The sequence below is a fragment of the Drosophila yakuba genome, chromosome 2L, assembly GCF_016746365.2.
Source record: "Drosophila yakuba strain Tai18E2 chromosome 2L, Prin_Dyak_Tai18E2_2.1, whole genome shotgun sequence".
Lineage (NCBI taxonomy): Eukaryota > Metazoa > Arthropoda > Insecta > Diptera > Drosophilidae > Drosophila > Drosophila yakuba.
In genome coordinates, this window is record NC_052527.2 from 22359660 (window position 1) to 22431748 (window position 72089).

Consider the following 72089-nt stretch of genomic DNA (forward strand, 5'->3'; position numbering starts at 1 on the left):
ACACTACAGCTTTTTCCAAATTATATGCATTACATGATAATAAGTTTGACTCTGTATTTAGCATATACCTAAGAAAATTATTGTCAAATATGGTAAACAAAAAGAAGAACATCCGCACCTTGAAACTAATGTCAAGGAAAATATTCAACCAGAAAACAATGTTATGGTATATCAAAATTTAACGACCTGAGGACAGGCCAAATTCAATGATTGGGGGAGTGACGTAGGAGTGCCTACACACTAATACACATACAACATGTACACACAAAGAAACCCTACACTGCTCTCGATGCACCCAACAGATACCAGATACCTGATAAGTCACCCACTGGTAGACTAAACATCCGTAGCTTAATTTAAAGAATTCTTTCTTAAGCCCTCGCATAATCGTCACGTTCCCACGTTCAAAGCTCGGATTCGCAATCCCGAACAACAGAATTATTAGGTTTCAATAAACAAAATTATAAGAATCGAAGAGCACTTGTATCCAAGAGCGAATACACTTGAATCCAAGAGAAATGCAAAGACAATTAAAGTCAGCAACTCCAAAGCTTTCTCTCTTCATTTGATCAGAACCCTAAAGTCTAAAGTGCATATTAGAAGAGCTCGAAACCAAGGCTTGAACGTCAATCAAATCAGAATAATAGTTAGGTCTCTAATTTCCCAAAATCAAAGCGTATCATCATCAGAATGATCAAAATGTGCTTTATGATGTCGGCTAAGACCGATTTTTGAATTGGCATACTCGACATCCCTCCAAATACTATTCAACCAAGTTTGGTGTTTTAAAAACTTGGCAACGTCCTGTCCAAATGAATTTGTCCCAGATAAATTATTACGCAAGAATATCGACTGTCTTATCAGAGATCATGGAAGATCCTCCGATCCCAGAAATCGAGGTTGGATTTGAGTTGATTTGCTAAGCGAGAAGTTATTAAGTTAAGCAGAGAGACGAATGGGTGATGCTACATATGCTATAATGAGTGGTGCTTCAAGCGACAATATATGCAGTGAGTTGACTTGCATTGCTGCAAACTATTGATTTGCGCAAACAGTTAAAGGTGCAACATCTTTGCTTCTCAATATTGAAGATTCGGACGCCAATCTAAAAAGCGAGAAAAATGATCCCTCGCATCGCAAAATAAACATATTTCTTAATTTAAATTAGTAACAGAAGCAAAAAGTGTATTTTGAGTACAATTGTGCAATTTTCCTGCTTCACCTGCTAAACTGGTGTTTTAGTTACCAAGGCTTGATCCAAGTTCTCCATCATCCGGCACCTTTTCTCTAAAAACTCTCTTCCCATTCCCGCGCTGTTAGTTTTGTTAAGACCAAGAATACAACCAAGAACATATATTTATCCTGCTCAAAAGATTCATTGATTGGTTAAATTTCAAAAATTAACAAAATTCTTATTTGACAAGTTTGTGCATTCTGGGGCAAATACAATTTTATGATCCAGCATTTGCTGCAAAGGATTAGGGAAACCCAGTAAAACCTAATCAGATCTATTAATATTAGTAAAAGATTTACAAAAATTAAAGATACATAAAAATTAAAGATAATGCTTTAATTATAGTATTACAAATTATAAAGGAACTTCAAAGTGTACTTTTAATATTTCATTAACATATTATTATTAGAATGATCCATTATTCAAATAGACCCAATTGTTGTCTCAAATGTAGAAACCTTGCTGCCGGTAACGGGTTTGTCAGTATATCAGCCTGCTGCATATCTGTTGAAATATACTTAAGAAAAATTTGTTTCTTTTCTCTGGTAAAGTGATATTTAATATCTATATGCTTGTTTCGTTTGTGACAGACTGGATTATTCGCTATGCTAATACAACCTTGGTTGTCTTCATAAATGTCTATAGGCTTATTTAACTCAATCTTAATTCCATTCATTAATGATTTCAACCATATTGCTTCACGTAAACTTTTAAACAATGCCATATATTCTGCTTCTGTTGATGAAGCTGCAACTGATTTCTGTTTCATGGTACTCCAACATATCAAGCAAGATTCGCATACTTTAAAAAGAAAACCGGTAGTACTTCTTCTGTCTGTCTCACATCCAGCCCAATCAGAATCTACAAAACCAATAACAATATTTTTATAATTCATATTTTTGACATAAGTCAACTGTTTAGCTATTGAGCTTTTTCAATAGCTGTTGCGAATAATAAATAGACGAAGAATGGTTTGTCTATTTTCCGATACTGTTTATTTTGTTTATTATACTGGCAGCTAGGACCGACCAAGAGCTATATCGAATTCACAAGTTGAGTCTTTGCCAAAAAACGGAGAAGTGACAATTGGCGGGACAGACTGCCGAAATGCAGCGCCAAAGCTAAATGTTGGTAGATAACAAAGAGAAGGAGGAATGAGCGCCGAACAGATAAATTCGTGCGAGAACAGCGGTTTGCACTATGGGCATCGCAACTGCTATTACTGACTACTTCGGCTTAAAATATTAAGAGTATATGATTAGTCTACTTCACAGTTTTGGCGGCTGCATGACCCAACATCCTCCCCCCGTTGGAAGCTTGGTTTCCAACAGAGTCCTCAAGGGGAAGCAGACACAGCTTTTTCACTGCCCGCCTTATTACTCCAGACGCGGTCCTCAATTCTGCAACTCGAGCGACGCCGTCTCTGCCAGGAATCAACTGCATGACTCTTGCCAAAGGCCATCTTATTGGGGGTAGATTCTCGTCCTTAACAAGAACGACGTTGTCCACGGCTACGCAGGGCTTTGGGGTGCGCCACTTGGAGCGCTGCTGGAGCAACGTCAACTGTTCTTCCTTCCATCGCGACCAAAAGATTTGCTGAAGAATGGAGATGCGCTGCCAAGAGTCAAGCCGATTATAGTTTAGGCCCGTTATATCTGGCTCGTCAAACGACGATGGCGGACCACCATTGAGAAAATGCGCCGGAGTGAGAACGTCCAGATCGGCAGGGCTCTCTGAAATGGGAACTAAAGGTCTGGAGTTTATAACTGCCGAGATGTGGCACACCAGCGTCCTCAGCTCGTCGAAGGTCAGAACCGCCGTACCCACAGCGCGGTAGAAATGATGCTTGGCCGTTTTCACCGCCGCTTCCCAAAGTCCACCTCCCAAGTGCGCTGCAGAAGTGAATCAAGTTCAACATCAATGCTGTTTTCCTCGCTGGCTGCAGAAGGAACGCGTAAAGCTATTAAGGCACTACCGAAAGGGCGCGCGCAGCCTCCAGACACAACCCAGCCCAGAGGAGTTTTCTGAAGCAGCGGGGCAGAAGGCTCAGTGTGGGAACTTGAAGACAACGAAACATGCGGCTGCGAGGAAGGCGGACCATTAAGATGGAGCAGCGTATGATGCCTGATTCCACAGGTGCGGCAGCGGCTCGAGCTGCATTGCCTTTAGGCACTTTAGACTCTTTGCCTTGATCTACTGGCTCTAAGTCTCTAAATTGCGGGCAATAATATATGGCATGCTCTGCACTATGGCAAAGCATGCAACCAAGAGAATTTAGGGTGGTAGCAACTAGCGTCGAACGATTTCTGCCCACCTGAAGGCCTGGCGCATAGGTTGCTATGGGGCAATCCACGGCCTCCAAAGTCCTTCATCGCTGCTCCAGGAATGCAGCCATCGATTCCCACGACGGAATAAGGTTGACAAGGACCGGATCCTCCAAGCGCTCCTCCCACTTAGCTTGACTCGCCGCATCCAGCTTTTGCAGCAGCACTTGCACTATATTTGCTGAGTGGTGCCCCAACCCTTCAACGCACGAATGTGAGCGTTAAACTTGTCCGACAATTCCCGAAGCGATGTCACTGAACCATTCCGTACTACCTTTAGACTCCGAATCTCGGTGATGTGCGCCTGAAACACGAGACGCCGATTATCAAACCTTTTTTGAAGCAACTCCAAAGCCGCTTCGTAATTACCGTTTGAGATCTCCAATGATCGGATAGTTTTCAGCGCTGAATCCCTCAAACATGACCGCAGATGCTGAAAGTTCTCAATGTTGGAGAGGTCCGGATGGCTGTCGATTATGCTCGTGAACACGGAGTAAAAATCTGCCCAGTTTGCGTAGCCTCCGCCATACGTTGGCAGCTGCACAGGCGTCAACGGCAACGGCCGCGGATGCGTCTGATGACCACTACACTGGTTGGGCACAACACCATCCGCAAGCGTCGAGTGCGGCGCAAAATGCACATTGCGTTTGGCTATTTCCCCGCGCACACTAGCCTTGAATTCTCAATGAATTCATCGAAACTCTCGCTCATTTCACTGCCAATTTCGTCGAAATCGAATTCCTCCAGTTCTGTATGCAGAACATTGAAGGCACACAATATTTGCAGCTCATCAATCTGCTTTAGCCTCACTGTAAGAGTGGGTTCGTCGTAACCGCTTAGCGTCTCATTAGACAGCGACGTTTGTAGCCTTTGCAACCTGCTGAACAACGTATTGGCTTTGCGCTTTAAAAAGGTTACCCTGTTTTTGTTACTTTCAGCGGCCATACCAACAAATCGCTTTAAATTCGGTTCAGCGGAAAGATGAGCACAAAATAAATGCCGAAAATGCAAGCGGAGTCAATGCACGTAACGGGGCGGCTGCACTTGATATATGTAGCAATGTATGTATGTATAATGCTAGCTCGCTTAAACACAGCCACTATCACATAAATCACCACTCACTTGTCCAACCGATTGCGTGTTAATATATTGATATATTTATTTATAAACGGGATAAGTGCATTAATTAATGCATGCAAATTAACACGATCACGTCAGGGTCACCAATGTTTAGCTATTGAGCTTTTTCAATAGCTGTTGGGAATACTAAATAGCCGAAGAAAGGTTTGTCTATTTTCCGATACTGTTTATTTTGTTTATTATACTGGCAGCTAGGGCCGAACAAGAGCTATATCGAATTCACCAGTTGAGTCTTTGCCAAAAAACGAAGAAGTGACAATTGGCGGGACAGACTGCCGAAATGCAGCGCCAAAGCTAAATGTTGGTAGATAACAAAGAGAAGAAGGAATAAGCGCCGTACAGATAAATTCGTGCGTGAACAGCGTTTTGCACTATGGGCATCGCAACTGCTATTACTGACTACTTCAGCTTACAATATTAAGAGTATAAGATTAGTCTACTGCACAGTTTTGGCGGCTGCATGACCCCACATCAACTTTAAATTAACAGTACCTTTTAGATACCTCAGAACTCTTTTAAGGCATTGTCATAGTTCTTTATTATTATTATTGGTGTACCTACTTAATATGCTTATTAATGTACTTAAGTCTGGCCGTGTACACAACATTATATACATCAGACAGCCGATCAAACTTCGACATGGACAAATTGGACATTGTATTTATATTTTCTGTCGCTATAACTACATCATCAACATATAAAAGTACATATAGTGACATATGTATGCACTCTTCATATAAAAAAGTTAAAGCCGATCTTTTGGAAAGACCCATAAATAACATTCTCCCTAGATACGAACCGCTTAACGATAACGAGCTTAACGATTCGATAATCTTGACATATAAAGCTAGGTAGAATTTAAAAGGCTTATATTAATCCTCTGTAAAAGGTTTGCTGGGCCGAAAGAATACATTTGTAAATTAGTTCTTAACTGACCTCTGCACATAGGGACAGCGAGCCGATTTTTCGACAAAAATTCAAATTTTTCATAGAAAGTAAACCTGTGTTAATAATAAAATTTGAATAGTATATACTTTATCTAAAATTAATCAAAAGATTTTAGTTTTTTTGATGCATCTCTGAAATTTTGGAAGCCCTTCTAAGTCAGCTGTTTAATTGCATGCGTGCGAAATTAAAAAGCGCAGGAGGTTGACTTGCGAGCGTGCCAAAATTTTTGTGGTTAAACCAATTTTCACAAAAATTATGGAAAAGAAGAACCAAGGTATGTAGAATATTTGTTTTAAAAAAATTTCGTTCATGTTTGTTAATATGTTTTTTGTGTGCTTTTATTTGTGTTGTCCAAAAGTAGAAAAAAGCTAACCTGCTAACCCGTCATTTGTGGAGTATAACTAATTTTGTGCCAATTTGCGCCAAAAAGTAATTGTCATTATAGTGCAAAGTGTATATAAACTAATTTTAAAAATCTTTTTTGCGCAACTGCTTGATATCTACATACAAAACAATCGTAGCGCATCTTCCGTTTCGAGTTGGATTTATGATGAACTGAAAGAATTCGACTTAAGCACAGAGAAAAAGGTTGAAGTCAACACCAAAGTGAGAAGCTTTCACCTTTTCATTCAAAAGAATTTGGCAAAATATGGCCAGATTTAAGATAAAGTATACCAAATGGCTTTCGTTCAACATGGTTCTAACAGTAAGTTCATTGTTGTCTTCAAATCCAAAGCCGTCTACATCAAGACGATTTGGACGCCCACCTAAGCTACTCGCTGAAATTTTAGGTCTTGATGAATTCCTCATTGCATATTTTAGCAATATTTTAATTGCTATTTCATGTGACCTACCAATTGATCCAACACAATTTAAAAATTATTACCAGAAAACCATAACTCAATAGAAGTCCTTGTATCCATGGTTTCCAATATCGGCAACGGTCCATAAAGTGTTAATGCACGGCTACCAAATAATAGAAGCATCAATCTTTCCTCAGAGGCTCGCCACAAATACTATAAGAGTGACAGGAGGTTACATGCTCGAAAGAGTACACGGCAGAACAACATGGCAGACGTTTTCCACAGAGCAATGGATTCCTCAGATCCTCTTGTGTCGAGCATCTATCTAACAAAAAGATTGGGCCAGGAAAATAAACTACCCCTACCAGCAGACGTAATCGAACTTTTGAAATTACCAAACTGGCTAAATTTTGTTGACATGAACAATAATAACAATGTTCCCGATTTTGATGCTAACAATAGTATTAGTGATTCAGATTCTGACTCTGAAAATCCGTTTTCAATAGTTCTTGATGTAGAACACGACTTTTATGAACATTTTTAAATGTAAAATACTCATTTATAGTCATTTTGAATGCATTGTTATTTTTTAGTTATTAATATTAAGGTTGTGTTAAAAAAAAATTAATTAAAAACATTTGCTGAATTTAACGAGTGAATTTAAGATTAAGAGGAAACCTATCTCATATGGGCGGCTTGAGAAGGCGTGGCCAGATCGGTCTGAAATTTGGATATGTTTTTATATGCATCGACATTTTCATATGTACGAAAGTTCAAGAACCTAGCTTTAAAACTTTAATTTTCGTCGAAAAATCGGCTCGCTGACCCAATGTGCTCTGGTGAAAACTTATCAAATAAAGATTATAAAAGGAAAATATATTTTTTTTCATTAAATCAATCACCAAAAAAGTTTATTGGCGCAGCCGGTAGGATACTGAAAGAAGTCCTAGTAAACTCGTTATCCTTTGACAATCTAGTGAAAAGAGGAAACTTGTACGACCAAGTAACCTTTTCTGATTGTACCCGCGAATTGGCCGCAACATAGTGATTTCGGTTCGCTTAAAGTGGCTAATTTCAAAAAAAAGGAGCTAAAATAGACACAAGAAACGAAGAATATAATATCATTTAAAAACACTCATAATGAACGACCCAATTTTGATTTGTCCTGATTTCACAAAAACATTTCAAGTCACTACTGACGCTAGCAATTTCGCCAGAAGATAATAATCGCAAGATAATAAACCAGTGCGCTTTGCAAGCAGAACATTAAATGATCATTAACAAAATTATAGCACTATTGAAAAAGAACTACTAGCAATCGTTTGGGCAACCAAATATCTCGCGTTAAAATTGAAGAAAACATGGTAGGCGAAGAAGAAAATATTTCAACAGCAGCAACAATACATCAGAAAGCAATGAAACCTACATTGAAATTACAGAAAAACCCATAAACTATTTTGCAAGACAAATTGAATTTATAAAAGAAACCGTAGACCAAGTAGAGACAACGAAATACTTTTCCAAAATAAAACTAACCATCAAATACACTGACATGACCCTGACAAAGGCAAAAGATATCCTTATTAAATACTTCTTAAAAAATAACAGTGTTATTTACATGGAAAACGATAAAGACTTTTTAGTTTTTCAAAAAGCATATCGAGAAACCATTAACCCACATAGTAACGTGAAAATTTTAAAAAGCATCATAATGTTAAAAGACATCAAATCTTATCTTGAAGACACACCTACTTATGATACCCAATGATTAAAGAAATTAAAATTAAAATTCTTAATAAAAAATGACAGGATTTTGAAATCGACACAAAATTTAGACAAGCACCCTTAACGCGCGCAAAATCAAAGAATCCCTTTAGAAAAACAGGCAGAATAGAACAATTAGACGAAAAACATTATAACGAAAACAATAGAGGTCAAAACGTTATTCATTATAAAAGCAAATTTAAAATAAAAAAGAAAGTTAATGACAGCAAATACTTGCAGCAAACCGACACCTCCCAATCATCGGACTCATAATCACAATCAGGAACAATCGAAATCAACCCAATAGAAAACAATCAAGGATTTATCTTGTTTGAATCTGGAACAATGCAAATCCCCATCACCTTTATGCATCACTGTCTCACAATAAATATTACAGAAGTTGAAGAAATATTTAATAGTATATTTAAACAATGTCAAGAATTTAAAAATGTCACACAAATTAAATATTTAACCGAGAAAATGGAAAGAGAAAACGAAACAAACGAGGACTGGGAAAATTTGTAGGTTCCACATTAAAATATCTTTTTGACACACTAGACGAAGACGACAGACAACATATTGAACAACAAATTTCGACTCTATCACAAGACACAGTACAGATCAGCACTCTTAACCACGTTATTGACAGTCTCAATAATGGCATAGAAATAATTAACAACCAGTCGAATTCGTTGAAAAAATAACAAAAAATTAATTTATTAATATTTTACATTGAACATTTTACCGAATATATCGAGGACATTGAAATCGGTGCACAACTAACACGACTAGGAATATTTAATCCAAATCTACTAAAACATAACAATATTGGCAACGTTAATCACAAAAATTTGATAAACATAAAAACTTCCGCTTGTTATAACGTAGCTACTAATAAAATATTCCTAATGTCCCACATTCCTATGAATTCAATTGAACGACCAACTTTCATAATTGCACCTTACCCCGACAATAATGGCCAAATTATTAAGGAAAATATTGAAGGCAAACTCTGCACACACAACAACACTAACAAAGAATATTGTCAAAGACCATTGCATAGCTAACATAATAAAACACGAAACACCAACTTGTACTTTTCAGAAATATCGTAAACAATGCTATATTCAATGCATTAAACCAAATATTCTTATAACCTGGAATATGACAAGAGAAAAACTTTATCACAATTGTAACGGTCAAGAAATTTATATTGAAAATTATAAAAATATCCAACTGCACAGCAGAATTAAAACAAATTACAATATCTAATAGTATTCAACAATACACAAATGTAATATTTACCGAACACAATGTAACAAAAATCGAACCAATGTCACACATAGAAATTTAGGAAATGATTTTGTTAAACAATAAGAGTAACACAATTTACAGAAACATACTAATAATCTTCATATCTGTTTTAGTTTTAATTTACATATTTTACTTTTATATGAAATGTAAAACAGCGCCACACAAAACTATTATCTCTTACCTAAAACCAAGTAAAACCACTAACAAAAGTATCGAAAAGAAACAGAATCAAAAACAGAAATAGCTGAAATTGAAAATCCAGTACCACATTTATATCCAGAAATAATATCTTGAGGACAAGCTTATATCTAAAAGGTGGGGGAGTGACATATTCACTCTTCATATAAAAAAGCTAAAGCCGATCTTTTGGAAAGCTTCACTCTTCAAAAGACTCATAAATAACATTCTCCCAAGATACGAACCGCTTAACGATAACGAACTTGACATATAAAGCTATGTAAGTAGAACTTAAAAGGCTAATGTTAATCCTCTGTAAAAGGTTTGCTGGGACGAAAGAATACATTTGTAAATTAGTTCTTAATTGATCTCTGGTGAAAAATTATCAAATAAAGATTATAAAAGGAAAATATATTTTTTTTCAGTAAATCAATCACCAAAAAAGTTTATTATATATACTTATAGACATATTTCCTTAGTCTATAATATAAATACAGCGATCTACTCCGCTGGTAACAAAACCAATTTCTTTTAATACATCTTCTAACATTTCGAACCAGCATCTAGCTGCTTGCTTAAGGCCATATATGGCTTTATTTAGTTTGCAAACTGTATTCTGATTATGTACTAAGCCTTGAGGAACCTGCATATAAATATCCTCCTTTAGAACTCCGTTTAGGAATGCTGTCTTTACATCCATTTGATGAATTTTTAAACCATATTGATTTGAAAGTGCCAATATGAAACGGAAACTAGAGATTCGCGCAACCGGCGCAAAAGTTTCGTCATAGTCTGTCAAATATTCTTGAGTGAAGCCACGCGCCACTAACCTGGCTTCATACTTCAATAAATTACCAAATTTATTAAAGGACCTCGTGTTGTTTTCTAAATAAGAATCTAATTCATCACGAATTTTCCTTTCCCAAACGACTCTGTCATTTCGATGCTTAATTTCTTCAAAGTTGCTGGGTGCATCATTGAAACATGTGTACGCGCTCATTAAACATTTTTCTATTAATCTATAAGATAATTTTGGTCTACCTTTTATTCTTTCACTTCTTCTTATTTCTTTATTCTCTTTTTGTGAATTCTGTAGTTTGTCACCAGAATTATCAACTGGATCGGCATTCTTAAGATTTGTGGAATTTTCACTAGACTGTATATCTGATTCAAAATTCTCAGATTTCTCATTTATAGACTCATCAATATTTTCGTCATCAATTTTATTTTGCAAACAAGAGTCTTCAACCTGTTCTGTACTTTCAGGTTCAGATAGATTGTCTTGCGATTGCTTGACACTATCATCTACAGATCTAGTATTTAACATATTAGTCTCATCCACCACAACATCTCTAGCTGTCATAAATTTCCTCATTTCCACATTCCACAATTTGGGACCATTCGGTTCGTATCCAACAAGAATACACTTGATCGATTTCTCATCGAATTAGCGTTTTCTCACTTTATTAAATACATAGACTGTTGATCCGAATATCTTCAGATATTTCAAAACTGGCTTCTTGTCATGCCACATTTTATACGGCGTTTTCTTTATATTTTTCAAGGCTCTACTTGCGCATCTGTTTATCAAATAAGTTACTGTTAAAACAGCCTCACCCCAAAAGCTTTTATTCAACTTTGCTCCCGTAAGCATTGCATGAGCTTTCTCAGTTGTTGTTCTAATCATACGCTCAGAAACACCATTCAATTGTGGAGTGTGAGGAACAGCTTATATGTGATAGCTTATGCCTTTTTCTACACAAAATTCTCGTATTTCATTTGATAAATATTCCCTACCATTATCTATGTAAAGATTTACCACTTTAACATTGTAGTGAGCTTCGCCTTTGGCAACAAAATATTTAAAAACTGAGAAAAGATCTGACATGTAGGATACTAAATACGTAGTAATACACAGTAATGTGTATACTGACCACATAGTAGTTTTTATTGTCAATTGTTGATGGTGTAATTGGACAACAGACATCCGAATGTACTACAAATATTGGTCCTTTAATATAGTCTTTAATTTTAGATTTTTTAAATTTAAGTTTGGATTGCTTGCCATTTACACAAGCTACACATAATTCATTGTTCTGCTCTATATTACTTAACAGCTTAATATCATAAAACATTTGGTTTCGCTTTATTTCTAGAAACTTCCCAATACTTATATGTCCTAATCTTTCATGCCACAAACGAAAATCAGCATTATTAGATATTTTTGATATAAGTTATAATTTTAAGTATTTGAATATATTTATTTGAGTAGTTATACAAATATGACAGGGCTTGTGCGGTCTGCACTTAATGAGGCGAATTGTAGGTACGTGGCGATGACCGACGCTTCCAAACTCCCAAAATCGACTGACTTAAGTATAACAAGAGTTCTTATCTCTAAAGCTTAATCTACAATAACAAGGTGCAGTTTCTTATAGGTAAAGCTCGATCTATATATAGAAAAAAGACTTGAGGCTTACGACTATATTTCGTCAGTTTGGTTATTGTGTTAACTCCTCCCCTTCTAAGACGAAGGCTGTCCACAGACTTTTTACAATTGGCAAATCTATTTGAAAGCGGATCTTACGGGTAACATTGGTTGTGCTTACAGCTTACTCATTGCCACTAAGTTCCCATACTGCCAACTTGGTACTGCGGTAAACCATCGAAGGGAAGGCAGCTCTGCATTTTTGGATGATCCAAGAAGTTCGTAAATGCTGTTGATTCTCCATGTCATGGGTTCGCAACAAGGTTCTGGAGATGATCGTAGCGAACTTGGAAAACATCTTTATTGTAGCCGTCGACTTGTTGACGACGATGATGCTGATGTTGGTTGAACTGGTTGACCATCAAAACGTATTTGTTGAACGCACTCTGGATGGCGTCTGATGGCAGATATTATTCAGTTCGTCGTTTCAGTACCCAGGCGCAGAAATAGTTGCCGCATCTTTATATCTTTAGCAGATACTACGTTGATAGATCTTAATTCCTTCTCATCTACTTAAGAGGTAGTTACAGTTTTAATACTAAAGTTTTGACAATAATTAAGTATAACAATTATAATTTTATAATAAAGTTCATTCAGATATTTATACCCGTTACTCGTAGAGTAAAAGGGTATACTAGATTCGTTGAAAAGTATGTAACAGGCAGAAGGAAGCGTTTCCGACCATATAAAGTATATATATTCTTGATGAGGATCAATAGCCGAGTCGATTTGGCCATGTCCGTCTGTCCGTCCGTCTGTCCGTCTGTCCGTCTGTCCGTCCGTCTGTCCGTCTGTCCGTCTGTCCGTCCGTCTGTCTGTCCGTATGAACGTCGAGATCTCAGGAACTACAAAAGCTAGAAAGTTGAGACTAAGCATACAGACTCCAGGGACATAGACGCAGCGCAAGTTTGTCGAATCATGCTGCCACGCCCACTCTAACGCCCACAAACCGCCCAAAACTGCCACGCCCACACTTTTGAAAAATGTTTTAATATTTTTTCATTTTTGTATTGGTGTTGTAAATTTGTATCGATTTGTCAAAAAACTTTTTGCCACGCCCACTCTAACGCCCACAAACCGCCGAAAGCTGCCACGCCCACACTTTTGAAAAATGTTTTGATATTTTTTCATTTTTGTATTAGTCTTGTAAATTTCTATCGATTTGCCAAAACACTTTTTGCCACGCCCACTCGAACGCCCACAAACCGCCAAAAACTGTCAGTGTTGAAGACCTCCTTCGCACTTCCACTAGCTGAGTAACGGGTATCAGATAGTCGGGGAACTCGACTATAGCGTTCTCTCTTGTTTTGATATTAAAGTATGTAGTAAAACGCTTATTGATTGCAAGTATTGATTTTCCTATTTAGTTGAACAAAATCAGAAAAGGGTATTGATAACATTAGTGTTTTTTTTTTTTTATCAGGAAATTGAAATCTAATTAGAGTGAGTGCGCTATACTATTATTATGTCGTTTTGTTAATGCATTTATTTTCTATTGTAGTTTTAGGAAATATTTGTGGTTGCGTGGATTTTAAGTTTTCAAATAATACGGGTTAGCATTTCATCACATACCTTTAAACTTTTCTAAAGAGGATGAAGCGGATATAATAAAGATTAAATAAGTAAGATTTGACAAATGTTTAATTGAAAAACTTTTGCAAACTCTTTTACTAGTGTCCAGACTTCACGTTTGTATTTTGCTAACTTGGCGATGGTCACAAAAGGAAAAGAAATAATAAACCTAGCGTAGATTATCTTTATGAACGACCCTCCCTTTTATGAGGACCGTTGTCCCGAGGTCTGCTTCGATTAGTTCTTCCCTATACCGTGGGGTTAGTTTATTTCCCAAGCGATTGTTTTGTTTTACCATGACGGTTTCTCCCACCTCAAAGGTTCTGTCTCGTCTGGTTACATTTTCTCTTCTTAGCTGTTTTTCCTGAGCTTCGTTAACCATTTCTACTATCTCGTTAGCCAATTCGGGAGGAGTTGAATGAATAATGTCGATCGGTCTTCTATTGGTGACTGAGTGCACCGTCTTATTGTATTCTATTGTTGCCTGAAGAACAAGGTTGACAGTATCATTCATTCCACCGTCAAGTTTCAGGCATCGAGCTATTTCTAAAAGCGTGCTGTGAAGCCTTTCAACCTGTCCGTTTGAGGTACTATGAAGTGGAGGTGCGTTCGCTATGTCAACATTAAAACGATTTTTCAAAAGTGACTTGATTGACTCGGAATTTATGGACGGTTCATTGTCACAAAATATTGTCTTTGAATGGGGATAAAAGTTCATTAATTGCATAATTGCAGGTTCTAAATCAGTTATCGTTCGAGAGCCGATTGGTTGCACAATAGCGAATTTGGAAAGTTTATTAATACATGTCAAAAAGTACTTCCTATCCGTAGAAAATATATCAATATGCAATGTCTCGCCTACATGTGACGGAATAGGTGTTTTCCCGAGGATTTGCTTTTGCGGATGGCGGTCGTATTTGGCTTTTTGACAAACCAAGCAGTTAGCAACAAAGGTAGCGGCTATTTGGGACATTTTAGGGAAAAAGTAGTATTGAAGAATTTGTTTTACATTCTCCTGTGCAGCCCTATGCGCTCTGTTGTGCTCCAAAGACACTATTTCCCGTTGCTCAGTTTGATTAAAAATGTCGCTAACCATTTTCATAGTGTGTCGGAAGGTCGTTGCTGGAAACTCATTTACAAGACTGTTTTGAATGAAAGCTAGTACAGGTAATTCGCAGTGTATCGCATTCACTACATCCGGCTTAACCACATCACGAATTCTTCCGAGTAAAGTCTCTTTGTCTAGAAATTGTATTAGATGCCTTGTCTTGCTTCCGAAAATAACAAAAGTTCGAGTTGAGTCTGCGGTGCCCTCATCTATTACTATCTGGTTTCTAAAACAGTTAACCGGCTTGTCGATAGTTTCGATTGTAAAAGTCAATGAAATTTCGCTATGTATTGTTGCAATGTCTGACCGGGGTTCGTCCTCTAGGACATGAATAGCCTGCCTGAATAGTGCATCGTCAACATAGTTCTCCTTGCCAGGTTTATAGAAAATTTTAGCATTATGTTCGTCTATAAACGCCTTCCATCTCTTGATTTTTGCATTTGGATTCCTATCTGACACGGCGTATGTTAACGGTTGGTGATCTGTAAAAATGTTTAAGTTTTTGACACCATATAGATAGTTCCTAAGAGACTTTAAAGCCCAAACGATGGCCAAAAGTTCTCGTTCATTTGTTGCGAAATTAAGTTCTCTATCCTGTAAAGTTCTCGAAATCATTGTAACAGGCTTGCCATCCTGTGATAAGACTGCACCCAGGCCAAAAGCCGAAGCGTCTGTTGTTAAGTCAAAGGCTTTCCTATAATCGGGATACAATAACATTACATTTTCGGAGACAAGAACATTTTTAAGTTTCTCAAAAGCAGAACATTGTCTTTCATCGAAAGAAATTGGTATCTTTTTAGACTGGCTTGCGGAAACTTTTCCGTTTTCACCCTTCAGAATGTCAGTCAGTGGTCTAGCAATAGAGGCGAAGTCCTTAATAAAGCAGCGGTAATAACTTGCTAACCCTAAAAACGATCGAACACTAAACAGATTAGTAGGTTGATTATATTTCTGAATAGCCTCTACTTTGCTAGGACTGGTTGTGATACCTCCACTTGACACCATAAATCCGAGATACTCGACGCTTTCCTTGAAGAAAAACGATTTCTCTTTAGAAACCCTCATGTTTGCCTCAGACAGTCTGTCTAGTACCCAAGCAACGTCGTTTACGTGGTCCTCGATTCCGTTTGAAAATATTATTACGTCATCAACGTAAACATAACATGACTTTCCTATACGGTCCCTAAGAACATCATCAATAGCACGTTGAAAAATATTTGGGGCATTTTTCAAGCCAAACGGCAAACGGCAAAACTCGTATTTTCCATTTCCTACTGAAAAGGCAGTTTTCTCCCTATCCTTTTCTGCGAGCAGAATTTGGTGAAACCCCGATTTAAGGTCAAGAGTTGTAAAGAACCTGGCCTTTCCCAAATTTGACAAGATGGATACTACGTTTGGTATAGGGTACTTGTCGTCGATTGTTTTTAAATTTAGTTTTCTAAAATCTATAACCAACCTTTTCTTATTGTTTCCCTTTTCATCTGTACCTCTTTTTTCGACTACCCAAACCGGATTGTTGTAAGGTGACGACGAGGGCCTGATAATTCCGTCCTTCAACAAAGCATTTGTTTCCTTATTCACAAAATCTGATACGCCCATGGGGTACGGATAGAGTTTTGAGTAAATGGGTTGGTCGTCCTCAGTACGTATTGTGGCAACAATGTTGGTATTATACGGCAGTGCTTCTTCCGGTTCCGCAAAGACGGCCAATCGGTTTCGAAGCATTGTATGGAATTTATTAGATATCTGATTTGGAACCACAATATTCTCTATGTTGGTGAAATTTACGCTGTCACATCTCAAAAACTGAATAGATTCCACTTCATTGTTGATAATCAACGTTTTATTCTTAAAATTTAACGTTGCATTTCCCTGTTTCAAAAGGTCAAGTCCTATTATTGCGTCAAAACTATAGAGACTTGGAAGAATAAAGAATTGAACAGATGTGTTAAATAGCTTAATAAAACATTTCTGTTTGACGGTGTTGCAACCATGAAGCGATTTTACCGTGAATTTATTTTGTACCGGCATTAAGTTTTTTAATTCAGGGAGGGGCTGTATATAATTTTTCGAAGCCCCGGTGTCAATCAAAAGTTTTATGGTTCTCCCTGCTATCTCTCTTTCTATGTATGGTAGCAGGGATTTGTGGCTAAAAAAATGAACATGATCGTAATTCACCAGTTCGTCCTCATAATCATCAACCTCCGCTTCTGCCTCCTTTTGATAATCGTCTGTGTCTTCCTCACATTGACCTTTCTCATGAGGTAAGTGGTTGATCCTCTGTTGTTTTGGCCCTGTAAACCTTGCACTGCCACTTGTTGGTCTTTTTGATGCTTGCGCATACCCAACATGTCCCTGAGCCTGACTTGTGTTTTGCTGTTGGGGTTGCGATGCGAATTGATTTTGTGTTTGAAATGACTTTTGTTGTTGGGATGGCCAAGAATATTGTTGTTGAGATGGCCAAGAATATTGTTGTTGAGATGGCCAAGAATATTGTTGTTGAGATGGCCAAGAATTTTGTTGTTGAGATGGCCAAATATTTCCCTGAGTCGGAAATGGAGCTTGTCCAAAATTTCCAGTTCTTCTAGATCGCATGGATACATCAGGGTTTGTTAACTGGACTGGATCTTGTCTTTCCTGGTTATCAAAAGTAGGCACCTGGCGCTTTCTAAAATATGGGTTTTTAGTTTGCATGGGCATGATTGAATTTCTATCCCTATCGCTATGCTTTTGTTCGGTTTTCTGACCCCTGTCTCCAATATTTTTAGAATAAATAAGGGCGAATTGGTAACGCTCATGGTTCGACTCGACCTCTTGCGCTAAAGCGAGAGCAGTTGGTAAATCTTTTGGACCTTTTGCAAAAAGAATGTCGCTCAACGATTTCCTAGCTCCGGTTACAAATACACGTAACGCGTCTGCTCTGTACTTTTCATTCAGTGACATCGCCAAGGCACTATCAAATGTCATTATTGTCTTGTTAGTAAGTAGGGTCAGTTTTTTCTCGACTTCATCGTAGAATTCAGTGAGAGTCATGTCTCCCTGTCGCAAAGTTGATAGCTCTTGTTCGATTAGGTAGATCGGCCTTTTGTCGGAATATGTGAAATCAAGACGGCTGATCATTGCCTTGAAATGTAACGGAGTATTAAAAGAAGCCAATACTGTATTTGCTGGACCTTTTATTTTATTTCGCATAATACCAAGAGCTTGGTAAAATATTGAACTTCCCTCGTAATCTTTAAAAACTTTAAAAGCGACATGAGCCGCTTTTCTCCACGACACATATGTTTCACTTTTGCCCTCAAAATCTGGCAGAGATTTAACTATATCTAGAGGCTCGTTACAGACAACACCTGGTCTAATTTCAGCATCTACATAAGTTTCCACCTCTGGCGTGTTCACTGTTAATTTCCCGATTCGTTCATTCATCTCCTGCAATTGCTTTTCAAATGATTGCTTTTGGACTGTGAGCGCACCGGCAACAGCACTCTCTACGATCGCTTTTAACTGAGCTTCAAATTCCATTTCGCTAGTTGTATTTGTTTTTGACCACCAATAATTTTCTGAAGACTTATTATTTTTTTCTGCACGGTTTTGCCTATTTTCCTGGAGCGCTGACCATTTATCTAAACTTGACACGAGATCGTCTATAAGGTTATCACTGTCACTCATGTATTTTTATCAACACTCTGTTCATAGGTTATGTAATAAAAAAGTATTGGTATTTTTAATTTGTTCAATAAGCGTTATACTTACAATATAATAATAATGCCTAACGAACTATTTTAAGGTAAAATTAATATTATATTTTATGTAATCAGGAAATATTTATTTTTTAGGTTAAAGTTGATTAGCCAGTTGATGCCGCTGGTTTTGTCTCCGGATGCTCCTTTTGTTATTTATTTATAATTATTCAGTTGTCGTAGGTTTTTATATCCGTTTGGGCGCCAGTTATAATTTTAAGTATTTGAATATATTTATTTGAGTAGTTATACAAATATGACAGGGCTTGTGCGGTCTGCACTTAATGAGGCGAATTGTAGGTACGTGGCGATGACCGACGCTTCCAAACTCCCAAAATCGACTGACTTAAGTATAACAAGAGTTCTTATCTCTAAAGCTTAATCTACAATAACAAGGTGCAGTTTTTTATAGGTAAAGCTCGATCTATATATAGAAAAAAGACTTGAGGCTTACGACAATATTTCGTCAGTTTGGTGATTGTGTTAACTTATATACGCCATACAATTTAATTGAAATTTAATAATTGGAACATTATACTCACAGTTACCGTCAAATACCAAACGATCATTTTTGGTGACTTTAAATCATCCTGAACTAAATTCAATGATCGTTCCTGCACCCTGCATCTTTCGTACAGACAAGAGATTGTGAGGAATATCCTTGCTGAATAACACATTTTTCAGTGTAATTTGATTTCCAGAGCTGCTGCGTTGTACTACTCCTTTAGCAGTTGCGTAAATGCATTCATAACGCTTGGCAATTGAAATCTCCACAGGTGTTTCGAGGTTGGTGTATTCAGCAAATAGTTCGGCATCTTTTACAATATGGTCAGAAGCACCCGAGACTAGGATAAACAAAACATCGCTCTCTTTTTCCTTATCAACCACTTGCCTCATCATAAAAGCAAACCCACGATCTGGCTGAGTTTTCGCTACTTGAGCTTGCTTATTTTGGTTTTCGCCGTTTTGGTTTCCCAGACTTCTTTTAAAAATATAACAATCTTTCTTTAAGTGTCCTGGCTTGCCACAATGATAGCATTTTGGTTTTGGCTTAAGCTTATTTTTAAGAGAAACTTTAGAACCCTTAAAGCTCACTCTCATTTTGTTTTCCTTTTGATCTAGATCGCGAACAGCCTTTAACACCTTGGCACTAGTATCCTTACTGATGCTCTTTAACTTGATCTCGTGGTCAATGTGGAGTTACCTTCTGATAAAGTTTCTATAGCCGTTATAACGCCGTCATAACTTGAAGGAAGGTCAAAAGTAAATGTGATGTCTTGTACCTTTCTTCTATCTTAGCACCCGACGCAATAAGCTCAAAAAACTCATCAAAAAAATGGAAATGACTCCCAAGACAAGTGTCGCCCTTTAACTTCAATGCCAGCAACTGCATCCGTACCAAAGTTGCGAAGCCAAGCTTTTTCGTTCATAAAAGGCATCAAGATTTTCAAAAATCTGCTTGGCATTATTCTCGGCATTGGCGAAGTTAAGAAACGAATCGCTCAATTATAATATTTTTAGCATTGCTGTTTCTATTTTTCCATTGATTGGTCTCTTCTATTGCGTATTTGTCAATAATATCTAATAAATCATTTTCGCCTAACAGAGCTCTAATTCGAAATTTATTTATCCCCGTTAAATGCCTTTATATTCTGTTTTTCTTTTTCCATATTCCTTGTCTGATAAATTTTGGCGTTTAATTTTTTTGTTCTTCTTGCACTTTATGCTTTGGCACATAGTTTCTGTAATCCGTGTGCACTTACACAACCACAAATTCTGCGTCCAAATTTTTTCTTGTTCTTTTTTTTTTACTTTTTTTCTTTTTGCACTTTATGCTTAAGCACGCGGTTTCTGCATTTCGTGTGCACTTACGAAAGCACAAATTTGGGGTCATATTTTTTTTGATTGTTCTTTTTGCACTCAGTTTCTTTTGCAACAGTTAATATTTAAAATCACTATTATTCAATTATTTTGTGTCTGGGCCCATAACCTTTTGTTAAGACCAAGAACATGTATTTATCCAGCCTCAATTTAACAAAGGACTTTTTAAGTTTTTTTATTTATTTTTATCAATGTGCACGTACTCGTCATCTAAAATCAACTGAATGACCACAGCGTCGAAAAAGCGAACGAAGACCGAAAAGACAATTCCCAATTCTGGAATAGTCCCGCTTATCCTGTTGTACACTGTTGCATTCTGACGGTGATCGATAGCCGCGGGCGAAAGAAATATCGTCTGGAATGAGCACCTAAGGCGAGGTTGGCAGTCCCAAGAGGAGAAGGGGAAAGTGGGATGTATGTAGAGCGCCCCCTACCGTCCACACCCAAGAAAGGGGAAGTGTGGATGTTATGTGGAGAGAGGAGAACACCGACGAAGTGCATCCACCCACACTAAGACGGGAAATGAGCACTGCCATTGGCCTTGAAGTCGGTTCTCGACCTATGTGAAGGGAAAGAGGAAGCAAAAGAATAGGAAAGGGAACCGGCAGAGCCGAGCCCATAAATAGGGCGAGGTGACCGCCATGTGGGCCAGAGGAAATTTGGGAATCGGACGACCCGCTGCCGCGAACTAACTAATCTAACGGCCGTATTTTAAAATCGGTTTTGAGGGTTTATTAATATTATTAATTTATATATATTTATATGTCAATACCCGTGCAGTAGTTTCGCGTCTTTGTTGTCCTCTCCCGCTCTTTCGTCGTCCTTTTTTTTTTTTTTTTGTATCGTATTTGCTTTGGCCCAGGGCGATGGAAGCCTAAAATTTTGGAAAATTTGAAAAATGTTATTTAGTATAATTGAATATTTAAATAAGTAAAAATTATAACGATGAATTGCTAGAGTGTATTAATTAGGGGGGGAAAGATGAACGGATGAGCCGATAACCTGAAGGAAGCCGATGAACCACATGCCAGGGAGATCCTCAAATGGGAAATAGACGGATCCTTGGTAGGTATGGGTGCGTCAGGGTCCTTTCCATCGAAGACCCAAATCTGCGTCGTGTCGTCCGGTATTAGTCCTTTACTTGTAGTTTCTGTTGATGTTTCTTTGTTGTTTTTGTGGATTCCATGCCGAGTGGAATTTATGGTGCGACCTGTGGGCACAGGCTAGCCGGCCTTGCCCCATCAAAATCAGCAGGCCGTAACATAAAGGCGCCCAAAGCTTAAACCAGGAATGGGGTGGCGAAGGTCCTCTAAAAAGGACATTCGAGCCCATACGTGGAAAAGTAGATAAAAATAAAAATCCAGTGGGGGAATGGAATCCACGTGGTGCCGGCAGACCAGGTTGGAACGCGTGCGATGGCTTATGTCGGCTATCCAAAAAGCCGAACATAATTGCTCGCCGCGGAAAGATCTGGGATGCTGGAAAAAAATAAACCACAAAGTAATTGTTCATATTTGTAGTAATTTTGTCGTTGTACTTACCTAAAGTGTAGAGATCCTCCAAGCGAAGGGTATGTCGCTAGCGGCGGATACCGCCAGCTAGTTTTGCGACCCGTTCGGTGCCTGGTGGCGAACGGAGGACTCGCAATGGGATGAGTCGGTAGGAGAGTCTTCTGCTGGTTGCGGCGCGAATGTGCGCGGGGGAATGGCTGGTCTCCGGGTGGCCCATGGGAACACAGGGTTCAGCATGCGATGCACCCGGGACGGCCAAAGAACTGGCAAGCGCATCCGCGGCGCAACTGGACATGAAGCAGAGTAGATATGTGAGCGCCCTCGATGCCCTATCTTCCAGGAAGAAGATAGAGGATCCGATGGAGCTCGCCATGGCATACAACTCGATCGCAGAGGTAGATGAAAGACGCAGGAAAGCATGTGGAAGTTGGCTCCGGTTAGGCATCACTCCTTTTTTTTTCCCCCCTTTGTTGTCCAATTGAGTTTCCATTTTTTGGCTTTGTTGTTTTCGTCTAGAAAAGGAAAAGAAAGCGTGTTTAGTGTAAGGAACAGAAATTAGCAGGTAGAGTAGGTTCATGGTTAGCAGATATAACTTGCGGTCCGGAGCTAATAAGATGACAACTAGAACTCCCCCGCCGGAAGGGCAGCAGCTCAGAGCGGAAGATGGCACGGCAGGCGGCGCAGCCGGTGCAGCCGGCGATAACTGGGAAATCTCTCCCCCACGGGGAATCCCGAGCGATATCGCGTCGACGATAAATGTTGCGGTGGCTCAGACGTACGAGACGCACAGGGCGGCGATGTCCGACAACGTCAGTCGCAACAGGAGATTCGCCAAGGCTTCCTCGAGATGATGGCGATGATCAACGAGGTGGTCCAGCCGCTGAAGCAAACGGCAGCAGCCGTGCAGTCGATGCAGCAGCAGGCGATGCAAGGCGACCCCAGTGGTGGTCACGAGCATGCAGGAGCACGAGGATGCCAGGAGGCGACGGGCGCATATCCCAAGACCCGGCCAGAGGGACAGAATCCTTGGACGTCTCCACCCAAACCTCCAAGAGCAAGCGAAGTACTCGCGGAGAGGAATGTCGGCGCCGGTGGATATCCGGGAGAGCAGCAGCGTTTCCAGACGGAGTGTGAGGCTAGAAGGGGTAGCACGGAGGGTCTCCGAGGTCCTGAAAGGAGAGAAGATTCGGTAAGAGGCGTCAGGATCGAGAAGTGGGAAATCTTCTTCGACGCCGACCAAAATAAGCTCGCCGTGGAAGACTTTGTGTTCCGCGTGGAATACCTGCAACGGCTGTCTCGGTGTTCCTGGGACCAGGTGCTAGGTAGCTTCTACCAGCTGATGCGAGGCTCTTGGACTGGAGAGTGGTACTGGCAATATGTCAAAGTGAGCCCTCCGCAGACATGGGAGGACCTCAAGGAGAACCTGGTGGCGAGGTTCCGGGGCATCGGAGGCGAGTTCGAGCGCAGACGAGCACTCCAAGATCGACGGCAGCAGCCAGGCGAGTCCGTCGAGGATTATTTCCGAGCGATGCGGCGGCTGGGAAACAGACTGCTGGTACCGATACCGGAGGCGGAAATGATCCGCATAGTTAAAAAGGGACTTAGCGCCGAGGTCGCCCGGTTTGTTTATGCCCTGAGGGTGTACAGCGTGGACCAGCTGCGAGAGGAGTGCCTCAAAGTGGAGGAGCCCTTCATGAGGCGGGAGCGGGACAGCCGAGCCTCATACCGCGCGCCGGCCAAGTTTCCGTCGAGCGGACGACAGGTGGAGGAAGTGGCGATGGAGTCATCCGACGGCGAAGCGGGAGAGCCGTACATCGAGGAAGTCTCCAGGCAGCGAATTAGTTGCTGGAACTGCGGGCAGCCGGACCACGGATTCCGTGACTGCGCATCGTCGGAGCGGAAGATCTTCTGCTACCGCTGCGGGAAGCCAGAGGTGATCACACCGAACTGCCCGGTATGTGCGGGAAACGGGAGGACGAGCGCCGGAAAGGTGGGAGACCCGCGCTCGAAGTACAGGTCCAAGCGACAGTAAACCTTCCGCCGAAGCCACCAACAATTAAACCTATAGTAGAGAGTAATAAAATCGTCATTAAGAATAGCAATAAGCTGAGATACTTACCAGCGGAGGAACGGATGCAGAAGTACCTTGAGGTTCGGAACCGAATATTTGCCAACCACCAGATAGACGGGATGCGGAGCGTCAGCCGGAGGCTTTTAAAGGCCAGATCACGATTCCGGCAGAGGCAACGCGACGTGCCGTGGTTGAAGCCGTTCGTCGGGGCATGGGAGGTGATCCCAGGGTGTTTGCCGAGGTCCGGATACATGGCAAGCCCATTTCCGGTTCGCTGGACACAGGCGCGTCCATTAATGTCCTGGGAAAAGGCAGCCGTGAAATGCTGGAGGAGCTCGGGGTCCGCATGGACAAGTACACGTCGATCGTGAGGACTGCGGCGGGAGAAGACCGGTCAATTATAGGTCGAGTACACGTTCCGGTAGAATTTAAGGGAGTGGAGAAGGTACTTACCTTTTACGTATGCCCGTACCTGGAGCAAGAGCTATACCTTGGGATCGATTTCTGGAGGAAATTCGCGTTGGCACCGGCTATCCTCGGAGAGATACCAGCAACGAATCCGAAGGCGAACGTGGAGGAATTGTGGGACGCAACAAATCCGTGGCTGGATGGCAAAGCCGGTAAAGAGTCTGTAATCGAGGAGTGGAACCTGCAAGAAGAAGACAAAAATCGGTTAGAAGCGGTAAAGAAAGAGTTCCTAGCGTTCGAGGACGTCGGTCTGGGTAAGACATCGGTGGAGACACATCGGATCCAGCTCGTGGAAGGCGCAGAGCCGTTTAAGGATCGGCATTATCCACAATCGCCAGCGATGCAGGAGATTGTGTGGGCCGAAGTCGACAAAATGCTGGAGCTGGGCGTGATCGAGGTTAGCGAGAGTCCGTGGAGTAACCGCACGACAGTGGTGCGAAGGCCGGACAAAAACAGGTTCTGCTTAGACGCACGGAAGCTGAACAACCTCACCGTGAAGGATGCTTATCCACTGCCATGCATCGAGGGAATCCTGTCCAGAATCGAGCAGACCTACTATATTTCAAGTGTCGACTTGAAATTCGCATTCTGGCAGGTGGAGTTGGATCCTGAAAGCCGTCCATATACAGCGTTTACGGTTGCGGGGAGGCCCTTGTACCAGTTCGCCATGATGCCGTTTGGCCTGTGCAATGCGGCGCAGCGGCTATGTCGACAGATGGACAAGGTGATTCCAGCGCGGTTGAGATCGAACGTCTTTGTGTACCTGGACGACCTGCTAATCATCGCTCCAGACTTCGAGACCCATCTAAAGTATCTCCGGTTGGTAGCGGAATGCCTGAAAAAAGCGAATTTGACGATAGGTTTAAAAAAATCAAAATTTTGCTACAGGGCGTTGAAATACCTCGGGTTCATAATCGGTGGAGGGACACTTCGGATGGATGGGGACAGGATCGTCGCAATCCAAAAGATTCCGGAGCCGAAATCGGTGAAGGAGTTACGAAGCTTCCTGGGAACAGCGGGATGGTACCGCCGGTTCATCAAGGACTTCGCGACCATGGCGGCCCCGCTCACCGACGCACTGAAAAAAGGAAAGAACACCCGATTAGTGCTGAACGACGAGGCCAAGGACGCGATACAGGCTCTAAAGACGGCACTTACCTCGGCTCCTGTCTTGGTTCACGCCGATTTTAGAAGGCCGTTCGTTGTCCAGTGCGACGCGTCGCACTATGGAGTTGGAGCAGTCCTGTTCCAATACGACGAGGAAAAGAACGAACGTCCGATTGCCTTCTTCTCCGCAAAGCTAAACAAACATCAGATAAATTATTCTGTGACGGAGAAGGAGTGCTTGGCAACCGTACTTGCCATCGAAAAGTTCCGGCCCTACGTGGAACTGATGCAGTTCATGGTCATCACCGACCACGCCAGTCTGAAGTGGCTGATGACCATGAAAGACCTTAGTGGGCGCCTGGCACGATGGTCACTCAGGTTGCAGAGCTTCGACTTCCAGATAGCGCACCGGAAGGGATCCGAAAACGTTGTGGCCGACACGCTGTCCAGATGCGTAGAGGAGCTGAAGCTGGATGCCGACGATGCTCTCGGGTTCGCCACGACGGAGTTCGAATCTGAGGAATACAAAGAGATTCGGGAGGAGATTCTGGAGAATCAGGATCGACTGCCGGATGTCCGAATGGAAGGGAACCTCATCTTCAAACGCAGCGGATTCGACAGATTGGAGGAGGAAGTCGAAGGAGGGTCTTGGAAGCTGTGGATCCCAGCCTCGCTCACAGCTGGCCTGATCGCGACGGCCCACGACGAACCGACGTCAGGACACGGAGGCGTAAGGAAGACGCTGCAGCGACTCCAGCGGCAATATTACTGGCCGAAGATGACGACTCAAGTCCGAGACTTTGTGGGGCAATGCATCCAATGCAAGGAGTCGAAGGCTCCAAATTACCGCACACAGGTCGGGATAGGGCAGGAAGTGGTGACGGAGAGACCATTCCAGAAACTCTACATAGATTTCCTAGGCAAATATCCAAGATCCAAGCGAGGAAAGGCCTGGATATTTGTAGTAGCAGACCATTTCTCCAAATTCACATTCCTGAAGGCCATGAACGAAGCCACAACGTCCAACGTCATCGAGTTCCTGGTGCAGGAGGTGTTTTTCAAGTTTGGAGTGCCGGAGGTAATCCACTCCGACAATGGGAAGCAATTCACTGCCAAAGCTTTTCAGGAGATGATGGAGGCGTACGGGGTCCAGCATATGCGGACGGCAGTGTACTCGCCGCAAAGCAACGCTGCAGAGCGGGTAAACCGGACAGTACTGGCCGCAATCCGGACATATTTGGAGCAGGACCACCGGGACTGGGACGCATATCTGCCGGAAATCGAAGTCGCGATAAGGAACTCTGTCCACGAAGCGACAGGCGTTACGCCGTTCTTCGCGGTATTTGGGCAGCAGATGTACCTCCACGGCAGCTGCTACAAACTGGCCAGGAAACTGCGGTCAATGACGGATCATGAGGTAGTAGCGTTGAACTCGCAGAACAAGAGAGACATCATCCGCGAACGTATCCGCCAACACTTGCATCAGGCCTACGAGCGGAGCAGCCGGCAATACAACAAACGCGCCCGTGAGTTCCACGTGAAACCAGGCCAAGAAGTGTTCCGGCGTAACTTCACCCTGAGCGATTTCGGGAAGAATTACAACGCCAAGTTCGCCCGGAAGTTCGCGAGATGCCGAATCAGGAGGCCGGTCGGGAACAACACGTTCGAGTTGGAGGACCTGGCGGGGAAACCTATTGGCATCTACCATGCGAAAGACCTGCGGCTTTAAGGGAAGAACGACACGCTCAAGATAGGGACAAAGCAGGATGCTTACCGTGGGTGTGTCCTACGTTGGGGTAACCTAGGAGCAAAGGGGCAAGGGCCGATCGCCGGGTGAACACCGCGGAGCGTGTCCGAGTTTTTTGTTTCCATAATTTGTTTGTTTACGTGTTGGTGTGGAATGCTCGCGAATATTCCCCTCCCTATTCGATTGGCGAATTTTCGCGTGGTGTTGCATTCTGACGGTGATCGATAGCCGCGGGCGAAAGAAATATCGTCTGGAATGAGCACCTAAGTCGAGGTTGGCAGTCCCAAGAGGAGAAGGGGAAAGTGGGATGTATGCCCCCTACCGTCCACACCCAAGAAAGGGAAAGTGTGGATGGTATGTGGAGAGAGGAGAACACCGACGAAGTGCATCCACCCACACTAAGACGGGAAATGAGCACTGGCATTGGCCTTGAAGTCGGTTCTCGACCTATGTGAAGGAAAAGGAGGAAGCAAAAGAATAGGAAAGGGAACCGGCAGAGCCGAGCCCATAAATAGGGCGAGGTGACCGCCATGTGGGCCAGAGGAAATTTGGGAATCGGACGACCCGCTGCCGCGAACTAACTAATCTAACGGCCGTATTTTAAAATCGGTGGCACACATAAACGTGTGAGTGCGGTCGGTCTACCGGAGGTGAAAGCTCCGAGGAAACGTTTAGTGATGTTTTTTTTATTGTTGGTGTAGGGAAATTCAGATAATTTAACCCGATCCGGAGATCGACGGGAGCAGGACGGGAGCAGAACAGGAAGACCCGGCAGCCGGAAGTGAAAAATAAATGTGAGTCCGTTCCGAGAGGGCATAGACATTATATTTATATATCTGGGTTGCAGAGGGTATACAGGCATTTTCTTGACCCCGGGATATCCACAGTTTGGACCCGGGGAGACCTTTTCTGGAACCCGTGGTGGATTCCAACCTAAAATCCCGCCGAGGACCAAGCCAAACCCGGGAGAAGCTCGGCCAAAAAAAAAAAAAAATTTAGAATAATTATTTATTTATAATTATTTATTTATTTATTTAATCCGGCTTATTTATTCGCATCTATGTATTTATTTCCATTTATTTATTAATCGTTATTTATTTATTTATTTAACTTATTTATGTGCCCGAGTTAAAATTATGTAAAATATTCGTCCGTGTGTAATTATTTATTTATTTATTTTAGTGGCGTTTAGCATGCCCTAAACAAACACACAAATATTTGTTTGACAGACAAAAAAACCTAAAACACGTAAACGATGATAAAAAAATTATAAATATGATATAAATAACCAATAATGTATGTATAATTAAATCGCGCTGAGTCCAAGCCAAATTAAATCTAAATCTTGAGATACGACCTCCGAGAAGACCAGGCCGATCCTGTGTAGGGGTATGGACCTTTCATAAATAACCACCTGACCCGTCTCAGCCCCTGATCCTCCTTGGAGCTCCATGTAGGCAGGAATTCTGAAGTGAAATGAGGGTTTATTAATTTTATTAATTTATATATATTTATATGTCAATACCCGTGCAGTAGTTTCGCGTCTTTGTTGTCCTCTCCCGCTCTTTCGTTCGTCGTCCTTTTTTTTTTTTTTTTGTATCGTATTTGCTTTGGCCCAGGGCGATGGAAGCCTAAAATTTTGGAAAATTTGAAAAATGTTATTTAGTATAATTGAATATTTAAATAAGTAAAAATTATAACGATGAATTGCTAGAGTGTATTTATTAGGGGGGGAAAGATGAACGGATGAGCCGATAACCTGGAGGAAGCCGATGAACCACATGCCAGGGAGATCCTCAAATGGGAAATAGACGGATTCTTGGTAGGGATGGGTGCGTCAGGGTCCTTTCCATCGAAGACCCAAATCTGCGTCGTGTCGTCCGGTATTAGTCCTTTACTTGTAGTTTCTGTTGATGTTTCTTTGTTGTTTTTGTGGATTCCATGCCGAGTGGAATTTATGGTGCGACCTGTGGGCACAGGGGAAGAATCCGCCCTGTTGATGACTGGCTAGCCGGCCTTGCCCCATCAAAATCAGCAGGCCGTAACACCACATTAGTCAGTCCTTTCTATCATTAGCATATCAATGAGGATTTTGCAAATGTCAATATATGGTCGTGTTAAAACCATTCTCATGTATACAATTATATACATAGATATATGGACATTTACAACAGTTAATAATATCAATAGATGTTGAATTCAAAATTCAAACCGATGTTTACTCGAGATTCATCTTTTCCACCGATGTCTGCGCCGAATCATACGCCAAGCTTAGGAAATTTATTCATTCCACCCGAGCCAGTAAGTCAGCATCATCAAACTGATTAACTGAATCAGCGTTTAATTAAAATTTACTGAGTTTATTTACCGAATCAAAGCTTGCACAACACTGTTTTGTTTAAACGTTATTAAACAATACCAAGATCTATATGCAGAATCCGATCAAAGGTGAGATCACATCGGGGTCACCAAATGTTTATGGGGAAGACAACCAATATGCCACCCCTAAGGTTATAACTAATAAGAGCGCACAAATAGGCTATATTAATGCAGGTACAGTGTTACAGTAGCGATCTGTTTCGAACACATATATATATATATATGTTTTCCTTGTTGTTTTTCCTTCCTAGACTTTATTAGGGGAGATAGAACTAATAATCGAATCTGCTGTTCCAACCTAATAAGGAATTTTTATCGCTCAGTAACCGCTCCACTCTTGGTGATAGCTGCCAGGACATCGGCAGGCCAAGAGCTCCTATTAGTTCTTCCTTCTCTTTTGCATTTTCTGTCTCTCACATATCGCGAAAAACGCGTGGGACCACGGGTCACGACCTCAAATTCTTTAGGAGAAGAAACAAGAGCTAGTGGAAGTGCGAAGCAGAAATTTCAACATTGACCGTTTTTTGGCAGTTTGTGGGCGTGGCAACATGGCCAACAAACTTCCGCTGCGTCTATGTATCTGAAAACTGTATGATTAATCTTTACTTTCTAGCCCCTATAGTTCCTGAGATCTTGACGTCCATATGGACAGACGGACGGACAGATGGACTTGTCCAAATCGACTGGGCTATTGATCCAGATCAAGAATATATATATTTTATATGGTCGGAAACGGTTCCTTCCTTTTTCAACGAATGGTATAAAGATCAAGAAACTCCACATTAAACTATCGCACTATACCAAACCAAAAAAATTTAATAAAAAGAAAAAAATAGAAAGGGCAAGCTCATTGATCTAAGCTATCACAGGATTATCACTCATTTTTAGAGGGCTTACCGTGATGCAAATCCTTGGTTTCCGCCTTAAAGGATTTTACCATCAAAACCCTGTTTCCATGAGCAATACTTCTGCTATGCTTGCTGAAAAGCCTTCCCGTGCCACACAGCTCGCAACATAAAAACTGAACTATTCTGACTCCGCATTAAATATAGTTTAACAGAGTTTATATTAATATATATATATATATATATATATATATCTAAATTAATATTAGTCTTACAATCAAACTATAAATGTTGTTGGAAGCAAGTGCTTTCGGTCGACGCTCTATGAAATGAATGGACTACACACAAATCTTATAACACGTTATTAGACTTTTAATTAATAGCATAATTTAATTGATAATATTAGAAGAGCACATAAGTACTATCTGTTTGTACAATTCCATCAAATTAGCACTTAATACTACCTATACTGTTTTAGTTATTAAGTGAAGACTGAATGAAGTCAGTGCTTTCTGTAATAGTCGGCTTACAGTTAGTTACAGTTAGAAATGGCAGCGCATTTGGAAAACAATTTTTTTTCTTTGGGAAGCATCCCCTTTAATGTTTTATTTATAATATTATTTAAATTATCTTGAAATCGTTTTTTCGGAAACTTATATATTTTAAAAGATGCGAGTCCCAGCCGAGTCCACTCTGTTCCATTAGCAGTCAATTCCGATAAAGTAAGTGGAACGGTTAAAATCAGATGCTCTACATCAGGTGAACACTTTTTATCGAATTAGTCTGGTTTCTGTTTTGCTTAATTTTTCCACTATTGAAGCGTCTGTCTTATTTATTACATTACATGTGGTATAAGATTGATATTATTTAAATGTTTGATTTGTCGCCGTAAGAATAGGGTATAAGCCAGGAAGTTTCTGTTCATAGTTTTCATTATATGAATAGGAAACAAATATTTTGTTATCCATCAGTTTGCTATAGTAAATCGTTTTAACTGCTCTAAAAAAAAGTAAAATTAGGTTGACTTTATAACATACAATTCATACGCATGTTTTACGGATCATATTTTTCATTAAAGGTCTAATCATGTAAACAACATCCACTGTGTTTATTGAAGGGTGGCTTATTGATTTAAGACACATGTTATCAACGTTGGATTTAAATGCATGTTGAACAAACTTACAAAGAAATATGCAGTCTCAAGGACAAAGCCAGCAACTTCCGTCCGCGGCCCATTTATTATTAGATCAAAATCCTAATTCAACTGGAAGTCACCTGGTCGGAAAACAAAATGATATTCAATCTCTTTCATCAGTTGGTAAGAAACAATCTTACATTACTACACATTGTATGTACATATCGATGTATTATGTGTTTGAAAGAATACATCTAGGAATTTAATTGAATTCGTTGATTTCATTTAAATTATTCACTACATATACTCAAAATTCAAATGAATAAGAATTAAAATTAAACCCAAACAAAGTACGAAAAATCAATAAATCAAACAATTGGTTTTGACGGGGGTTCTGTAAGCTCTATATATTTTAAAAATTTATAGTTAAAAAAATATATAGTTTTCCTCAGCTTTTAAAATCTAAATGCAATCTTTTAAATAAAAATGTGGACATAATTATGAAATTAAAAAGATGTTTTTAATCATAATAAAAAAAAAGGTAACAAAAACAAAATGTACATGCTTTTTTTAATTTCATAGCTTATTTCGTGAATTTCAATGCGTTTAACTTTTTATTACTAATTTTAAAACTTATATTTTGTATATTTTAGAACATCTTTGATCATTTTTCAAGATACATTAGGATGTACCTATCTTCCTCTTATGTCATTGTCTTATATTCATAAATTTTCGATTACATACCAGTCTGGGGACTTGAGAACAGTTTCAGACGAGCCAAGATCTAATTGCTGTTAAATGTTTCGGAACTTTATCCTGGTAATACCGCCTAAACTTGTATATGCCCAGTTTTTCTTTAGTTTGCAGAAGGTTTTTATTTAATATTTGAAAATACATTTATAGCATTAATTCACGTTTCTCGAAATAACATCGTCGATACACTAAAATCGTTGGAAATGTATGAAATTCTGTCCGCTTGTCCTTATTAACGGAGTGATTCCGCCCACATTTTTGAAAAACGTTTTCCGACTCTATATATGTATATACATACATAGGAGGTTCCCACTTAGGAAGTGGACGTCCAATAACAAGGCGATTTTGGCAGACATCCAGACTGACCATCTCCTTCAGGCTGATTTTCTCGAAATCGACGCAGAGAACATGGCTAAAACTCTCGCCGTGCGGTGGAAGGCGACGTCTGATGAGTTTTTCTTCAATCCTCCAGAATTGACCTCGGGGTCGTCGTTCTCAAAGCGTCAAGTCCTTTCCCAAATTCCCAAGTTGTTCGATCCAGCCGACTGGCTAGCCTCCTTCATTGTCCAAGCAAAGACTTTTGGCTCCAGGATCTAGGTTGAGACGATGTCCTCCGTCAAGAATTCTGCAAGAGATTCAGTGGGGAACAAAAGTGATTCCACGATCAACGTTTTCATTTTTGAGCTTACATACATATTAAACGAGTAATGTAAATGACAAAAACTTTTTTTTTATTGAACACCTTGCTTATTTCTTACACTTAGGCGTAAATAGCAAAATAGAAAAAGGAGAAATCGAAAAGTAATAATTCAAAAACAAAAACCAGCGGCATGTACTTAGTTGTGCACCATTTGAGAAAAAATACAAAATTCATTATTAATATTTTGTCCAGAGACCCTTTTTTTCTATGACATTTTTTATACATACTTTCATACTTGGCATACTTTCAAATAATTTTTCGAATATTCCTTTCGGATTATTATTTTATTTTTGTTCAAGACGCCTCCAAAAATCGTCCAAGTTGGATGGGGCTGACTGATACTGTCCTAGCCGTCTCTTTACGATTGACCATAGGTTTTTAATCGGGTCGAGGTCGACTCTCTGCGCTGGCCACTCCATCATCTAATAATTTTGTTTTCCGAGCCATTCTTTAACAATTTTCGCAGTGTGCTTGGGATCCCCATCTAGCTGAAAAGTGATTTCCTGCTCTAGGTAGCCACACTACTCGAAAAAATTGGGAAGATGGGTTTGCAAAATGCTCAAATAGTGTTCCTTTCGCATAATCCCGTCAATTTTGTACAACGGTCCAACGTGCGAGTACGTGAAACACCCCCATGCCATTATGTTGCCGGCTCCATGTTTCACAGTTTGTTTCACACGATGCCTTTGAAGCGTGTTACCAGGTCTCCGTCAACAGTTTTGCTTTCTATCCGATTGATAACGATTAAACTTAGATTCGTCCGACCAAATGACACGTTTACAGTCTTCTATTGTCCAGTTCTTGTGTTCCTTTGCAAATTAAAGCCGAGTCCTAACATTTTTCTTGAATAAAGCTGGTTTGTTTTTTTTCACTGCTGCAACGTACCCAGTCCTACCAAGCGCTCCATCGACTCACGCCTTTATTTATTTCTGTAGTTGCACAAAATTGACAGGATTATTCAAAAGAAAATATTGCCACGACCTAACTTTTAAAAATAATGTTAATTTTTTTTTCGTTTCCTTATTTGTTTTTCCAATTTCTATCGGTATTCCACACATGTTTTGCCAAGCCCACTTTTTTTTTTAACAATTTCTATTGGTATGCCAAAAATATGACCACTCCCCCCTTCTAGCGCGACAAAGTGTCTTGTCAGGCGCATTGAAGTATGTTCTTAACTTAATAACATCTAAACAAATTCATAAGGTAATCAGATTTAAAAAGTTTTCGATACATCGATAGGCATTGGCAAATGCACATAAGTAGAATAAAATAAGTATAAAAAAACAGTCTGCATTTTTGAACTATATAAATCGGTTTTATTGTAATAAAGGTTTACTGGAGTTGGCTCATAGGGAATACCAAGCTGTTGACTATGAAAGCGCGGAAAAGCATTGCATGCAATTATGGCGTCAAGACAGTACAAATACTGGAGTTTTGTTGTTGCTGTCATCTATTCATTTTCAGTGCAGACGTCTTGATAAGTCAGCACAATTCTCAACATTGGCTATAAAACAAAACCCTGTCCTTGCCGAAGCTTATAGGTGAGTATTTTCCACAAAAAAACCTAGTTATTATGTTATTCGATTCGACTTAATATATATATATATATAGTATTATATTCTCTAAAATAATCCAAAACTAAATCTCTGGAAAATATATTTTTTTTTCGATACATTTTTCGTTAATACCTTAATTTTTTATATCAGGCGTTATGAACAATTTGTGTACCCGTTGCAGAGAGTACCTTGTAGTTTGCCAAAACTTACACCGAAGTTAAGGAGACGTTTGTGATCGTATATATATATGTATGTATATTGTTGTTCAGTTTCGCTAGCCAAGTCTATTCAGCCATGTCCGTCTGTCCGTTTTATAAAATTGTCTCTTATTAAAGCATAAAACTTTCCTTATGTCTTCTTTTTATTTCAGATAGTAAATAAGTAAAAACGGACCGGATCGAACTAATATATCAAATTGATCATTTTTATCATAAAGAGTTTAATTTATATATACCAGTTTTCCACAATGTTTAATTTCGTTTTTATTTTGATAAACGAAAAAAAAACTATACCATTTAGACGCCATTGGCCCAGTTGAAAAAATTACTATCTCTGCCGGGTCGGTCTCGCAGTTGCCACAGATATTAAAATTTTATGTTGTAAACATGACAATTTTGAAAAATCAAATCTGAAATTGTCTCTCTAACCAGCCAAACATTAACTAAAAGCATTTGAAAATAAACCATTTTAAAATAAAACTTTGCTAAGAAAAAAGCTTATTAGCTCAATAGTCGGTGACCCCGACGTAAATTGTGCATTAACAATACGTAGTGCAAATACTTAAAATTAGATTAAATTGCTTTTGCTGCTTTTTTACACCTGTTACGTGTAGGGTTGCATGGTATATTGGATTCGTTGGAAGCAATCGTTTCCGACCATGTAAAGCTTATATACATGTGTATATTCTTGATCATGTTCACCAGCCATGTCCGCCTATCCTGCCGTCTGTCCGCGTGCACTTCAAGATCTCACAAACCGCCCAAACGATTTTTTTCAATTTATTATTCGAAATATCAATTTCTATCGCTATGCTAAAAACATGTTGGCTAAGCCCTCTTTAATGCCTACAAACCGCCTAAAACTTGACACGCACAAACTTTTAAGAAATGTTATCAATGCTTTTACTGTAACTTGCACAAACCAGAAAAAGCTCCCAAGGCCACATTTTAGACCTAACGAACTAGATCTCCGTCCGGGTTGTAGACGAACGGGAAATTAACGTTGCACAGGAGCTTCAAGCAGTAGACAACGAGGTGCTGTTGAATCTAGAGCAATTTGGTGGGATACATAAACAAACTGCATCCCGTGGCAAGAACTTAGAAAAAGAGTTCATTAGATAAAAAGAGTGAACATTTTTTTTAAAGTGTGGGCGTTACAGTGAGTGTGGTTAATATGTTTTGGGCATATCAAAAGAAAATGGCCATACCAAAAAAAACGACCAAGTAAAATTTTAAAAACAAAACACAATCGAGGTAAAGCTATGTCAGCCAGTTATTTCTTCTCTTGGAAGATCTATGAGGCTAATATTTAGTATTTACATATTATTATTACGTACGTACTTGTAAATAATAATCGATTTATCGTAAAAAAATAGGTTAAACCAACCAAGAGTTTAATGCGACTAACAAAAAATATAGTTCTTTAATTGTAAGTTTTGTTGCGTGTTAAAGGTGTGGTGGCATTTTTTTCGTCTATTTCTTATGTGTAATTTTTATACCCGTTACTCGTAGTGTAAAAGGGTATACTAGATTCGTTGAAAAGTATGTAACAGGCAGAAGGAAGCGTTTCCGACCATATAAAGTATATATATTCTTGATCAGGATCAGTAGCCGAGTCGATCTGGTCATGTCCGTCTGTCCGTCCGTCTGTCTGTCCGTATGAACGTCGAGATCTCAGAAACTATAACAGCTAAGCATGCAGACTCCAGAGATATAGACGCTGCGCAATTTTGTTGACCCATGTTTCCACGCCCACTCGAACGCCCACAATCCCACCGACTTGTAAATAACTATCGATCTGTCGGTAAAACTTTTTGCCATGCGCACTCTAACGCCCACAAACCGCCAAAACTGCAACGCCCACACTTCTGGAAAATGTTTTTATATTTATACCCGTTACTCGTAGAGTAAAAGGGTATACTAGATTCGTTGAAAAGTATGTAACAGGCAGAAGGAAGCGTTTCCGACCATATAAAGTATATATATTCTTGATCAGGATCAGTAGCCGAGTCGATCTGGTCATGTCCGTCCGTCTGTCTGTCCGTATGAACGTCGAGATCTCAGAAACTACAAAAGCTAGAAAGTTGAGATTAAGTATACAGACTCCAGGGACATAGACGCAGCGCAAGTTTGTTGATTCAGGTTGCCACGCCCACTCTAACGCCCACAAACCGCCCAAAACTGCCACGCCCACATTTTTGAAAAGTGTTTTAATATTTTTTCATTTTTGTATTAGTCTTGTAAATTTCTATCTATTTGCCAAAAAAACTTTTGGCCACGCCCACTCTAACGCCCACAAACCGCCAAAAACTTTCCTTCGCACTTACACTAGCTGAGTAACGGGTATCAGATAGTCGGGGAACTCGACTTTAGCGTTCTCTCTTGTTTTTTACTCATTAAGTATGCCACTTAACAAATATACTCTGCTTCAACAATAGTACCTATAATCTGTTGATCTGTTAGAAATCGTGAAAATTTAGATACATAGGTAAAAATTGGTTGCAGACAACTAAGTATTAAATAAATTTCTTTAACACATTTTTACAAAATAAAAATATTTTGAGGCAGGCGGCCAATTCCTACTGAATCTTAAATTTTCCTTTGGCTTTAAAACTGTGATATATATAAACAATATTTTTTACTGACAGCTAATTTATTAAATTATTTTATTTAGTAATTTAGGAAATGTTTTTAAAGAGCGCGGGCAGTTACAAGAAGCCTTAGACAACTATCGCAGAGCTGTACGACTAAAGCCAGATTTTATTGATGGATACATAAATTTAGCTGCTGCATTGGTTGCTGCTCGTGACATGGAGTCTGCTGTGCAAGCATATATTACAGCATTACAATATAATCCTGTAAGGTTTAATTTTAATATTTATATAAACATAAGCTTTAATATGCAGATTTGTAGGATCTGTATTGTGTGCGCAGCGATCTGGGAAATCTTCTTAAGGCCCTCGGTCGTTTGGAAGAAGCTAAAGTATGTATAAAGCTAAATACATCAAATTAATGAGAAATTCAAAAAATACTATAATTCATTACAAAATATTATATTTTTAGGCGTGTTACCTAAAGGCAATTGAAACGTGTCCGGGCTTTGCAGTTGCATGGAGTAACTTAGGATGTGTGTTTAATGCCCAGGGCGAAATTTGGTTGGCTATACATCACTTTGAAAAAGCTGTGACTCTTGATCCCAATTTTTTGGATGCATATATAAATTTGGGAAATGTTCTCAAGGAGGCACGAATATTTGATAGGTAAGGCCATTCCTTACATTTTGGTTTGTATATTATGTTAGTAATTTAACCGAAGGAATGCGGCAGAGTTTTGTAACTATAATAACATTATTATAATATTATTATTCCCTTTAACTTTGACTCTTCCAGCGTCGTTTTTTCATCACATTTAAGATCTCTTGTCGATCTCCGACTTGACTTTGCTATTTTGCCCGTCTTCGAACCGAAATATTTTTTTTATCTTTTTGATTTATTATAAGTATTACCTACGTACATATCCTTGTCGGGGGGTCGCACATTTCGAATTATGACACTGTGTCCACTGTCGAATATACCACCCAATCGTAAATTCAGTTTCAGCATAACATTATATAAAAGTCTAACCAAAGCATTATGATATTTAAGAATTTGTAATTGGGTTTCAGATATGTCTCGCAGAAATGCAGAGTTTAATTCAGAGTTCTAATAATTGTGTTATTTTTAGTAAGATCCCCCATATGAGACTGATTTTACAAATGCAATAACAATGACTTTTTTCGGTGACAGCAACGCGAACAAAGAGAGTGCTTTAATCAGAAGACTTCGATTGGTCAAACCTGTGGCCTAGTGAATAGGTTTCCACATTTTTTGTTTTAATAATTTGGATTGGTTAAAGCTCTTACGCTGACGAACGTGAACCTTTGGTTGAAAAGTTTGAAAATGGCATAAGATGTCTAAGGTGCTTAAATGTTTATGTCGTATTGATTTGAACAACTCTTATAGTTGGTTTTGGACTTACGTAATTGACAAATAAAATAATGGGTATCTCGGAATATCTCGGTATCTGTAAATACGTCACATACATATTATTTTTATACCTGGTACTAGTAGACCAAAAGGTTATACTAGATTCGTTGAAAAGTATGTAACAGGTAGAATAAAGCGTTTTCGATAATATAAAGTGTATACATTCTTTATATAATTTACTAGACGATTCGTTGAAAGCATTGTTTTAGATGCTTTAATTGAAATTAACGTCCCTGTGGAAGCTTTGGCAAGGACCACACCACTGGTTGTACCCTGTGCCAGGCAAAGCCAGTTAACGTTCTTTACTCCGATAATTATAAATAAATCATGAAAGAACTGTATATTTTAGTTCATGAACAATCAGATACTCTTTACTCATTGGGAGTGCGAGGGAGAAATGATAATATTTCTTTGGCATATCAAAAAAGTTTTTTTTGCAAATCGACAAAGACGAATAAAAAAATGAAAAAAAAATCAAAACATTTTTTAAAACTGTGGACGTGGTTTGTGGGCGTAACAAAAAGTTTTTTGCAAATCGCTAGAAATTTACATGACTAATAAAACAATTAAAAACAAGAGAGAACGCTATAGTCGAGTTCCCCGACTATCTGATACCCGTTACTCAGCTAGTCTAAGTGCGAAGGACAGTTTTTGGCGGTTTGTGGGCGTTAGAGTGGGCGTGGCCAAAAGTTTTTTGGCAAATAGATAGAAATTTACAAGACTAATACAAAAATGAAAAAATATCAAAACATTTTTTAAAAGTGTGGGCGTGGCAGCTTTTGGCGGTTTGTGGGCGTTAGAGTGGGCGTGGCCAAAAGTTTTTTGACAAATAGATAGAAATTTACAAGACTAATACAAATATGAAAAATTATCAAAACATTTTTTAAAAGTGTGGGCGTGGCAGCTTTGGGCGGTTTGTGGGCGTTAGAGTGGGCGTGGCAAAAAGTTTTTTTGCAAATCGATAGAAATTTACAAGACCAATACAAAAATGAAAAAATATTAAAACATTTTTCAAAAATGTGGTCGTGGCAGTTTTGGGCGGTTTGTGGGCGTAAGAGTGGGCGTGGCAACCTGAATCGACAAACTTGCGCTGCGTCTATGTCCCTGGAGTCTGTATACGTAATCTCAACTTTCTAGCTTTTGTTACTTCCTGAGATCTCGACATTCATACGGACAGACGGACAGACAGACGGACGGACAGACGGACATGGCCAGATCGACTCGGCTACTGATCCTGATCAAGAATATATATACTTTATATGGTCGGAAACGCTTCCTTCTGCCTGTTACATACTTTTCAACGAATCTAGTATACCCTTTTACTCTACGAGTAACGGGTATAAATATCAAAACATTTTTTAAAAGTGTGGGCGTGACAGTTTTGGGCGGTTTGTAGGCTTAGAGTGGGCGTGGTAACATGAATCGACCAACTTGCGCTGCGTAAATTTCAGAGTCTGCAAGCTGAGTCTCATTGTTCTAGCTTTTATAGTTCCTGAGATCTTGACGTTCATACAGACGGACTTGGTCAGACCGACTGAGCTATTGATCCCGATCAAGAATATATATTTTATATGGTCGGAACCAGAGAACTGCAGCAAGCCACTGGCACCCTGAGTGTACCCGCTAAACACCGGGAGTCTCCGCACCCGGGTGTTTGGAGACACCCTATTTTTAGCAATGACAAACACCCGGGTTTTTTGCCACCAGGGTGTTTTTTTGTACTTGCACAAAGTCTGGTGTCTGCTATGCAAAGAAGTTTAGGGTGAGTGACGCGCAAGCAACGATCGGCTGCAGGTACTTTTCTGTATGCATAAAAATTTTATGGGTGGAAGCGAGACACGGTTTAAAAAATTTAGGGTGAATGGAAACATCCAAGAAAAAGGTCGTGCACATGTTTTTGCGTTTTGATGTATCTAATGACTTAACAAAAAACTAACTTATGTATTATTAAATAATATATTATGTATATTATTAAATAGTATTTATACTTAATTAACAAAATTCTATTTCAATTTTTTTTTTTTTTTTTATCATTTTAAAAAGAAAAATTATACATACAAAGTTAAATATGATAATTAAATATTAAAAATTGTAACAAAGCAAATAATATTAGAAATAAAAAGAAATGTCTATTTCGTATTGGTTAAATTTCTGTAAAAAGAATGCATAATTCTACAGATTTTGGGCATAATATATTTCGTTTTTCAGTACTTGCTGTACTTTTCTTTTTCGTATGTTACCTACCACAGGCACTCGAATGTCTACCAGACACCCGGGTGTTCACCAAAACACCCGGGTGTTCACCAAAACATCCGGGTGTTTACCAAGACACCCGGTTGTTTCTGAGAAAAAGGCACTTGCCTTTTTCTGCATGTTTGCCTTCTCTACCCTTCGTTATGAGTGGCGAGTGTGATCGGTACCCGCGACGTAGGGTGCCGCATTGATTCGGGTGCGCAGGCACCAGGGTGTTTGCAGACACCCGAATATTTTGACCGGGTGTTTGTATGTATCCGCGATGAACAGTGTGAGTGGCACCCGCACTCAAAATTGTTGAGTGTGATCAGGGTGGCAAAAAATGCCACTCTTGCAGTTCTCTGGTCGGAACCGCTTCCTTCTGCCTGTTACATACTTCTTAACAAATCTAGTATACTCTATAAATTGATGTCCGCGATCTCGTCAACTATAGGAACCTAAGTTTGTTTCAGAAGATTGCTCAAAACCACCAAAAACTGTCACCCAACCCAAATTCAATTTATTATAACCGTTACTCGTAGAGTAAATGGGTAAACTAGATTCGCTGAAAAGTATGTAACAGAAGTCTGTAGCATAAGCAAGGTTTTCCGACGTTTTTTGCCACACCCACAAACGCCCAGAACCACACTTTTGAAAAATGTTTTGATATTTTTTCACATTTTTGTTAGTCTTATACATATCTTCCGATTTGCCATAAAACTTTTTGCCACGCCACTCTAACGCCCAGAACCCGACAAAAACTGTCAGTGTTCAAGACTCTCCTTCGCACTTCCACTAGCTGAGAAACGGGTATCAGATAGTCGGGGAAGTCGACTCTCTCTTGTTTTTTCGTTGTATTATTTGTTTTGTCAACTACTGTCAATATGCAAAAAAAACAAATTCAACACGTCCACTCTAACGCCTACAATCACATGTTTTTATTTAACTTTTTGGCTTGGCATTTCCCTATGCCAGTTATGACAGTTATGTACTAGTCGGGAAAATCAATATTTTAATACTTCAGGTTTACGAACTATACTTATATAGAAATCGGACGACATAAGAAGACTTGAAAACAGTTCGAAAATCGAAGAAAAATGCTTAAACAAACTTTTATAACTACTATAATTCAAAGAGCATATAGTTTACACAATTAAATTTAAAAAAAGAATGTATTTGAAGACTATTTCATTTTTGTTTTCAAAAAATTATAATCATGTAACCTATTTAGTTGACCAACAGTGTGAAAACATTTGCGTTTATTTACGTCACTTAAAGCTACTTCGTTGTACAGTGTGCGTGCATATGTGTGTTGTATGTACAGATGTATATATTTTTCAATACAACATTAAGCGAAACTAATATCGGACGCGTGTTTTTATGTATGCTAACGAAAATATGTTCTTTGTCGGCCATTTTTATAAATGTTTGGTTTTGCAATACTTTTGAAACAATTATAACGCAAAAAGTTTGCTACTTAAATGAATTATCAATCCGTTATGATTTATACAATAATTAAAATAGGCCGTTCAGATGAAAAATATAGAAATATGTTGAAATGCACAAGCAACGTCAGAACTACTTTTTCAATTCTTTTCAAGTTAAAGGTTTTATGGAAACGGTACGTTTAATTTATTTAATAAAATTACTATTGGTAATCGAGTATATATACAGTACATTTATTTACATACTTTAAATATTTACAAAATATCAAATAACTTCCAGAGCTGTGGCCGCCTATTTACGTGCATTAAATTTATCTCCAAATAATGCTGTAGTTCATGGGAATTTGGCATGCGTGTACTATGAACAGGGTCTTATTGATTTGGCTATCGATACATATAGGAGGGCAATAGAACTGCAACCAAATTTCCCCGATGCCTATTGTAACCTTGCAAACGCTCTTAAAGAAAAGGGGCAGGTATGTTCTTATTTATGTTTTTGGTATGCAATAACTTAGTAATCTTTATAGGTTAAAGAAGCTGAGGAGTGCTATAACACTGCACTAAGGCTATGTTCAAATCATGCAGATTCCCTTAATAATTTAGCTAACATAAAAAGAGAGCAAGGATATATTGAAGAAGCTACAAGGCTTTATTTAAAAGCTTTGGAAGTGTTCCCCGATTTTGCTGCTGCTCATTCAAACTTGGCATCTGTTTTACAACAGCAAGGCAAATTAAAGGAAGCATTAATGCATTATAAGGAAGCTATTAGAATCCAGCCCACATTTGCGGATGCATATTCAAATATGGGAAATACTCTTAAAGAGTTACAAGACGTCAGCGGGGCATTGCAATGCTACACGAGAGCTATTCAAATTAACCCAGCATTCGCTGATGCGCATAGCAATTTGGCAAGCATACACAAAGATTCCGGAAATATTCCTGAAGCAATTCAGTCTTACCGAACAGCTCTAAAGTTAAAACCCGATTTTCCTGATGCATACTGTAATTTGGCTCATTGCTTGCAAATTGTTTGTGATTGGACTGACTATGATATTCGAATGAAAAAGCTGGTTAGTATTGTCACTGAGCAGCTTGAAAAAAACCGTTTACCATCCGTGCATCCACACCACTCGATGCTTTATCCGTTGACACATGATAGTCGGAAAGCAATTGCAGCGCGACATGCTAATTTGTGTTTAGAAAAAGTTCACGTGCTTCATAAAAAACCGTATAATTTCTTAAAGAAGCTGCCTACAAAAGGAAGGCTTCGAATAGGTTATCTAAGCTCGGACTTTGGAAATCATCCTACCTCGCATTTAATGCAATCTGTGCCAGGTCTTCATGATCGTTCAAAAGTGGAAATCTTTTGCTATGCCTTAAGTCCAGATGATGGTACAACATTTCGACACAAAATTTGCCGAGAGTCTGAAAACTTTGTGGATCTTTCTCAGATTCCTTGTAATGGGAAAGCAGCGGACAAGATATATAATGACGGTATAAATATTTTGGTTAATATGAACGGATACACAAAGGGAGCCAGAAATGAAATATTTGCACTTCGCCCTGCTCCTATTCAAGTAATGTGGTTAGGTTATCCAGGTACCAGTGGGGCTAGTTTTATGGATTACATTATTACGGATTCTGTGACTAGTCCAATAGAATTGGCTTACCAATATAGTGAAAAATTGTCTTATATGCCGCATACATATTTTATAGGTGATCATAAGCAAATGTTTCCACATTTAAAGGAACGAATAATTGTTTGTGACAAACAGCAATCTTCCGTTGTTGATAATGTAACGGTTATAAATGCAACAGATTTATCTCCCCTTGTTGAAAACACAGATGTAAAGGAGATAAAAGAAGTTGTTAACGCACAAAAACCAGTCGAAATAACTCATAAAGTTGCAGAGTTACCAAACACAACACAAATAGTATCAATGATTGCTGCTGGTCAAGTGCAAACATCTTTAAATGGCGTTGTGGTTCAAAACGGATTGGCCACTATCCAAACTAATAACAAGGCCGCTACTGGTGAAGAGGTACCACAAAATATTGTAATAACTACTCGTCGTCAATATATGTTACCCGACGACGCTGTTGTCTATTGCAATTTTAATCAGCTATACAAAATCGATCCACAAACCCTCGGGTCATGGGTAGAAATTTTAAAAAATGTGCCTAAGTCTGTTTTGTGGTTATTAAGATTTCCAGCAGTCGGTGAACAAAATATTAAAAAAACCGTCAGTGACTTTGGTAAATATATTTGTTTACTTATTCACTTAATGATTTTAAAGTAAAACGAATTATTTTATTTTTAGGAATATCTCCCGATAGAGTAATATTTTCCAATGTGGCTGCAAAAGAAGAGCACGTACGCCGAGGCCAATTAGCTGATATATGTCTTGATACTCCATTATGTAATGGACACACCACGTCTATGGACGTTTTGTGGACAGGTACCCCTGTCGTAACTTTGCCAGGAGAGACGTTAGCATCAAGGTATGTTCATGTATCACTACAACAAATTTTCGATCACCCCTCGGCGTAAATATCTATGGCTATTTTTGTCTACTGCATTAGATTTGCATTTTTATTTTCATTATATTTTAAACCCTTTGACGATGGTAATGTAATACCTTATTAAATGCCCGTCTGACCATATAAACAACGAGATCTCGGACAGTATAAAAGCTTGAAAGTTTAAGTTCCAAGAAATAGTGACAAAAGTTTGTTCATAAGAAAATTGCCACTCGTCGCTTGCTTTTTACCTTATCAAGAGAACTGGTTTGATATCAAAAGATTTTCGAAAGATTATTGATTTTCCATTGGTTTTTTAAGTTCACCTCATCATTATTATCAGAAGTAGACTCCACCACCAAAAATGTCTTGTTTTTTTTTATACTCGTTACACGCAGAGTAAAAGGGTATACTAGACTCTTTGAAAAGTATGTAACAGGTAGAAGGAAGCGTTTCCGACCATATTAAGTATGTATACTCTTGATCAGGATGTCGATCTGGACATGTCCGTCTGTCCATCCGTATGAAGGTCTTAGGATCTATTAGAAAAATAGACGCATCGCAAGTTTGTCGATTCATACTGCTACGCCCACTCTAACGCCCACAAACCGACCAAAACTGCCACGCTCACACTTTTGAAAAATGTTTTACTATATTTTCATCTTTGAAATTGTCTTGTAAATTTCTATCGATTTGCTAAAAAACGTTTTGCCACGCCCACTCTAACGCCCATAAACCGCCAAAAGTTTTCAGTGTTGAAGTCTCTCCTTTGTACTTCCACTAGCTGAGTAACGGGTATCAGATATACGGGGAACTCGACTATAGCGTTCTCTCTTGTTTTTTTATTTCAAATGTCTATACGTATGCCACAATTTACTTTTAAAATATGTATTTTAATTTTAATTATTAATTATTTTTGTTTATTTTTCTTATTATTTGTCTTTTTAATTTCCATCGATATGCCATACAGAATCTTAAACTTTCTTGTTCGCTCACCCACTAGCTGAGTAAACAGGTATCTTATAGTCGAGGCACTCGACGTTACGAATGAATAAATTTATTATTGTGTATTTATAAAGTCAAGGGAAAAATAATTTTTTACACATACAATACGTATTTGTTTTTTCTCGTATTTTGTTTCTGTTTTTTTTTGTTCATATATAAAGGGTTTGGAAGAAATAAAACTGCCCAAAGATAACAATTGTGGTAAATAATATTTAATATTTTAAACATTTCTTGAAATACTTACTTAACTTAAACTTACTGTAATTTCCCAAACACCCAAAATCCGAATCGAAATAAGTGGCCAGATTTGCGAAAAAGTTTTGGATGAAAAATCTATCACCAGAAATGCAGAAGGCGTTTTGCATATGCAACTACTTAGATGCTTTTAATTTTTTTATTATTGCTCATAATTTAAACCACAATAATGGATGACCAGCGAATTTGTTAACACATTCTTACAATTCTATAAGCCAGTTTGCCGAAATTTAAGTGATATAATTTTCTGTGCACTTATTTTACACCAAATGTTTGTTTATAAACAAATATCAAATTTTTATTTTCAATTTTTTTTTTTAGAGTGGCTGCATCTCAGCTTGCTACCCTTGGATGTCCAGAGTTAATAGCGCGTACAAGGGATGAATATCAAAATATTGCTATACGTCTGGGAACAAAAAAAGAATATTTAAAAGCCCTTCGAGCAAAAGTATGGAAAGCCCGCGTGGAGAGTCCTCTATTTGATTGCTCACTGTATGCCAAAGGTTTAGAAAAATTGTTTCTACGAATGTGGGAAAGATACGAACACGGAGAACTTCCGGACCACATTTCAGCAGTATAAAATCTTGTATAATGATAATTGCTATTTTGACATGGAAATCAAAAGATATTCATATAATTTAAATATCGAAAACAAAATTTTAATGAGCTCGTATGTTACACATATGAATAATACTTCTATGTAAAAAGCGAAAAATACCTTCCCTATTTCGTTTAAATATTATTAATAAGATGTTACTTTTTATGAATAAAGTTATACGAAATATAATCATAAGGAATTATAAATGTATAAATATGGCACGGAGTACTGTTGCTCTGACAAATTTATCAAAAAATATAAAAAATAACTTAAAAAAAAAGATTTCATTGATAAAGCTAAAATGACAACATAAGTATTAAATCAATAATCCGACAGATATGAAGGTATGAGAGCAAAGTTTGTATATCTGCAACCTTGGTCTAATCCGCTTTTCTAAGAGTCTTTCAATTATGTAACCGATGCCAATTGCACCTTTGTGTTTCAGAGAAACACACAGTCAGGCATGCTCCGGTAATTGTAAGTTTTCTTCGATTTCGATTTGGGCCGAATCGTACGATTTCGTTTTAAGGTGCTCTGGTTTTCGCGAAATTTTTGATATCGTTTTGATTTAGATGTCCTTTTTCGGATATGTTAAGGAAAATAAAAACTCCGAAGTCTGCCGATTGCTCATATTTTTACAATCGTGTTTTATCTACACACAGTTTTTCAATAAATCTTTTTCAATTATATTTTAATTTTACAATGCCATCTTATTATAGTTGTGAATATAAACATATCTATTGTAACGTACACCCTATTTGTAAGATCATAAAACTTTAAAGATTCCGGAGTCTTGGACTGGAAGGATCAAGAGCACACAAAATAAAACCTCCTAAAGAAACCTACAATCCAGAGAGATATGAAAGAAGTCTCAGGATGGGCGGCGAGGAGTCCGAGGCATCCGGAGAAGTCATCGACCATAAAGACAAGATTCTAGGCGTACAGCATACCCTTGATTTTATAGCGGTGTTTTGGTGTTGCTGGCAATAATGAAATTAGTAAAGATCTACAAGCGATCAGTGCGGCGGATAGCGGCCGAAGCGTGCCGCAGGGAAACATACACACCAACATACATGTATATATACATGCATTTCTAGATAGACAATCTTTTCCTTGCGTAAGTTTTTTTGTGTGTACTGTGTGTACGTTATTGTTCAATCTACAAGGTGCACGAATATATATGTATGCATTATTCCATCAGCATGAATAGCAACACCTAGGATCCAACGAGATCTCATCGAAGGAATGAGTCTTGTCCGGAAAACGGCTCCGATTCGCGTCACCGCTCCCGAACGGTTCTCGAGGGGGAAGGAGAGGGGATTTGGGGAAAAAAAGGATTGAAACTGTCAGGTTTTCGGTCCCATAAATTCACATTACTCTATTTATATTTTTAACACCTAGAATTAATTTTCGGCTAGTCGCGGTCCCTGTCGGGGCGGTCGGCGTCCTACTCCCACGTAGCCATTGGTGTTTCCGAAAATGTTGGGTCCCGCGGGCATCCGTTCAACTCGGCGATAAAAATTCAACTCCCCGATCGGCAAGCAGCGGTTCGTCCAGCAACCCGTCTCTGCCGCCGATCGCTTTGCCCGCACAAGCGTTGCCTTCGTCCGACACAAGGTGGAAAACCACGTGGCGGCGTCGGGCTTTGGCTTGCCGGCTACCATGTGCAACCGCCGATCGTGGCTCGGCTGGCTGCGTCGCTGTGGCTCTGCCTCTGTGGGCTCTGCCGATAATGTCATGCGTTGCGCTGCTTCGACTCTGCCGCAGCAAGCTCTGCCGAGAAGGTCGTGCGTTGCGTCGGGTGGCTCTTCCGCTGTGAGCTCTGCCGAGAATGTCGTGCGTTGCGTCGGGTGCCTCTGCCGCTGTGGACTCTGCCGAAGTTGCTGGGCCCGTGTTGCGAAGTTTTGGCCAGTTATGCTGCGGGCCTGATGATGCGGTGTTGCTGGCCCCGTGTTGCGGGGTTTGGCCACTTATGTTGCCAATTAACCCTAGCACTAATCCTACCAATTTAACCCTAACACTAATTCTACCAATTAACCCTAACAATAGAGTGAGGGTCCTCACACCCCATTTCTTCCTTCTGTGTTGTGGGAAACGCGGATGTGGAGGCCGTCACGGGATATCCGCACGGAACTCCGCTGGCCTCCCTCCTCCTCCAGGTAACGGAGGTTCGTTCCCGGGGTGCTATTCGTTGGGCCAATGCAGCGGGTACCCAACCCTCCGGGGTGACCCATCCTTCCGGGGCTGGTACCATGTGGTCCTGGTTCTGGTCATCGGCGGCCTCCTTCTCCTCGGGACTTGGTCGTCCTCGATGGGGAACCCGATGGGTGGCGATTTGTGCCCATTCACCAGTATCCCGGGCAGGCGTCTGGTGGTGACCCGCCGGGTGGGTTGCAACATGGTCATTGCTATGGCTGGTGGCAGGCTCCGGACACGACCCATCCGAAAACGGTGCTCTGGCAACCGGCAGTCCGTCCTGGATCTTCAGGAAGCCTGGCTGCATCACACGCGGATACAGGTCCGCTCCCAGGACCACGGAGATCGTAGCGGTTAGGTAGAAACAGTCGTCGGCCAAGGAAATGTTCCGCTCAGCTCCCGGATTGAAGTGCGAATGCTGTTGTTCCGTTCGGAGCTCACGGTGGCCGAGCAAACTTGCTCATCCCCAACTCTGGTCGTTGGCAGTCTGAACGCTGTCGCCAGCGACGCGGCGATGCAGCTCGTAGGCGTGCACGGGTCGATGAGCGCATCCGTGTCGAAGTCCTGAGTCCCGGTACTAATCCGCACCAGTCGTGGTGCCGTGGCGAGGCGGACGATGGCCGCGGTGCCCATTTCGGGGAACCGCGGGCTGTGGCTCTGCGGCCGGCGCGCCTCCTGACGTGACTGGCGTTCGAAGAGGCGCGCGGCCGGCGCGCCTCCTGACGTGACTGGCGTTCGAAGAGGCGCAGCAGCGTGTGAAGATCCTGCCCGCATGTTTTGCAGCAGTCCCCTCGCCGACACGTTCCGTCGGAGTGTTCGTGAGCCAGAGAGCGGGGGCAGTAACGTAGGGGAGGACAGCCCGTAGCCGCTTCTCGGCACTCAAGCGCAGAAATCGGCGGCATTACCGTAACGGGTGGATCCCACTGCAGACTCGGCAACGGTAGGAGTTAGTACCTCGAGTACATCTGCTTTCCAATGCGGTGGCGCTGCGCGGACGTGGAGACATCGTGCTTGATAGCACGGAGAGAGTAGCGGAAATCAGTACTGGTAAAACTACAAATTGGACTAACGACACAGTGATGAGGAACATTGGAGTGGACAGGCTATGTGACCTAAGCCAAGGTGTTCTGGGATGACAGCGTCATTCTAGTGCTGGTCCACCGAGTCCTCGAGGGCGCAGGTAATTCGCGTGGAGAAGGCGGATACCCTCAGGGGTCCTGCTGAATGGAGTGGGCTTGGTGGTCAATAAAGTTAAAATCCCGGAAACTTACCGGTCATCATTCCAGCGCCATTGCTTAGAGAATTTTGCTGTGTTCAAAATTAGAATAACGCAGAGGCTGGTGATAGATTTTCCTGATCCCGAGGAGATCTGCGAAGTCATTGAACGAGAGCATCGCAGAGCTCATAGGGGTGCCAAAGAGGTACGCTTGCAGCTCATGGAGAAATACTATTTCCCCCGGATGGCTAGCACCATCCGCAAGCAACTCTCGTCGTGCGAGTGTTGTAAGATCTTCAAGTACGAGGGCACCCCCATTTCTTCAACCGACGTCTATCCCAAAATATCCGTGCGAAATTCTTCACCTTGGAAAAGAAAATTTTCTTGAGCTGCATAGACAAATTCACCAAGTTTGCCAAAGCTCTTCCCTCTCGAATCGAAATCCTCGATTCATCTACGGGAAAAACTAGTTGAGGTGCTTCACTACTTTACCGTTCCAAGGTTATTGGTCTCTGACAATGAGAGAGGTCTTCTGTGCCCGACGGTTTTGAATTATCTGCGAATGATGGGCATCGGTCTGTATAACACACCGACCCAGAGAGGTGAAGTTAATAGCCAAATCGAGAGGTTTCATTCTACCTTCCTCGAGATTTACCGCTGTTTAAAGACCGAACACCCTGACTTCAAATTAAACGAGTTGGTTGCTATTGCGGTAGATAGATACAACAATTTTATCCACTCAGTGACTAATAAAAAGACAGCGGACCTGTTTTTTGATCAGCTGTGCGATCAAACTACCAGGGCCTTACTAATTTCAAAACTAAGGTTCTCGTCGTCAGGGGTCTAATCGAGTACCGGGAAGAGTTGGTCTGAGCCTATATCCTATAACGAGGGAGAAAAAATATTCGTTGCTAATAAACAGATTAAAACAAAGGAGAAGCAACGTTTTAAAGCTGAGCAGATTGCTTAAGACAGAAACGTGACCATAAAAACCAAGACAGGGAAGATCTTCCATAAGTCAGACCTAAGAACCAAAAGTGGCACCAGATCTTTTTTGTGCGTTTCACACGCTCCAATACACGACCCTAATTATACAAAAAAAAAAAAAATAAATAAAAAAACATCTAACACAAAAAAATAAAAAAAACATCTAACCACACCAATGAATAACGCACTCTTACAAAGTAAAGCACAATCTTTCCCTTATACTTACACACTTCACCCCTCACCACTAAACTAATTTAAGCAACACCATAAAAAAGAATATTACTCATAAGACTACTCTTTCCAACCAATATTGCAAGTATCATTGTCGCTCATATGGTGGAAGCCGCGGATATCTTTAAATATGAGGCTCCGCTCGTCCCACTACAGAAGGGCACCGACTGGCGGGTCAACGGCCTTTTCAAACTGGCACACGTGGTTGACTTGGGAAGGCTCGAGTCGCTGATACAGGAGGCTCAACGCGAGGCAGTCCAGCTAACGGATCCCAGGATTGCAGCACTGGTGGCGCACTTCTTGGAGGAGTCGCAGAAGGGCCTGTCGAGACTGATGGGTACGCAGCGTGGACGCCGATCACTAGATTGGACTGGGTCCGCCTGGAAATGGATTGCGGGCTCACCGGATGCGTCGGACTGGGACGCCATTCTTCATGCCCAAGAAAACGCCGTAAAATCAGCCGACCAACAAGTACGGCTGGACTGTTTGATGCCTCGCACGAGTCCCTGAGGCAACTGAACGAGGTTACTGCAAGGGTCAATGCCATCGACGGGGACTTACACGCGGCTACGACCGTACTGCACAAGGCCTTGATCATCGATAGTCAGGTCGGCGAGCTGACTCAAGCGTGCCAGTTGGCTAAGACAGGGATTGTCAACTCCCGCTTGCTGGACCACGAGGAGGTACAATCGATCTTGACTGAAGTCAGGAACCTACCGTACCAGAATGCAGTTGAAGCACTGGAGTTTTCCCGCCCGTCCGTGTTAACTAATGGAACGGCGCTTCTGTACATTCTGGCCATGCCTAAGGTTGCCCCCAAGGACTACCGCCTGCTCCTTCTCCTTCCTGCTGCCCTAGAAGAAAAACAAGTCATGGTCAAACATGACAAGGTCACCTTAAACTCCGAGGAAACCTATGCCAAGGTGAACGATTGCCTCTCCATAGGCAACACAACTGTTTGCCCGGAAAAGAGTCTCCTAAAGATGGATGAAAACAGCTGCATCCCCAAGCTACTCAAGGGTGGTCAGGCTAGAGGCGAACAACGGGGATCGCATAGAACTGGTCGAGGACGGCACTATGTTCCTGTCCAACTTCAACGGAACCTTGGAAGCTGGACCCCGAACTAACAAATTATCCGGAACCTACATAGTTTAGTTCACGAATGAGACGATTAGTGTGGCTGGAAGAACCTGAACTAGCTACTCAACGAGCCACCTCATGGTTATGCCAGCGATACTAACAACAGTCACCGCCCTCGCTCCATTACGTAAACGACTTCAACTTGGAGAATCTGAAGAGACTCTCTGGGATGTCCGAGAGGGTGTCTTTCTCCTTCCTTCTGGAGGCCCTAGTCGCTTTGGTGTCGGAGTGGCTCTCTACACCATATGGAGGACGCTGATATCGACCAAGGGTATCCCTGTAGTGACAAACAACACCCCAGGCCCGGAGATGTTAGACGCAGGCCGGGCACCCAAAGCCCTATAATCTGCGGGACGCAGATCTTGAGTGGGGAGGAGTTATGAACCCTCTCCAAGTGCATTCCCCCCTCCCCTATCGACCGTCGTTCTCACACGCGCTCTCCCCATTGAGCCACTCGACGGTCATTCACTTTTAATTGCACTCCCAGAACGCTGACTTCGCCCCCCCGACTTGCCCATTAACCAGACGATATATTCGACGGCTGCGTCGGCTACAATGTGCCGGCACAACCGCCAGAGGTTCTGTAAGCAACCGCTGACTCGCATTTCGGCCGCTGCCCAATGGCTACGCGGGGTTGCGCCTCGCCCTGCGCTGGCTACAAAAAGTCGCACTCAGCACTGGAGCCGGAGCCCTGATGAGAACCAACGCCAACTCTAGAGAGCAGTCTTCGACAGACACCCGATCTTGCTAGTGAAAAAACTCCGCAAAGCCAATTTAAATCCGAATATTTCTTTTATTAATTTGTAATCCTAAGTTGTTTGATCTATTGAAATTAAAACGTTCTTGATAACTGATCTACTGAACTCTTCTCAATACTGGGGGAATCAATCCTAGGGTCTATCTTCAACTCAACACATGTTTGAAATGATGTTCATTGTTACTAGGTGAGCTATGCGGCGAGAAACTAACTCACTTAACTTACATGTAACAGCAGTTATCGATATGCGATGATCGATAATCATCGCAAAGGGTAGCGTCGTGAGCGCAGGCAGAAGAGGAAGAAGGAGTTATAAGAAAAAGGACAAGCATAGAGCAGTCGAAGAAGAACAAAGCGAGTTGAAAAATGTGCAGTAAAAAGATCGTCTAGCCGAAATATAATAAGCAAACTATTATAATATCAAAATATTACTAGGGATGTCGTGATATTAAAAAAATATTGTATCGATGATATTTTTTTTATCAAAACAAAATGATGATAATATTTAAAATATCACAAAAAAATATCGATATATATGATATTTCTGATATTTTTTTTTTTCAAATAAAATTTTATTTCCCCTCAATAAAAATATAAAAGTTTCTTATTAACTTAATTTTCATATTTAATTTCATATTTTCATTTAATCTTAATATATCCTAACTTAAATTAATGTATTTCTAACACAGATCATAATAATAATAATACGGATATAATACAGATAATAATAAATTCTCAGTGAAATTTTGAGCTTCTGAAATTTGAACATACGCACACATACATACACCTTATGACATACCTTCTTTTTCTCACATTTTACGAAAACATCTTTATGTTTATTTTTAAGGTGCGAGGACATGTTTGAAGTGTTTCCACAGGTTTTTATTATTCTTTCGAACAATTTGCATTTTGCAGTCCCGTTTTTTATATTTCTATATAATTTGATTTGATATTTATTTTATCACGTGCTCGTATGGTTGGTATCGCGTCGAAATCAAAGTGAGCAAAGAGAAAATATCAAAAAATATTGCAATACCGATATTTGGGCAAATAAAATATCACGATATAAATATATCATTTTCAGAAAAAATATCGATATATTGATATTTTGATATATTATCAACAACCCTAAATATTACTAAGATAAACAATTGTGCTAAACAATACATATCCTACCTTTTGGGGCTCAACCAATAAAACAATAAAAAGTTGACCCATTTGTAAAGTGCAGAAAGTTGAACAGTTGTGGAATTACGTCAAAAGTGCCAAATATAAAGTTGTAAATAAAAAGTTTTGAAAATTCGCAAGTTGGTTGGCATCGGTCGGAAATTTCTAGAGGCGTGGTGAGTTTCGCCAGTTGGTTAGCGTCGGTTAGAATTTTCTAGAAGCGTGGTGAATAAAATTGAGCTGCCATCAAGTAGCGAATACGAAAGCATGAGTGAGGAGGAGATAAAGGGAAAGCGATATGGTGCTGTCACACGGGCGTCGGCAAAGCGAGGAGACAAAAATGAAAATGCAGAAGAACAGCGTCTATCAGAAGAGTGTACAGACCAAATAAAAGAGATGTAAGCAGAGAGTAATAAAAGTCTACAACAAATAATTCAGCTGCTTACTCATAAGATTCAAGCTGATGAAATTACCCAGAAAGAGCCGAAAGTAACTGCAGACAATTTTGCAAAAATTGTACCCGACTTCGATGGCGTCAGCATCCCAGAGGAGATTTGGCTTGAAAATTTTGAGCAGAATGCAGATGCATATGACATAAGATACTAAGCGCTTGAAAGTAGTTTTGCTGAACGCTACAAAGGTCCTAGAGAGGTGCCTTGTGGACACAGGATCCGATGTGTCAATCGTATGTCAGTCTTTGTACAATAAACTTCAAAGTACTGTGATGCAGAAGTGTTATTCCGTTCTACGGGGCCTTGGAAGCGCTAAGACGCAGCCGCTAGTTTCATTTATGGGCAGAGCACACGTTGCTGGGATCGAAGCCATAGAAAAGTTTGTTGTGATACAATACAATCACATCGAGAACGACGTAATACTTGGCTTTGACTTTGCATCGCAGTTCTGCGTGACTTTAAATGACGGAGAATTCATCTTTACAAAGGCGCCAGCATTGCCGGAATGCGCTGAATCAAAAGAACTAAGTATGTACAATATTGTTGAGACTGGTAATAACATAGATGCTTCTCCACAGTACCAGCCGATGATCGAGTCAATGATAGGAGAGTACAAGCCAGCCAAAAACAACACTGAATGCCCGATGTCGATAAAGATCGTGCTAGAGGAGCGTACAAAACCATTTCGTCATCATCCAAGCCGTCACTCAGCTGTGGAATCCGAGTCAATCAGAAAACAGTCGTCGTGGTCAAGAAGAAGGATGGCACAGACAGAATCTGCGTTAACTTTCGTCAATTAAATAGTATGGTACTTAAGGACTGCTTCCCAGTGCCACGCATGGATGATGTGCTGGAACAGCTTCAGCCCGCAAATGTGTATGTAGTTATGGATCTGGAGAATAGCTTCCTCCACGTACCAATTGAGGAGTCCAGCCGCAAGTTTACAGCGTTCATAACCAAGGAAATGCTTTTTGAATTCAATCGAGCACCGTATGGCTTTGCAACTTAATCGTTTTGTCAGTTGCGTATTTGAAGACTTGATTGAAAAAGACGTCGCAGAGCGATTCAAGCGCCACAGCTACATTCTGGAGGTTAAAGCATCATATCTTGCCATGCAGAGATTACGCTACTACCTGCTAGGCATACATTTCAAATTGGTGACGGATTGCGCTGCTTTTTCGCAAACAATAAAAAAAAGGGGTGCCACGAGAATTTGCACTTTGGATACTTGCTTTGCAGGACTTTAATTTCGAAGTTGAGCATCGCTCCGGCAGAAGGATGAAGCACGTTGACAGTCTCAGCCGATATCCACAAGATATGCCGTAACTTCTGAAGTTGCAGCTAGATTAAAAGTTGCCCAGGAAAAGGATAACTACATTAAAGCTATAGCAGAAATATTAAAATTACAGCCCTATGAAAATTTTAAGCTGCAAGGTTGAATTGTATACAAAACCATGAACGGCAGTGAATTGTTGGTCGTACCCAAAACAATGGAGCACACACACTACAGCAGCAGTTCTGGATACCACATATGGAACGAAAAGTAGCCCAGCTGATTAACACTTGCGTCAAGTGCATTATTGTCAAACGGCGCTTCTGTACATTCTGGCCATGCCTAAGGTTGCCCCCGAGAACTACCGCCTGCTCCTTCTCCTTCCTGCTGCCCTAGAAGAAAAACAAGTCATGGTCAAACATGACAAGGTCACCTTAAACTCCGAGGAAACCTATGCCATGGTGAACGATTGCCTCTCCATAGGCAACACAACTGTTGGGAAAAGAGTCTCCTAAAGATGGATGAAAACAGCTGCATCCCCAAGCTACTCAAGGGTGGTCAGGCTAGAGGCGAACAACGGGGATCGCATAGAACTGGTCGAGGACGGCACTATGTTCCTGTCCAACTTCAACGGAACCTTGGAAGCTGGACCCCAAACTCACAACTTATCCGGAACCTACATAGTTTAGTTCACGAATGAGACGATTAGGGTGGCTGGAAGAACCTGCACTAGCTACTCGACGAGCCACCTAACTACAGTCACCGCCCTCGCTCCATTACGTAATCGACTCTCTACACCATATGGAGGAAGCTGATATCGACCAAGGGTATACCTGTAGTGACAAACAACACCCCAGGCCCGGAGATGTTAGACACAGGCCGGGCACCCAAAGCCCTATAATCTGCGGGACGCAGATCTTGAGTGGGGAGGAGTTATGAACCCTCTCCAAGTGCATTCCCCCCTCCCCTATCGACCGTCGTTCTCACACGCGCTCCCCCCATTGAGCCACTCGACGGTCATTCACTTTTAATTGCACTCCCAGAACGCTGACTTCGCCCCCCCAACATGCCCATTAACCAGACGATATATTCGACGGCTGCGTCGGCTACAATGTGCAGCGTCAGCAGGCGACCGCCAGACGTTCTGTAAGCAACCGCTGACTCGCATTTCGGCCGCTGCCCAATGGCTACGCGGGGTTGCGCCTCGCCCTGCGCTGGCTACAAAAAGTCGCACTCAGCACTGGAGCCGGAGCCCTGATGAGAACCAACGCCAACTCTAAAGAGCAGTCTTCGACAGACACCCGATCTTGCTAGTGAAAAAACTCCGCAAAGCCAATTTAAATCCGAATATTTCTTTTATTAATTTGTAATCCTAAGTTGTTTGATCTATTGAAATTAAAACGTTCTTGATAACTGATCTACTGAACTCTTCTCAATACTGGGGGAATCAATCCTAGGGTCTATCTTCAACTCAACACATGTTTAAAATGCTGTTCATTGTTACTAGGTGAGCTATGCGGCGAGAAACTAATTCACTTAACTTACATGTAACAGCAGTTATCGATATGCGATGATCGATAATCATCGCAAAGGGTAGCGTCGTGAGCGCAGGCAGAAGAGGAAGAAGGAGTTATAAGAAAAAGGACAAGCATAGAGCAGTCGAAGAAGAACAAAGCGAGTTGAAAAATGTGCAGTAAAAAGATCGTCTAGCCGAAATATAATAAGCAAACTACTATAATATCAAAATATTACTAAGATAAACAATTGTGCTAAACAATACATATCCTACCTTTTGGGGCTCAACCAATAAAACAATAAAAAGTTGACCCATTTGTAAAGTGCAGAAAGTTGAACAGTTGTGGAATTACGTCAAAAGTGCCAAATATAAAGTTGTAAATAAAAAGTTGTGAAAATTCGCAAGTTGGTTGGCATCGGTCGGAAATTTCTAGAAGCGTGGTGAGTTTCGCCAGTTGGTTAGCGTCGGTTAGAATTTTCTAGAAGCGTGGTGAATAAAATTGAGCTGCCATCAAGTAGCGAATACGAAAGCATGAGTGAGGAGGAGATAAAGGGAAAGCGATATGGTGCTGTCACACGGGCGTCGGCAAAGCGAGGAGACAAAAATGAAAATGCAGAAGAACAGCGTCTATCAGAAGAGTGTACAGACCAAATAAAAGAGATGTAAGCAGAGAGTAATAAAAGTCTACAACAAATAATTCAGCTGCTTACTCATAAGATTCAAGCTGATGAAATTACCCAGAAAGAGCCGAAAGTAATTGCAGACAATTTTGCAAAAATTGTACCCGACTTCGATGGCGTCAGCATCCCAGTGGAGAAACGGCTTGAAAATTTTGAGCAGAATGCAGATGCATATGACATAAGATACTAAGCGCTTGAAAGTAGTTTTGCTGAACGCTACAAAGGTCCTAGAGAGGTGCCTTGTGGACACAGGATCCGATGTGTCAATCGTATGTCAGTCTTTGTACAATAAACTTCAAAGTACTGTGATGCAGAAGTGTTATTCCGTTCTACGGGGCCTTGGAAGCGCTAAGACGCAGCCGCTAGTTTCATTTATGGGCAGAGCACACGTTGCTGGGATCGAAGCCATAGAAAAGTTTGTTGTGATACCATACGATCACATCGAGAACGACGTAATACTTGGCTTTGACTTTGCATCGCAGTTCTGCGTGACTTTAAATGACGGAGAATTCATCTTTACAAAGGCGCCAGCGTTGCCGGAATGCGCTGAATCAAAAGAACTAAGTATGTACAATATTGTTGAGACTGGTAATAACATAGAAGGTTCTCCACAGTACCAGCCGATGATCGAGTCAATGATAGCAGAGTACAAGCCAGCCAAAAACAACACTGAATGCCCGGTGTCGATGAAGATCGTGCTAGAGGAGCGTACAAAACCATTTCGTCATCAACCAAGCCGTCACTCAGCTGTGGAATCCGAGTCAATCAGAAAACAAGTTGACGTCTGGTTGCAGGATGGTATACTGCGCAAAGAAGTTGGAAAAGCCAGAAAGATTTTTGAACTGCATTAAAAAGGGAGATAAGCCACTTCATACCCTCCACATCGATCACTTGGGGCCCTTGGATTCAACGTCAAAGGGCTACAAATACATATTTGCAATCGTAGATGGATTTTCCAAATTCGTATGGCCTTTCACCACTAAGAGCACCGGCACCGATGAAGTTGTAAAAAAATTGAAGGAATGGTCTAATATTTTTGGTCAGCCGCTACGCATTATCAGTGACAGGGGCGTGGCATTTACCTCAAACAGCTTTGAAGAATATACCAAGTCAAATGGAGTTGCTCGCGGCAACGGTCAGATAGAGCGAGTCAAGAGATGCATTCTATCAATAATCAGCAAGTTATTAATTGATAACACTTCAAAGTGATACAAGCATGTATCCCAGGTGCAGAAAGCGATCAATGCCCATATTCATTGCTCCATAAAGAACACGCCATTTCAAGTAATGTTTGGAGTAAACATGAGGTATAAGGTTACTGACAATATACTTACTACTCTTGAACAAGACCTGGTGACAGACTTCGACGCCGAGAGAGCTGAATTACGCAAGGAGGTAAAAACACATATTCAGCAGGTGCAGCGAAAGTATTAAGACGGCTATGATCGGAAACGCAAGGGCGAGAATACATATAAAGAAGGATCTGTTTGCTATTAAACGAACTCAGTTCGTAACTGGCAAAAAACTAGCTAGCAGTTTTCTCGGGCCATATAAAGTAACCAAGGTCAAAAGAATCGGCCGATACGATGTACGGAAAGCAGCTCAGGTGGAAGGCCCTAATAACTGCAACATGTGCAGAAAATCGGAAGCTATGGAAGTATGCGTCTACAAATGAAGATCTATGGTCGTCTGGGTCAGACGATAGTGATGGCCGAATGTAACTGTAGTTATCGATATGCGATGATTGATAATCATCGCAAAGGGTAGCGTTGTGAGCGCAGGCAGAAGAGGAAGAAGGAGTTATAAGAAAAAGGACAAGCATAGAGCAGTCGAAGAAGAACAAAGCGAGTTGAAAAATGTGCAGTAAAAAGATCGTCAAGTCGAAAGTTGTCGTGTCCGAAGTAAGGCAAAGTAGTGTAGTCGTCGTATGTCCGGAGATCAAGAAGTGTTGGCAGGAGTCATCTTTTTATTAAATACCAAATATAATAAGCAAACTATTATAATATAAAAATATTTCTAAGAAAAACAATTGTGCTAAACAATAAATATCCTACATACATATAAATATCCTACATACATATATGTTTGCTCGTTGATGTATGGAAAAAAAATGGAACAAAGAGAAGACGGATTGAAAAGGAAAATGTCGATCTATGAGGAAAACTGAGTTTCTCACCTGCCGTTGTGTCGGAAAATTCACGGATGTGGAATTGACACGGAAAATAGTCTTACAACAGTGCGACCGGAATTGAATGTTCGGAGCTCTGCTGAAGACCGGCCGTGAGAAAATTTAAGAAGGCTCTTATTTTTCTTTACGGAACAAATAGACGGGAACTGCTGTCAGAAGAATATCCGGCTCGAAGGACCAATGTTTAGGGGAGCTCGTCCTCCAAGATGTGTTAGGCTGACTGTCGAAATTGGGACAAATTCCTACGGCGGAAACGAATAGATCGAAAAGGGGACCACCGAAGAAGAAGAACAGCAAGCGGGGGCGTCGTGGGCATAAGTGCGTTTTATTCGGGTGCATACATGAGACTAATTGTAGCTTAAGACTAGAGCGGCGCTCTTACCCGCTTTACATCCTTAAAGCGGGCTCCGGTGATCGGGTGCGCTTGGAGAGCGCGAGCTCGGATGAGAGCGAGAGCGTAAGAGGTGCGAGCGCGGACGAAAGCGAAAGCGCAAAAGGCCGTACAGTGGCGCCTCACATAAACAGATATAAAAAAAGGCATTTGCCTTTAATTTCGGCCAGACAAAAGTGCCCGTTTTACAAATCGAAAAATTCTTAAGATTTCGAAAACCGGAGCACCAATTTTATGATTTCAAATCAAAATTGTAAAAATCTTACGAATTCGATTACCGGAGCAAGCCTGAGTATAGAGTGCTTGTTTTTCCACTGAACAACAAAACAAATTATTTTTTCCACAATATAGAAAAGAAGTCTTCGTATAGTACTCTACTATAACGCATTTAGATGTACTTTTTTGGATATTTTAAGGAAAAACTCCGAAGTTTGCCGATTGCTTATATTTTTATTATCGTGTTTTATATACACACAGTTGTTCAAGAAATCTTTTTCAATAATATTTTAATTGTACAATTCTATCTTATGCGCACGGCGGTCACACTCAAAAGCTGGCTGCTGTGACTTGGTGTCAGCAGTGGTTTATCGATAGCAGTGCGTGCCTCTGTCACGGGCCGATAGTGGCAACGTTGGTGATGCCAGATGGTGGCGTTGGGTGCCTTTTCCAAGCTGAGAGCTATGAGAGCGCAAATGTTGAAACGGAAGGTGGCGGCGCGGGACGCCCATTGTTTCGGTAGCTCCTTGCTGACCCGATGGTTGTCGGAAGGAGTCCGATGTGGCGGTCAATGGCTTGATGGGAAAGCAGGCTAGTGTTCTTTCCCTCCAAGGGGGTGGGCTGAGCGCGCCCAGCATCAAGTCGCCCCCATGACACTCTGGTACCTTCGACCAGGGCTCGAGCGCCATGGTCATCCTAGTCCTCGCTTGTGACTGCCTCCTCCTGTTCCACTACCGGTTGGTTTTCGTCGCTGTCCTGATGGTAGGGCTTCAGGTGATGTATGCCCATGGTGCGACGGCGGCGACCCCGAGTGTCCTGTAGTGTGACTATGTTTGGCGAGAGGAATTTTATAACCCGATAGGGTTATCGTATTTTGAGGCCAGTTTCGCAGCGAATCATTCGGCCGCGTTTGAAAGGACGTGTTGGCGTACGAGAACCGAAAAGTCCAGTGCCGGCCTCCATTCTCTTCGCCTGAGATTATATTGCCGGCCTTGTTCGGCGGTGGCGCGTTCGGCGTTGTCGCGGGCGACTTGAAAAATGTGGAGCTGCCGACTCTTCCCCTCAGGGCCGTTCCTCGACCCGGAGATACCTCGTCGTAGAGCGCGTTGGGCAAGCGCAGCTCTCGTCCTTGAACCAGGAAGGCGGGGCAGAACCCGGTTGTGTCCGATACACTACTGTTGACGGCGAGCGAGGGGGATGAGTTCGACCCATTTACTGAAGGAGTCAAGGAACACTAGGAGGACTGTGTTCCCTTGTTTCGAACGGGGGAGGGGTCCCACGAAATCGGCGCAGAGTATTTGGAAAGGCTCGTCCACCTGTCGGGTGAACATTCTCCCGGCTGGCTTCTTTTGGCTTACCTTATATCTCTGGCAGCTGCGGCACCGTCGTACGTAGAGCGATACCTCCCGGAACACTCCGGGTCAGTAGTACTTTTGGGCCACCCGCGTACACGTTTTGCGTACGCCCAGGTGTCCAGCCGTAGGGTGGTCATGGCATTCTTCCAATACCCGTCCTCGATGGTTGGTGCCCACACACAACTGCCTCGGGGTGTAGTCCTCCTCCTCCTGGCGGAGTCCCATGCGTCGGTACAGGTGTCCGTTCCCTTCCCGAAAGTCAGGATACTTCGTTGGTTCCTGGTGGATTTTCTGTAGCGTATTGTTAATCCACTTTCAGGAGTTGTCCTGCACTTGTGCCTGTCGTACCGTGGCCAGCGGTTCGCGTGACAGCGCGTCGGCGACCAGATTCTGCGTCCCGCGTCGGTACTTGGAAAGGAAAGGAGTCTCGTCCGGGAAACGGCTGTGGTACGCGGGGCCTTTTCCCGAATGGTGCTCGAGGGGGCGAAAGGAGTCTCGTCCGCTCCCGAACGCGGTTCGAAGGGGGGGAAAGGAGTCTCGTCCGGGAAACGGGGCCGCTCCCGAACTGGGCTCGAGGGGAAAGGAAAGGAGAGTTGGGGAAGAAAGGATTGAAACTGTCCGGGTTCCGGTCCCATAAATTCACAATTATTTATTTATATTTTTAACTCATAGAATTAATTTGCGGCTAGTTTCACTACACACACACTCACATTTCTCCGCCTCCGCCTCCGGGGTCGGCCCGAGGTTCGGCTCACCCCATCTTCGATCTCAGGTGTCCTTCTTCCTGATCCTCCTGAAATCTTTCTGTCGGGGCGGTCGGCGTCCCACTCCTGTCCACGTAGCCATTGGTGTTTCCGAAAATGTTGGGTCCCGCGGGCATCAGTTCAGCTCGGCGATCAAGATTTAACTCCCCGATCGGCAAGCAGCGGTTCGTCCAGCAATCCGTCTCTGCCGCCGATCGCTTTGCCCGCACAAGCGTTGTCGCCTTCATCGATTTTTCTTATTAATTATTAGCAATGTTCAGTCTCAAAGCATTTTTGTGTAATGACAAAATAATAAAAAAATGTATGTTAAATTACGATATTTTTTGTTTTATGTTTAACTTTCATAGAAGGGAAAATAAATTTTTTTATTTTGTTTTTTTTTTTGTGTTTTTTTTTGTTTTTCTTAAGTGAAATGAAACGTTTCATTGATTATATATTTTTAGTCTATCCTTATGTACTTTATGTTTCTTTTGCTTTGTATCTCTAATTACTATGTTATCATTGTCTTCTATGGTTTCTACAGTATAAGGCCCTAAATATACTGGATCTAATTTATGACCCGATTCGTTCCTTAGTATAAATTTATCTCCTATTTTTAATTGAAAATCTGAAGTTTTCTTATCATAAAGTTTTTTTCTATAAGACTTAGCTCTTTCTAACACAAGTCTAGCTCTTTTATAAGCTATTTCTAATCTAAATTTTATTTCCTTAGAGTAATCTTCTACATTATACAGTGGTTCTATTCTATCTGTTTTATACAAATTTGCGACTGCCTTATTAATCTTCCAAAGACTAGTTCATATGGACAGTAATCATGCATGACTGATGGTGTTGTGTTGAAACAATATGTAAAATATTGTATCCAAAAGTCCCAATCAGTTTTATTTGCAGAGATGTATGAACGAATGTATTCATTGAATGTTCTATGACTTCGTTCTTTTGACCCTAAAGTTGGGTGATGATATGCGGTAGATTTTAGGTTTTCTATCTTCATGTATTTGAACATATCTAAAATAACTTTATTTTTATATTCGGTACTCATACGAGTATCCGAAATGGACGTCTTCATTGGACCGTACTTTAGTATACAATTTTCAAATATATCGCTCGCGACGGTCCACTATCACTATATCAAAAGCATTTGTTGGGGTTTCTGTGTGAGTCATTGGTGTCTTTGTATGTGTCGTTGTTTTCGACATTTGGCATTTATGACATCTACGTATGTACTCTTTTATACGACGAGTCATATTTTTCCAATTATAGTGTCTTTACATTTTCGCTAGCGTTCTTGTAATGCCTGTAAGACCTACTTGAATTGGATCGTCATGATATGTAGACAGTATTGATTGTATCACTTTTTCAGTTTTTATAATGGTCACCGGCTGGAGTAGCGCTACTCTTAATGATTTCAATTTTATATTGCCCATATTTTTTAAAATATCTATTGAAATGGTTTCCAAATTTCTTCACTCGGTGCCAATTTGAGTTGGCTGATTTTTAGTATACCGGCTTCCATTTCAAGCCTTTGGAAGAACTGACCTAAATCAAAAATTCCATTGGTATATAAATCGTCAACATCAATTCATGCAATAACTTTATTTCCTCGTTTTAGTAAACAAATAGATTCAGTTATTCGCAAGGTCACTACTTTTCGTACTTCATAATTTGCTAAGACTTCGTGTACGTTGGGCTTAGATACATTTTGGATACTTTGCCTAGGCAATAGTTCCTTATTTGTTACTGTACAGTTTTTATCTTGTCTACTTTGTTGCCTGTCTTTGCTTTGTTGAATGTCTTTGCGTTCTCTTATATTTTTACGCGAGAGTGCGTCTGCTACAAAATTATCTTTCCCCTTTTGGTATTCTACAGTGAAGTCGTATTCTTCAAGCTCTAACCGCATGCGAGTTAATTTAGAACTGGGATTAGTCATAGAAAATAGGTACGTTAAAGGTCTGTGGTCCGTTTTAATGGTGAAATGTTTGCCATAAATGTATGGACTAAAATGGATAATTGCCCAATGAATTGCCGCTTTTTCTTGTTCCGTTGTACTCTTATTGCTTTCTCCTTTTGTAAATGAACGTGATGCATAAGCTATTGGGAGCTGAATCCCGTTACGTTTCTGAGTTAGAACCGCTCCGCAAGCTTGTTTACTAGCATCCGTTATAATGCAAAATTCTTTGCGAAAATCAGGATATTGTAATAATGTGGGGTGCATAAAATTTTCTTTACGGTCTTCGAAGCGTTCTGGCATTCGCTTGACCATTCAAAAGGGACATTTTTTTTACATAATCTAGTTATGTGCCGTGAATAGTCGGAGAAGTTCCTTATAAATCGACGATAATAGTTGCAGAATGCTACAAATCGTCTTACGCTGTCCGCATCATGAGGGACAGGATAATTTTTGAAGACGTCATATTTCTTGTCATCTGGCAATAGTCCTTTGTCTGTGCATTTGTGACCTAGGAATGTCACTTCGTGCATGAAAAATGAACATTTTTCTGGATGCAACTTTAGGTTATATTTCCTACATACATTAAAAACGTCATTTAAGTTTTTAGTCATGTGTTTTTCGGAACATATAAAGGAATGCCTGGTTCTAATCCCGAGAATGATATAGTCATCATCCTCTGAAACGAATTTGGTGCTATTTAAGACCAAATGGTAATCGCGTGAAGCGATATGAGCCATTGCTCGTTGAAAAAGAAGATATATTCCTTGAGTTTTCGTCAAGATATATTTGGTGGAAACCTGACATCAAGTCAAGGCATGAAAAGTATTTGAATTTCTTCAATATGGCTAATGCGGGCTTCTGCAGTTTTTTATATAAATGGGTTCATCATCTTTAAGTCTTAATGTTTGTTTATAAAAGTTGTTTGTTGATATTAGTTCGGTTTCCAGTACGAACACATCACTATACTGTGTGCATAATTCAGTTAATTGATTTTTGAATTGGTCTGGAAAATTTTTCGTTAGTTTTAAAAGTACTTGTTCGCTTCTATTTTCAGTGTTGGTATTATGAATGTCATAATCTTTTAAATTTTCATATTGGATTTTGTTTACTAATAATATGTAATCATTTACTGTATTAATGTCTATTTTCCGAATAAATTGTGATCTGGCTTGCAGAAGAACTGTATCGTTGCCAGCGCTATATGTTATCGGAACATATATTGGATAATTTAAATTTTGGGGTCTAATTATAAACCATTCTTCACTTGGTTCAAAATCCAGTTGACAATTGAATTTCTTTATAAAATCAATGCCTATCCCATGGTATTGCAAAATTTGGGTCTACCAAATGAAATTCATGTGGAATAATATATTTTGTTGATAGGAGTTCTATTGGGATTGTTTCTCGAGACTTTATGACACCTTGGCCTATGCCTTCGATGTTTATAATTTTTTCATTTGAATTTTAAAGTTATCAGAATTTACTTTCAAAAGTGAGATATCTGCACCAGTATCTATGAGAAATGTTAGTTTATTTTTAGTTGAATCATTATAGAAAGTTACGAATATATTAAGAGTATAATTGATGGAATGAACTTTTACATTTATTGGTTGTTTCCTAAAGGGTTCTGTGAGTTTTCCGACGTATTTTGCGCGATTCTCACACTGCTATTATTATTATTATTACCCTGGCTGTAGTTTCCGCGGCCTCTCCCTTGGTTTTGGCCTCGTCTACCTCCACGGTTATTATTGTTATTATTATTGTTGTTATTGCTGCCTCGGTTGTAATTGTTGTGGTAGTTATTTCTTCCACGATTATAACCTCGGCATCCGCTATTATTATTATTTGCACCTCGTCGATAATAGAGTACAGTGTTACTTTGACCTGTTATCTCTGTGCAACTGTTTACAAATTTGGAGATGGCATCATTCATGTTTGTGAATGTGCCTGCTTGCATGATAAGTTTTACAATGGAGCAATTCTGTGTCATTGCTTTTACAGCTTTTGTAGTGCTGTATTTATTTGCTAAGGACTGGCTGACCCCTTCACTGATATAGGCACTTTCAAGGGCCTTTGTCAGTTTCTCCACCTCATGGGTGTATTGGTTAGCCGTTTTATTTCTCTGTTGTAGATTGAGAAGCTTGGCAGATATCACTTCTACCGATTCTCCTTTTACTGCACTTGACAGTTGTGTAATGATTGCAGCAATTGTCTGCTCATTACTTATAAGGTTTCTTAAATGGCCTTTAAGTTTAGTTTTTATTAGGCTTATCGCAATCGTTTCATGTGTACTCTTTAAGCTGTCTAGTAGACCTAGAGCATCCAAAAAATGTTGTAGATTTTCTGGTTTACCATCAAACTCTGGTATCAGATGTTATTATGTTCAGATGTGAGTCTATTTGCATATTTATTTACTAATGTAACTATATTATTATATTCTCCTACAACTATCTCTATATGATTTTTCAAAGTTTCGGATTTTATAACTGCATCTCTATTGATACATTTATGACTTATCAAACCTGTAGCGAAATTCGTCTATTTGTATCGCTATTTCGATCCACTCCATTCTTGTCGTAAAAAAATTAATTTAGAACTGGGATTAGTCATAGAAAATAGGTACGTTAAAGGTCTGTGGTCCGTTTTAATGGTGAAATGTTTGCCATAAATGTATGGTCTAAAATGGATAATTGCCCAATGAATTGCCGCTTTTTCTTGTTCCGTTGTACTCTTATTGCTTTCTCCTTTTGTAAATGAACGTGATGCATAAGCTATTGGGAGCTGAATCCCGTTACGTTTCTGAGTTAGAACCGCTCCGCAAGCTTGTTTACTAGCATCCGTTATAATGCAAAATTCTTTGCGAAAATCAGGATATTGTAATAATGTGGGGTGCATAAGATTTTCTTTACGGTCTTCGAAGCGTTCTGGCATTCGCTTGACCATTCAAAAGGGACATTTTTTTTACATAATCTAGTTATGTGCCGTGAATAGTCGGAGAAGTTCCTTATAAATCGACGATAATAGTTGCAGAATGCTACAAATCGTCTTACGCTGTCCGCATCATGAGGGACAGGATAATTTTTGAAGACGTCATATTTCTTGTCATCTGGCAATAGTCCTTTGTCTGTGCATTTGTGACCTAGGAATGTCACTTCGTGCATGAAAAATGAACATTTTTCTGGATGCAACTTTAGGTTATATTTCCTACATACATTAAAAACGTCATTTAAGTTTTTAGTCATGTGTTTTTCGGAACATATAAAGGAATGCCTGGTTCTAATCCCGAGAATGAATTTAAGACCAAATGGTAATCGCGTGAAGCGATATGAGCCATTGCTCGATGAAAAAGATGTTATATTCCTTGAGTTTTCCTCAAGTTCTATTTGGTGGAAGCCTGACATCAAGTCAAGGCATGAAAAGTATTTGAATTTCTTCAATATGGCTAATGCGGGCTTCTGTAGTTTTTTATATAAATGCGTTCATCATCTTTAAGTCTTAATGTTTGTTTATAAAAGTTGTTTGTTGATATTGGTTCGGTTTCCAGTACGAACACATCACTATACTGTGTGCATAATTCAGTTAATTGATTTTTGAATTGGTCTGGAAAACTTTTCGTTAGTTTTAAAAGTACTTGTTCGCTTCTATTTTCAGTGTTGGTATTATGAATGTCATAATCTTTTAAATTTTCATATTGGATTTTGTTTACTAATAATATGTAATCATTTACTGTATTAATGTCTATTTTCCGAATAAATTGTGATCTGGCTTGCAGAAGAACTGTATCGTTGCCAGCGCTATATGTTATCGGAACATATATTGGATAATTTAAATTTTGGGGTCTAATTATAAACCATTCTTCACTTGGTTCAAAATCCAGTTGACAATTGAATTTCTTTATAAAATCAATGCCTATCCCATGGTATTGCAAAATTTGGGTCTACCAAATGAAATTCATGTGGAATAATATATTTTGTTGATAGGAGTTCTATTGGGATTGTTTCTCGAGACTTTATCACACCTTGGCCTATGCCTTCGATGTTTATAATTTTTTCATTTGAATTTTAAAGTTATCAGAATTTACTTTCAAAAGTGAGATATCTGCACCAGTATCTATGAGAAATGTTAGTTTATTTTCAGTTGAATGATTATAGAAAGTTACGAATATATTAAGAGTATTATTGATGGAATGAACTTTTACATTTATTGGTTGTTTCCTAAAGGGTTCTGTGAGTTTTCCGAGATATTTTGCGCGATTCTCACACTGCTATTATTATTATTATTACCCTGGCTGTAGTTTCCGCGGCCTCTCCCTTGGTTTTGGCCTCGTCTACCTCCACGGTTATTATTGTTAATATTATTGTTGTTATTGCTGCCTCGGTTGTAATTGTTGTGGTAGTTATTTCTTCCACGATTATAACCTCGGCATCCGCTATTATTATTATTTGCACCTCGTCGATAATAGAGTACAGTGTTACTTTGACCTGTTATCTCTGTGCAACTGTTTACAAATTTGGAGATGGCATCATTCATGTTTGTGAATGTGTTTTACAATGGAGCAATTCTGTGTCATTGCTTTTACAGCTTTTGTAGTGCTGTATTTATTTGCTAAGGACTGGCTGACCCCTTCACTGATATAGGCACTTTCAAGGGCCTTTGTCAGTTTCTCCACCTCATGGGTGTATTGGTTAGCCGTTTTATTTCTCTGTTGTAGATTGAGAAGCTTGGCAGATATCACTTCTACCGATTCTCCTTTTACTGCACTTGACAGTTGTGTAATGATTGCAGCAATTGTCTGCTCATTACTTATAAGGTTTCTTAAATGGCCTTTAAGTTTAGTTTTTATTAGGCTTATCGCAATCGTTTCATGTGTACTCTTTAAGCTGTCTAGTAGACCTAGAGCATCCAAAAAATGTTGTAGATTTTCTGGTTTACCATCAAACTCTGGTATCAGATGTTATTATGTTCAGATGTGAGTCTATTTGCATATTTATTTACTAATGTAACTATATTATTATATTCTCCTACAACTATCTCTATATGATTTTTCAAAGTTTCGGATTTTATAACTGCAAATCTATTGATACATTTATGACTTATCAAACCTGTAGCGAAATTCGTCTATTTGTATCGCTATTTCGATCCACTCCATTCTTGTCGTAAAAAAAAAAAGTTTTTTATCAAGCTTTCTTCTGCTCTGTTTTTTTTTAAATCTGGTCTAAACGATTTGCCCTATTCAAATAACGTTTTTTGATGATTTTGTTATGCTTAACATAAATTGTAAGCAGAAATTGTATAATTATCACTATTGTAATGATCAGCAATAAGATCCGCAACGCATTTATAAATCATAATTGTCATAATCTTTTAAATTTTCATATTGGATTTGTTTACTTTGACCTATTGGTCGAAATTAGTTGTATTTAGAAGTCGAATGTATACATGTTTGGATGCTGGTATTGTATTTGCAACATAAATCCCATTGTGTATTTCCTGATTAGGAACAAATATGTAATCATTTACAATATTAATGTCTATTTTCCGAAAAACTTGTGATCTGGCTGGCAGAAGAACTGTATTGTTGCCAGCGCTATATGTTATCGGAACATATATTGGATAATTTAAATTTTGGGTTCTAATTATAAACCAGTCTTCACTTGGTTCAAAATGCAGTTGACAATTGAATTTCTTTAAAAAATAAATGCCTATTATTCCATCACATGGTATTGCAATATTTGGGTCTACCAAGTGAAATTCATGTGGAATAATATATTTTGTTGATTTTAGTTCTATTGAGGTTATTCCTCGAGACTTTATCACATCTTGGCCTATGCCTTCCATGTTTATTATTTTTTCTGTTTGAATTTGGAAGTTATCAGAATTTACCTTCAGAAGTGAGATATCTGCACCAGTATCAATGAGAAATGTTAGTTTATTTTCAGTTGAATGATTATGGATACATTAAGACGAATACATTAAGACTATAATTGATGGAATGAACTTTTACATTTATTGGTTGTTTCCTAAAGGGTTCTGTGAGTTTTCCGACGTATTTTGCGCGATTCTCACACTGCTATTATTATTATTATTACCCTGGCTGTAGTTTCCGCGGCCTCTCCCTTGGTTTTGGCCTCGTCTACCTCCACGGTTATTATTGTTATTATTATTGTTGTTATTGCTGCCTCGGTTGTAATTGTTGTGGTAGTTATTTCTTCCACGATTATAACCTCGGCCTCCTCTATTATTATTATTTGCACCTTGTCGATAATAGAGTACAGTGTTACTCTGACCTGTTAGCTCTGTGCAACTGTTTACAAATTTGTTGATGGCATCATTCATGTTTGTGAATGTGCCTTACCTTATCAATGGAGCAATTCTGTGTCATTGCTTTTACAGCTGTTTTAGTGCTGTATTTATTCGCTTATGACTGGCTGAGACCTTCACTGATATAGGCACCTTCAAGGGCCTTTGTCAGTTTCTCCACCTCTTGGGTGTATTGGTTAGCCGTTTTATTTCTCTGTTGTAGATTGAGAAGCTTAGCAGATATCA

The 72089-nt window shown here is 40.2% G+C and overlaps 2 protein-coding genes and 3 long non-coding RNA genes across 5 annotated transcripts; 3 read left to right on the forward strand and 2 right to left on the reverse strand.

Moving 5' to 3' along the window:
- Nucleotides 1-22599: 22599 nt before the first annotated feature.
- LOC122319454 lies at nucleotides 22600-23819 on the reverse strand. Its single transcript, XM_043206772.1, has 3 exons — nucleotides 23731-23819; nucleotides 23287-23322; nucleotides 22600-23173 (listed from the first exon to the last, which is right to left on the reverse strand). The coding sequence occupies exons 1-3, from the start codon at nucleotides 23817-23819 to the stop codon at nucleotides 22774-22776; spliced, it is 525 nt and encodes a 174-aa protein (XP_043062707.1). The 3' UTR covers nucleotides 22600-22773.
- A 4765-nt stretch (nucleotides 23820-28584) lies between these two features.
- Nucleotides 28585-31501, reverse strand: LOC120320528. Its single transcript, XR_005560022.1, has 3 exons — nucleotides 29157-31501; nucleotides 28923-29028; nucleotides 28585-28863 (listed from the first exon to the last, which is right to left on the reverse strand). It is a non-coding gene; the product is annotated as an uncharacterized LOC120320528 (long non-coding RNA).
- A 117-nt stretch (nucleotides 31502-31618) lies between these two features.
- Nucleotides 31619-47252, forward strand: LOC6539190 (UDP-N-acetylglucosamine--peptide N-acetylglucosaminyltransferase 110 kDa subunit). Its single transcript, XM_015189785.3, is given in 10 exon segments — nucleotides 31619-31801; nucleotides 31804-31939; nucleotides 34540-34750; nucleotides 37658-37841; nucleotides 37898-37966; nucleotides 38047-38243; nucleotides 42966-43161; nucleotides 43213-44941; nucleotides 45007-45187; nucleotides 46787-47252. Coding segments are annotated over 10 exon segments (3180 nt in total). The 5' UTR covers nucleotides 31619-31783; the 3' UTR covers nucleotides 47046-47252.
- LOC120320529 lies at nucleotides 32021-34154 on the forward strand. The gene is made up of 2 exons (XR_005560023.1): nucleotides 32021-32152; nucleotides 32209-34154. It is a non-coding gene; the product is annotated as an uncharacterized LOC120320529 (long non-coding RNA).
- A 7451-nt stretch (nucleotides 47253-54703) lies between the features above and the next one.
- On the forward strand, nucleotides 54704-58892 carry LOC122319506. Its single transcript, XR_006245111.1, has 2 exons — nucleotides 54704-58660; nucleotides 58716-58892. It is a non-coding gene; the product is annotated as an uncharacterized LOC122319506 (long non-coding RNA).
- Nucleotides 58893-72089: the final 13197 nt, after the last annotated feature.

Excerpts from the sequence above, each read along its gene's own strand:
- LOC122319454 (XM_043206772.1), bottom strand. The coding sequence starts at position 23,819 with ATGTACGGCTCTCCCGCTTCGCCGTCGGATGACTCCATCGCCACTTCC. Across the intron at positions 23,323-23,730 it reads GGAAACTTGGCCGGCGCGCG|CACCTGGTCCCAGGAACACC; the intron begins GTATGAGGCTCG and ends GAAGCTACCTAG. Across the intron at positions 23,174-23,286 it reads CACCGAGACAGCCGTTGCAG|GACCTCGGAGACCCTCCGTG; the intron begins GTATTCCACGCG and ends CTCTCCTTTCAG.